This window comes from Cornus florida, unplaced genomic scaffold, assembly GCF_030987335.1.
Source record: "Cornus florida cultivar Cherokee Brave unplaced genomic scaffold, ASM3098733v1 CherokeeBrave_3.0.0_Hap2_Chr06, whole genome shotgun sequence".
Taxonomy (NCBI): domain Eukaryota; kingdom Viridiplantae; phylum Streptophyta; class Magnoliopsida; order Cornales; family Cornaceae; genus Cornus; species Cornus florida.
In genome coordinates this window covers 92,092,740-92,164,828 of record NW_026775576.1, presented here as the reverse complement: position 1 = coordinate 92,164,828, position 72,089 = coordinate 92,092,740, and the positions used below count along the sequence as shown (strand labels likewise).

The 72,089-nt window shown below is 35.2% G+C and overlaps 3 protein-coding genes, 2 non-coding genes and 1 pseudogene across 5 annotated transcripts in view; 4 read left to right on the top strand and 2 right to left on the bottom strand.

Annotated features, from left to right (window-relative positions):
- Positions 1-30,792: 30,792 nt before the first annotated feature.
- On the top strand, positions 30,793-32,457 carry LOC132314595 (cytochrome P450 89A2-like; annotated as a pseudogene).
- Positions 32,458-35,072: 2,615 nt separating this feature from the next.
- Positions 35,073-35,163, bottom strand: LOC132315486 (small nucleolar RNA U54). Its single transcript, XR_009483673.1, has one exon. It is a non-coding gene; the product is annotated as a small nucleolar RNA U54 (small nucleolar RNA).
- Positions 35,164-35,533: 370 nt separating this feature from the next.
- Positions 35,534-35,613, bottom strand: LOC132315484 (small nucleolar RNA Z199). Its single transcript, XR_009483671.1, has one exon. It is a non-coding gene; the product is annotated as a small nucleolar RNA Z199 (small nucleolar RNA).
- Positions 35,614-37,733: 2,120 nt separating this feature from the next.
- LOC132312899 (cytochrome P450 89A2-like) lies at positions 37,734-39,725 on the top strand. The gene has a single exon (XM_059811463.1). It carries the CDS (start codon positions 37,875-37,877, stop codon positions 39,510-39,512), a length of 1,638 nt encoding a protein of 545 aa, XP_059667446.1. The 5' UTR covers positions 37,734-37,874; the 3' UTR covers positions 39,513-39,725.
- Positions 39,726-66,987: 27,262 nt separating this feature from the next.
- LOC132312898 (cytochrome P450 89A2-like) lies at positions 66,988-68,784 on the top strand. Its single transcript, XM_059811462.1, has one exon. The coding sequence runs from the start codon at positions 67,076-67,078 to the stop codon at positions 68,708-68,710; it is 1,635 nt and encodes a 544-aa protein (XP_059667445.1). The 5' UTR covers positions 66,988-67,075; the 3' UTR covers positions 68,711-68,784.
- Positions 68,785-69,295: 511 nt separating this feature from the next.
- LOC132314593 (cytochrome P450 89A2-like) overlaps positions 69,296-72,089 on the top strand; it is a 10,293-nt gene continuing 7,499 nt past the window's right edge. Inside the window, exons 1-3 of the mRNA XM_059813437.1 lie at positions 69,296-69,840; positions 69,947-70,010; positions 70,744-70,873. Coding sequence (XP_059669420.1) covers positions 69,296-69,840; positions 69,947-70,010; positions 70,744-70,873 — 739 coding nt within the window. The remainder of the gene's footprint in view (positions 69,841-69,946; positions 70,011-70,743; positions 70,874-72,089) is intronic.

Genomic DNA, 72,089 nt, shown 5'->3' with positions numbered 1-72,089 from the left:
AAGGAAAATCTCGAATTGGATCTCAAATTGACGACTTAGTGTAAACTTATCCACGCGGTTTTTTCCAACACATATTTAGAAGGTGACTCGTCTTTTATACACCTTCCTTGAGAAGATGGCTTGGCTTAACTTGTAATTAATCCTACTACATCCGCTAGATTTCAAAATGAATTACCTATGTAACAAAGTATTGTTGTACATCAAATTTTTGAATAAAACATGGGTTTGAACCTGGATGTTGGGTCTACGGTTGTCACACAAAATTTTACTTAAATTCCCGACAAGATTTTGTAAAATGGCCCATAACACTCTCTCAAAAATAAATAAATAAATAAAAAGTGTTGGTCTTCTTCACCATTAAGAGTTTTATTAGATGAACTCTAGAATTTGGGTAACTCACTACCAGAAAAAGAATTTTTTACCATGATGGAAAACACTTTCTACCATGGTTTTGAACCGTGGTAGAAACAGCCGTGGTAGTAAGTCATGACTTTCTACCACGGTTCCTCTTTCTACCACGGTGCAAAACTGTGGTAGAAAGTCCTTTTTCAATCGTGAAGTCGTTCTTTCAACCACAGTTCTGCATCGTGGTAGAAGGAAGACTTTCTACCATGGTGCAAAACCATGGTAGAACGGTGCAAAACCATGGTTGAAAAAGGACTTTCTACCACAGTTCAGAACCGTGGTAGAAAGTGGTATATAATTTAAACAAAAAAAAAAAAAAAAAAAAATAGTGCAGCCCCCATGAGGGCTTTTTTTTTCCCTACTACTACTAGCCTTGCAAGGACTTTAGAAGCAAACACTAAATAAATAAAAAATAGCATCATAACCAAAATAACTTACAACTAACCAATATCATCATATATATATATATATATATATATATATATATATATAACAAATTCCAAATAATTGTTTTATACAAAAATTAACCATATACAAATTTCTTGCTTCTTTTACCACATACCAAAATAAAACAAAAATTCTTATATGTTCTTGCTCTGTTTTAGTCTCTTTCTTCCATTACATATGCAACTTCTTCATGAGCCATACAAAAAATATAACGGCAACAAAAAAAGTAACGGCAACCGCAATCCTAACTTTGACCTACAAAGATGTAATAGTTGAAGTCAGAGAATGTAAAACAAGTTGTAAAGTTGCCAAAATTAAACCAAGCAAAGCAAGCAATATAAGAGACTTTTCGTATTAACTCAATATCTTGGGTCATTGACATCCCGTCACCAAAAGAAATCATATGAGTAATAATGCATGACTAAAATAGTCCTCCTTCAAATCTTCAATGTAATATATATCATAATCAAATAGAGAGGAACTAAAGAAGCATTGAGACTAATTAGAATTCTAGTTACATCCACTTAGCTTCGTAGTTATATAGGCTAGCTGAAATATCATCAGCTGCTACTACATAAAAGTACTTCAAGTTTTCAAATAATATCCCACAATAACAAGATTTGTTATAATTCAAATTAATTTACCTTTACCCCCATTCCCCACCATACCCCACCCCCACCACACACACAAAAGAACATTCATGATAGATAGAGACAATAAAAATAACAACACAACAGAAACAAAAAGATAGAAATCATAGAAAAAAGTTATCATTTCCATGCATATATATATGTGTGTGTCTGTGTGTGTATAGTTGATAAAAAAAAGTCTCTAATTAAATACTAATAAATTTTAATCATAGGTACAATCAGGCCATTGTCAATAATTAAATATATGTTTCATGTCAGGAGAAGAAAATGTTTGATTATTTATAACTTCTTTTCATTATAGGGTTACTCTTCATCAAAATTAGAACACTTTAAATGGCCAACAAAGAATCATAATGATTGGTAGTGCGAATTGTAACGACCCACTCCAGCACATGGTATGATATTGTCCGCTTTGGGCCTGAGCCCGCACGGTTTTGCTCTTGGGCTTCACCCCAAAAGGCCTCAAAACAGAACTTAAAACCCAATTCTGCAATTACATTTATTCTCCCTGAAAAATACTGAGTGTAGAAGTAATAACTTCCCACCATTCAGTTATCTACACTATCTCACATCTGTGTTTACTATGTAAACGTAAACTATCGACATTCGTAGTCTATGTCATTCAATCAGTTTCTACAATAAATATTGTCTCACTGATTTAGCAAACAATACTGGCACCTACGCTCTTGCCTCCTCAAATACCTTCCAAATCGATGTCCTACCGTTTGTAGATAAGACTAAACGATTTAACTATAGGACGCACTAACGGACCAAATTTAGAATACAAAGAATCCTAAACTTAAGCTCTAAGTAAAAGAGTACACAACGCGGAAGTCACACAACGAAAGACACCCTAGGGACACTTGAACCTGGAATGCTCTGATACCAACTGTTATACCCCCTAATTTCGGAACACGGGTTGATCAAGTCCGCGCACAAAACCAGAGGATATCAAAACAATTTAAGTATTTAACAAGCATAGAATACAAAGATGAATAGTAAAGAATAAATAAACCGCTGAAGAAAACTAATAAATAAATATTACTTAATGATTCTCCAACAATTACAATTCGGAAATCCCATAACTCAAGGACCCCTTAAAACATTATCCAATAATCCAATACTATTTAAAAGTACACAAGATGAATAGACGAATGACAGTCTCCCAGCTGCGGATCCTCAACCTCGAGACTGGAACCTCTAATAACCTGAAAAATAAATCATGGGTTAAACCCTACGAGCAAGTTCACTCTACCAGGCCTCTGAAAACCAATAAGCAGATCATCTCTGATCAAAACCAAACCTAATAAAGTTTTAACTTTAATAAAGCACGATATACATGTCTATATATAATTATATATACTATACTAATCACATCCATTAATAGGTTTATTAAATTTCCATACCTATTAAATAATTATTAAAATAATATTCATACCTAGACCAATCTACCATTTCATTTTATAAAAACTCCTTTGACCTTAATCCCATCCTAGTCAGTTGTTTAATCATTTAAACAACAAATTATAATAAAAGAAATACTCTATTTAATCCCAACCCGATAATGATTTTAATTGTTTAAATCACATATCCAAAACCCAAGTTTTGACAAATCATCCACGTCTTCCCCAATATTATTTTACTAATGTAAAATAATACACTAACCAGTAAGTACTAAACTATTCTCATTTAAGAATATCTAACCCTAATCCAATCCATACATACAACAACCATAGATGATATTTTAATCATCTAACACATAACAACGTAATTATGCTTTGGCAAATCAACCATGCCATTGTAAATATTTTTATTTATATATTGGCAATTCAACCATGCCTCCATAAGTATATTTATTTATACATTGGCAATTCAACCATGCCTCCGTGTATGTATATTTATACATTGGCAATTCAACCATGCTTCCACAGGTATATTTATTCATACATTTAATTAGCAATTCATCCATGCTTTCCATATATGTATTCTATTCATACAAATATTTAGGTAATATATTTAATCATTTGACAATTCATCCATGCCCACACTTTAACCATGAATTAACTTTAAAATTAACAATACGCTAAATCATACATAGCCATCACATGCATATTATACGCATATCATTAATTTAACAACCAGCCTATTAAGATATGCCAAATAAGAATGATAATATTAATCATCTTAAATGATTTATATATATATATACCTACACATATGTTATTTAATGTATATATGTGTTTAACACCTTCTTTAATAATCCTTGATTATTTAAAATCAATATACATACATACATACATACATATATATATTCATCCTTCCATACAACTCATAGACAAATTATATATACCCATATATAAATAATTATATATATATATATATATATATATATATATATATACACTTCCTTCCATAACAAATTATTAATTTATTATATTTACACAAATTAGTACAACTAAATATGTCAGAAATAGTTTCCTTTAAATACTCCATACCGGTTTAAATAGTTTTCCGACACCGTCTCACTAAAACGTAAATATCTCTTATTAGGATAAGAATCTGATAATGAAATTGGTACCATTAGAAAGAGGACGAAAAATCCTTGAATTTGAGCTCAAGAATGACCCAGTTTCGATTTAAAATGACTAAGTTATGACCGTTTTAATTTTATGTCACAAACAGGCAAAATAATTGGCTGAGCTCAAACACTACTGTGAGCGCGCCCACACTTAATTAGCTCACTTGAGCTCACACAAACGCACCCACACCAGATTAGCTCACTTGAGCTCACATGTATGCACCCACACCAGATCAATCTTCTGTTGACCAAACTTAATCCATGGTCCAGATTCACATGTGCACTCTTTTGTGTACACCGCAATGCACCGAATCATTCCACTTATATCTAAACTATTCCAATGGCCCAGATTAGTGGTGTAACCTCTTACCATGCACCGTCCTACACCAGATTACTACCCTATTGTTGCGCCCACCTTACAAACGCCGCCTCCAGTGTTGTATATATATATATATATATATATATATATTATAAATTATCTATATAATTTTGCCAAATTAAGATAGAAAATAATTCTTGAATAATTCCAAAAAATATAAAACACATTCTAAAATTAATCTAAAAATTCCAGAAAATTCTCATAAATGCTAGAAACACTAATTAACCCTCTTGGGTCTAGATCCAGCCTATCGATTGATGTAAACAAAATATACAAAACATATATAAAACAATAAAAATCTAAAATTCCAAAAATAAAATATAATAATTCATATTTTTAAGATTCCGTTCTAACCATCATTTAATCAATAAATTTAATCTTAAATTTTGATACTCAAGGTGAAATCCTTATGAGTTCTAAGAGGAAAGTTAGAGAAGAACTCGCCTGAAGGTTTCGAAACGAAACCGACGCTTTAAGCTTTAATTATCTCTTCCAATTCCGACGTCCTCCTTTTCAGACCCGACCTCCTCCTTGTCAGCCCTTCTTCTTCCTCTCTCTCTGTCTATTTTATTTTTCTAACGTGTAAAACCTTTAACCCTAAAGCTTTATGTGTATTTTTATACACCTTAAATTCCAAATCCTATTCCAACTAATATTATGAATTAAAATAATAACCTTTAAATAATTTATATCTATAAACATATATTATATATAAATATATATTCCTTCCATAATTAACTCATTAGTTAATTAAATCATATATACTTATAAATATCAATAAATATATATCTATATATATATCTTTCCATAACAATTATTAATTAATTAATTTTATATATATATATATATATATATATATATAATTGATACAAAAGTGATCATTTAAATAATTAAATAACCACGGACCTTCATTAATTATCCTAATAAGGTTTCATACAAGCCCAAGACCACGTCTTTTGGTCCAACTTTCCTTAAACCCAATCCAATTAATTTAAATAAATAAGATAATTAATTAAATACTGAAATTAAAATAACTAATTACATGAAGTACATAAACAACAAGAATTTACAACTAAGTCACACAATACCAATAAAATCAACACACTAATAATTCAATCAATAATCAACCACACAAACAATCAATCATCATACATAATCACGAAATATAACTTAATTAAAATAAGATAATTAATCTAGCACTCAATAAAATAAAATAAATCATTGAAGAATAAAATAAAGTAATTAGTCCTAATTAATTAATCCTTTAAAAATATCGGGGTATTACACGAATAGATGCTTTATTTTTCAAAGTGGTAGTTTCACACCCCACTAGAATTGCTTAAAGGGAAACAAAGTTCCCCTACTAGAATTGCTTAAAGGGAAACAAAGTTCCCTAACTAGCATATATCCTATGTACCATCAGTTATTTCTTTTAAGTCCAAATGCACATAAAATGAGCACTTTTTTTTTCTAAAAGTATAGAATAACAGTTGATGTTTCACCTTAATTTAACCAAATAAAGTTTAGAAAAATGAAAGGGATTCACCAGCATTAGCCAATCATAAAAGTGTTGTCGGCTAGAATAACTGAGAAAATTTTCCTTAAAACTCTATTCCAAGGAAAAATATTTCACTGCTCTTGAACTATATATGAATGGAATTGTAGCCTATGTAGTTTGGAAGCTGCCTTATATATATTCACAGGCAATACCTCATCAACGCCTTCTTCGGACTAACAGAAGATGATTAAAACCAGATGAAGCAGCAGCAGCAACCTTCCATACCCACTTCTTCAACAGCTCCAACCATAGCACCTCAGAAGAAAAGGACAAATCTTAGATAGGTTTAATAATTTGAAGTACCAATACATTCGTAGATTGTGGTTAGTGTTTGCGCAACTTAAGGTCTGAGCTTGAGAATTTTAAGTCTTGGAAATTACTCTTCAAAGTCAGTTAAGTTGAACATTCTTCCGAAAATTTAGATAGGTCTAGTAAAAAGTCTTATTTCAGTGAAAAATAGAACTAAAATAAGAAGTATGCTCATACTAAATAATTTTTTCCCCCTATAATACAATCTTGAAACTATCTAGGCACATCGTTTGCATTAAAAATGGCATCCTGATTTTGTTTATACAATTTCGAGCATGTATTATTGCGAAGATATGATAGTTGACAATAAATGGGCATCCTAGTTAGTAAAGTTATGGAAAAAGCAGCTATATTATTTTTGCATGATTAGTTGCCAATTCCATGGAGTTTACCTGGTTATGTTTCTGTCATCATCCTTTAAAGTGCACAAATTAGGTACTTCAGGATTGAATTTTTATATTTATGAGTTTTATCTATTTTTGTTGGCACTTTTATCTATTTTTATATTTAAATAGCTTCAATTGTTGATCTTTGTGGCATAAGTCCAAATTGATTGTTGACACTATAATTTCACACCTTAATTTTTTCGGTTGCCAAAAGAAGGGGTGAATGTTAGGTGTTGCTAGGTCATACAAGCATTGAAAATTTAGGGGCAAACCCGTCTCTACTTTCAGATGCAACTAATTGGTTATATCAAACCTGTCTTTTTTTTTTCTTTTCTTTTTTCTTTTTCCCCCTTGGATGCAACTGTATGTTATGGAGAGAGAGAGAGCTAAAACGAGAGATGAAGTGGTGATTCTGAGGAAGGGGATTGCATAGTATTTATAGGAGAGAATTAAGAGTAGCCAGTTTTCAGATTGGTTTCCATAATACCAAAACAGTTGACAATACTTGGACATATCACAAAGAGGTAGGGACATGAGAGACACCCTCCATACTAGTATTACTACAAACTTCTCAACTCTTCTGTAATCCCAGGTTGTCCTTTATCTCTTTTTATATATATGTGTGTGTAAATGTGTATTATATATACACAAATATTATAAAATAGTGGAATATCAAGTCTGACTTTTTGTAAACACCTCATTCTAAACTGATCTCTTTCCAATCTTTTGTCATCATAATTTGTGTTATAAGTTGAATACAGTAATTCTTTTTATATATTTATTTTTAATTAATTTTCGGCTAATACATTGCATTTAATCATCTTAAAAGTACAAGATTATCTACTTATCACACTATTTCGACTTGTTTCTCCTACATAACAGATCCAGATGCGAAGGTAATTATACTATCTCCCAAGACCCTAATGGCAACAAACAAGTTCATTTGTGAGGTATGCAACAAAGGGTTCCAAAGGAAGCAAAACCTCCAGCTCCACAGAAGAGGACACAACCTACCTTGGAAGCTAAAGCAGAAAATTACAAAAGAAGTGAAGATGAAGGTGTATTTGTGAGAAGTGGACACAATCAAGAAGCACTGCTCAAGAAAGCATGGTGAGAAGAAGTATAAGTGTGAGAAGTGATCAAAGAGATATGCGGTTCAATCTAACTGGAAAGCCATTCTAAAACATGTGGTACTAGAGAATACAGATGTGACTATAGCACTCTTTTTTCGAGGTAATTAATCCACCCCATTTTTTCGTACACCAATCATATGCATATAATATGAATAACAACTAATACATAAAAAATAAAAAATAAAATAAAAAAAATTTAAGTTGCCAACTTGCATTAACTTCTTAAACAACATATCAACAACTTCTCCTCCACAACAATCAATCAAAACCTCCACATATGATGATACCATACTCCCATGTTTTCAACATTTTAAAACAAGAAATAAAAATGGCCTCCACACGGGCCGATGTACCAATAAGATAATAAAGTTTAAGATACACTGAAAAATTAGTCACTTAAAGGCATGTAACCCCCCTGAGTATGAGTATGAAAAGCATTAAAAATGTGCAATCATAAAAGAATTGTGATGAGCGCTGAAAAGTGCGCATTTAAACCCCTTAAGCATAGGTATTTTAGGACCTTTATCTATCTTACTTTTTCTTTTTAGACTAATTTCGTGTTATTGCCCTTTTTTGGTGCTTATCCCCAAAATAAGCTAATTCAGCCAAATAAGAACTTAAAAGAAGCTAACTCAAGCTGGATGGAAGAAAAGAGCAAAGTGAAAGCAGAATGAAGTAAAAAGTGTGGAAATTAGCATGTTCGATCGATCTCAAGAATACTTCGATCGATCGAAAGTTCATCGATCTAGACTTTCCAAGATGGATCCAAGCCCTGTTGTTCTTATCCAAAGATCCCATAAAGTTCGATTGATCCAACAATTCTCAGATCGATCGAAAAGATTCAATGTTATCCGGTTGTACCACCCTACCTACCATTTTTGTCTCTTTCCTTAAAATATCTCAAATCTGTCCTTATCCAAAAAGGCGCCGCCATGGGAGGATCGATCCAGCCAAAGTTTGATAGATCTCAACCATGTTCAATCGATCTCAACACAGTTCAATCGATCGAACTTCCTTAAGTCCGAAAAAAATATATTTCCAACTCATTAAAAGTTGTCTCATTGTGCAATCATTGGAGGAGCCCTTGTGTAAAAGCCTAGACCATTGGGTGTGACATTTGAGCTACCTATATAAGGATTATGAGCCACTTTTACATATAGTCGTTGATATATTTTTTAGAGTGGAGAGATATAATTCTTAGAGAGGAAAAAAAGAGAAGAGGAGGTTAGAGACACATTCTTGAGAGGTTTTCCATCTTCCTCAAGAAGGAGAGCACTTCTACCATAGAGATAGCCCTTGAAGGTTGGAAGACACCATTCATGAGTGGCTAGACATCCTCTTGAGGCTAGAGTTAGCCCTAAGCATGCTTTTTTTTACCTTGATTTATGTATTTTTGAGGGGATTTATGTTGTAATACATGTTTTGACATATTTATTTACATAGATCTTGTTTCTTCAATGATTTGAGTGGTTTAATTCTTCTAATTGATCATTTCATTCTATCCATATGTCTATGTATGCTAGAATAGATGTTCATGTGTTTATCTCTATCTTTTGTGTTGTTGATGCATGTCTATGTGTGTTGATGGTATAGATCTAAAGTTTGTCAAGATATAGTGCTTAATAGAATGCTCTTGTGGTTTATTTGATGGTTCATATTTATTTCTTGGTGGATTGTGCCTCTCCCTTAGTTTAATTTCCATGTCATTAGCTTAGATGTAGTGTAGTCACCTTAGTTGTTAAATGGGAAAACAATCCATGCTTGTTGTTTGATGTTCCATACTTATGAATGCAAGTAGTATATTTCTCTAATTATGCGATGTGTTTGGATTGTGAGCTTAAAGAATGATTAATGACTTAGTTTGATGTATTGTGCTATTCATTGTGTTGTTTAGACAATATATACTTAATTGGTCATCCATGCTTGTTAAAACAACCACACACACTCCCTATTATTGCAACATATATTTTCCCTCTCATTAATTGTGAATTGAGTGTATAGAAAAGTGATGCTTAGTGGTGATCTTTAAGTCCCAAGACATCTCTCTCTCTTGTTTTCTCTATCATTTAATTACTTGTTTTATATTGAACTTGCTTAATCTTAATTGTAGTTTAATCAACCGAACAACCTACCTTTGATCACTCGACCTACTAACCCTAAGCATTGTTTCCATTACTAGTAACCCTCCAATCCCTTGGGACGATCCCAACTCACCCTTGCAACGTTAGTAGTAGTGGTTTTTATAAATTTAAACTTGACCTAAAAGGCTTTTCTTGAACCTACATTCACTACATTAGTTTGGCGTATAGGAACGGCCGAGACACCCTCAAATTTTATCGAACATAAAGACCATATAACTTACAAATTTTGATATACTTGATAGGCCATGCAATTGACGCTTCCGTCATTGTCTTTTCCCAGCCCCTTTGGAAAACTACATTTCAAGTACATACAAATCAATTAAAGAAAATATAACACCAAAATACACCCTAAGTAGAGATAGTTAAATGAAAAAACTCAAAAATAAGGGACATTATAAACAAATACACACAAAATCAAAATCATAAAACATCATTAAAACATCTTTGCATGATCATGTGAGAAGTACACAGAGAATCCATGGAATGAGAAGCCCTTTCAACACCACTGGTTTGGATTGAATTGTAATTGTGAAAGCTTTGAGCTGAAAGGGTTTTAACACCACTGGGGTGGATCATATTTTAATGAATAATTATGCTTTGTGGCTTAATGTTTTACACTTTTTAGTTTATATTACTAATCATCTAATTTTTGTTTTTATATCCGTGAAATAAGGGAAAGGGGTGGGCCTTCATCAGGAAAGAGATATATATATTTGTTTATAAATATATGAACAGACCAATATATGAGCAAACCATTTTTTTTTAATTGATTGGACTATTTGGAGCACCAAAAATCATAAGGAAGCCCAAAAATCTGTTTGAAATAGTTTTTCGCAGAAAAACGTACTTCCCTTTGATAATTCATAAAAAAATAAATTCTCAAACAATTTGCATGAAACCAAAGTCCATTGGAAGCTTAATGATAAGTACACAAAATCTATTATTTTAAACACCAAAATAAGCTTTTAATTAGATTTTTATATTATTTAAACATTCTTATATGCTCATTTTGTGTTTTATAGGTGTTAATGTGTGAAAAAGAAGAAAAGAAAGTAAAAATCAGCATGCCACATCATCATCTGCAATATATATATATATATATATATATATATATATATATATATATATTATATTTTGAAAAGAGAAAGAAGAAAAGAAAAAAAGAAAACAAAACAAAATGAAGAAAGTGTGTGCACGTGAAGAAGAGAAAGGAGGAGAGAGAAAGAAGAAAAGAAAATAAAAGAGAGAAAGAAGGAAGAAGTCAGCAAGGGTAGGTAGGAAGCAAATGAAATGGTCAGTGCAGTAAATAGCAGCTAGATGGCGTGAAGGAAATGAAGAAGCAGTTTGGGCCATCATCACATCCTACAAGTGGGTGTCTTCCTTTGGCTATAAAAGACACACTTCGGAGGCAAATGAGAAAGAGAGTTAGAGATAGAATTTCTTTATGTAATTTTCTTTAAAGTTTGTTTAATTTAATGCAAGTTATGTCACAAGTTTTATTCTCATTTAATTTCCAATTTGAGTGTTTAATGTTTTATAGTTGTAATTTTATTTCCATAGTTCGTGACCAATCTCAAAATCAATATTTCTAAATCTCTTGTTCGGAAATAGAAACTCACATTGAATGCGTGGTTCGACCCTACTTGCCATTAGACATTTTTAGTTAAATGGTTGTAGGTATTTTATATGTTGATGTGGAGTGTATTGGACAACGACAAATCTATAAATACACGCCTATCACTTAAAGACTATATTTTTCTTCTATCAATTTAAATCAATTCTTACCGATTAAATCAGGTTTGAAGGAAAATATGGGAAAATTTCTGCTCATAAAACAGTTTTGACAGCATGTTAACATCAACTTCGAAAATCCGTAGTAATTTCAAAATTCAGTCAATTTGAGCAAAAAAAAGAGAGCATGTAAACTCATTAATAATTGTACTATCATATCCAAAATTTAATTTAAAAGATAACAGTTTTAAGTATAGATATTTCAGTTCTAAAATCAGTATGTTTGGTTCCATTTTCCAACACAACTCTTCATTTAAATTCTAACAATTCATCAACTAATTGAATTAAGAGAATGTAAAGCAAGTTGTAAAGTTGCCAAAATTAAACCAAGCAAAGCAAGCATTATAATAAAGGTACGTTGAAAAATAAATCCAAAAATAGAAGTGGTTGTGGATTAAATATTTTACCTTCAGAGTGTCATGGTGTTGTTCTGCTCCTAAGTTTCTAACAAACTGTTGGTAATGGATCCTGTCAGAAAAATATTTCAAAATGTAATGCCAACAAATATAAAATACTCACATTGTATGTTAATAATGACTGTTTTCCCAAAAAAAAGAGAGAGAAAAAAAAAAAAAAAAAAAAAAAAAAAAAAAGGTAGCGAATGACCAAGGCTTAGCATAATAGCCAATGAAAATTCTCCATTAATAAGATTGAACCAACTCTGTAGCAAGTACCAAAACTAAACTTAATTCCTTAAATAAATCTCATTCTTAGGTTGTGCATCCAACAAAATATAGTATAGAAACGTTTATATATGCATTTAAGCACCTGAACTGATGCACCTTTGAAATTTTTCACGAGACTCCTAATATCCTCCAAGACTACTGCTCTAGCACCAACCCAACACTCCCATCATTGATTGCTCTTATAATAGCTTTTGTGAATTTTACTGGAGTTAAAATGATTTATCATGTGGAGTAAAGATCAATAGTTGTATAAGTGACAAAAAGTAACCTAATTTTCAATGTAATGTTAGCAAAATCAGAAGACAAAAAGTAAAATGGGTTAACTGTTAAAAATACTTCTGCTATGATAGTTGCTCTAAACATATGTGTCAAATCAATCATAGGCACCTCCTTTTGTAGTCGCGCGCGCGCACGTGTGTGTGTATCGTGTAAATTCAACTCCTGCACTAGTTGTGAAAAGAAACGGGATCCACCATTCTTTTGGCCCATTTATAAATATTATCAAGTTCACTATATTTAATTTATGCATGCAGCTTATTCAAGTAGCTTTCTTTCCAAATGTCCCTTTAATGTTTCAAGAATATGACATTTAGAATGCCGGCTCACTATGACAAACTACAAATATAAAAAATAAAAAAAATAAAAAAAATTCCAAATGACTTCTCTAAAGATTCAACAACCAAGAGATCCTTTAAAAAATCGTATATGAAATGTAACTCCCAAAACTTAGGTCAATAGCTTCATACAAATTCAGATGAAAAATGTGCTCCATGACAAGAATTATAAAATAAATAAATAAATAATAAAACTAAACAAATATATAACTTTTGGTAAACCATCTATGCAGTGAATATCTAGATGTGTTTCGACACACAGATTTTTAGTCATATCAATAAAGATCATGTTTCCCTTAAGTAGAAGAGGAAAAAAAAATTGAACTCATGAATTTTATGATAATGAAGATAGTAAAATAATCTTATAACAGGTAAGAAAGTGCAAATGCAAAATTTGAAACACATTCTTACTTTAAACAACTATTATTAGGGTAGTAAGAGAACATTTTTCTTTTTTCTTTTTTTTTTTTTTTAAGGTAAAATCAATTTTGTAAGATAACAAGATATGCAATACAAGTTAGCCTAGGCTAACCAAATACAAGAACAGCCCATAAGACAGCCCAAAGCACAAGAGCAAAACAAACCCAGCAAGAGTTACATTTGACATAACACAAAGCAATGTGTTTGTAGTAAGAGAACATTTATAAAAAAGAACAAGCATAGTTTTTTACCTTTTGGGTATATCACATAGTTTGAAGAAATGAAGCCAATTGATGAAATGCACCTGACAAGAAAAAATACTTATCTCTAATGATAGAAGAAGAAGAAAAAATTAAAACAAATATATTTTTTGGTTATTCAATTAATCTTAAATACCCACTTCTACTACACAATTAAGACTATAAACTTTTTCTCATATTACATACTAGAATCCTTCAGTCACATGAAATCATTTAAACATTGGATCATATATGCCTCTGATTCTAATCATATATGCTCTAAAAATTTTGCTTGTTAATTTTGTTAAAAGACAAAGTAGTGTTGCAATAGTAATCTTGAGAATACATAATAAAGAATTCTTTAAAATAGTCATCAAACTATTAGTATGCAAGGTTCCCTGAAGCCAACAAGCTGACTATATTGGTCACTCATAATTTCTAATATTAGGCATTCAATTGCATTTGAAGTTTGAACCTTTCATCAAGTTTTAAAATGCTAACATGTGATAAGTCAAAACTCTTCAAATTATTCAAATTTGTATGCTCCCTTACTAAGACTTTGACCATCGTTTTATTATTTGCTTACAAAGATGCCAATTTGGAAGCAAAATAATTGATATTTTTCATTATAGTTCACAAAACAAATCTTTTATGTCTCACCTTATATATACCAAATCTGGTTCTAAAATTTCTCCTGCACCAAATCTACCTCAATCATAAACAAATCAAGCCTAATATTCCTCTTTGGAGAACAAATTTCCATTTCAAAAACCTATTGAAAACTCAACAAAATACACAAATTTTCATCTAAACAATTTCTCAAACACTATGCATGCACATAGACACTCACGTAAAGGATTGCAAGTAGTAGTAACCATCAATCCAACTTTACAGACCTAATTAAAACTACACAGGCACACACAATGTCAATATATTTTCAGAATACTATTCAAATCATTTTGCAAAACAAGAACTATAGAACTTGATTAATTGATTTAGAAAGAAAAATAAATAAAATAAAACCCATACTTACAAGTTAGCAATTCCAGAGAGAGAGGGCTTGAGAGTTGAGAGACAGCGGGTCGGAGGCTGAAGCTTGCGAACGGTGAACCCGAACGATGGCAAATTCCCCATCCCCGCCCCGCCCCGTTTATGGCAGGGATGGGGACCCTTTAATGTAAACGAGGATGGGGATGGGGGTAAGTTTTGAAATCCCGCCGGGGCCGGGGATGATGAGCACTGAAAAGTGCGCATTTAAACCCGTTAAGCTTAAGCATTCTAGTACCTTTATCTATCTTACTTTACCGTTTTAGACTTATTATGTGTTATTTATATTTTCAGGCACTAATCCCAAAATTGAGCTAATTCAGCCAAATAAGAGCTTAATTGAAGCAATCATGAGATAAACCAAAGGAGGGAGCAAAGTGGAGAAAGAAAGGAGCAAAAAGGAATCAAAGTTGTGCAGCTGAAAAGTTCGATCGATCCAACTTAGAGTTCGATCGATCGAACATCTATGATCGATCACAGTATTTCTCGATAGATCCAACCTTGGCCCTTGCTGAAATTCCAAGTTTGATCGATCCAACATCACCTTCGATCTATCGAACCCTATTTTGTCCTATTCAAATGATTAATCTTATCCACAGCTGTACGCCTACCAACTACTTTTGTCCTTTTTCCCATAAATATCTTCGAAATATCTCAGCCTTGTCCTTATCCGGAGGAGTCAGACCACTTCGATCGATCCAAGATGCAGTTCGATCGATCGAACCCATCTTCAATCGATCCAAGTTAAGGTTCGATCGATCAAACTTCCTCCAGCGAGAAAAAGTTAAAGTCCAGATCATTTATTCCGTCCTTCACCCAATCATTGGAGAATATGCCTTGCACGACCACAGCTCATCATATGGTGTATTTGACCTACCTATATAAGGAATATGATACACTTTTTGGTGAGGAGCCTAGAGTCTCTTGTCACACATTGAAAATCATCTTGGAGGCTCTCCTTGGAGAGGAAGAAGGAGGGAAGCTAGAGCACCATTGGAGGAGATCTTCACCAACAAGGAGCAGCCATGGAGTTAGCCCTTAAGGGTTGGATCATCACTACCATGAGTGTCTAGACATCCTCTTGGGGCTAGAGTTAGCCCCAAGCATGCTTTCTATACTCTAATCTTGTGTATTATTGAGGGATTAGTGTTGTATGATACATCTTGATATTCATATATATATAAATCTTGATTGTTTCATGGTTTGTATGGTTTAATGTTTCCAATTGACTATTCTATTATACCCATATGTCTATGTATGCTAGAGTAGGATATTCATGTGCTTATCTTTAGATTTAGTGTTTTTGATGCATGTCTATGTGTATTGATGCTATAGATCTAGAGATTATCAAGATGATATGCTTAATGAATGCTATTTCGGTTCATTTGATGGTTTATGCCTATTCTTGATGGCTTGTGCCTTTCCCCTAGTCTAGATAGCTTTATTTTCATGCTAGTAGTGTAGATTTAGTGTAGTAATAGTATAATGTTAGATGGGAGGACAATCTACTCTTGATGTTTGATGTTCCATGCTTGTGAGTCCAAATGGCATATTCCTTTAATATTGTGTTGTATGTGGATTGTGAGCTTAATGAAGGATTAATGACTAGTTATGATATGTTGTATCTTTCACATGTGTTTAGACAATTTATTCCTCTCCCAATAGATAAATTGTGGCCTCTCACATGATGTTTAGATAATGCATGTTAAACTAAGTCATCCTTATGGATTGGTTGGACTATGAGCTTAATGAAAGGTTCAATGACTTGATTTGATATTTTGTTCTCTTCACATGATGTCTAGACAATATATTCCTCTACCAATAGATGTATTGTGGCCTCACACATGTTGATTGAGACAATTTGCACTTGTTGAGTCACCCTTACCAATTGAATGTCTTTTACACACACAACATTGTTGCAACACATTCATTTCCCTCATTAGTCACTTGATTATGGTTTGGAATAGTATTGTTTTGGTGGTGATCTCTACACCCCAAGACCTTTCCTTCTTACTTACTCTTTATCTTAATGCATTTTAATTAATTCTTTTCTAGAAGTAATCAACCAACCCAATTCTCTTTTGCAATCATTTGATACGCTAGAGTCAAAGTTGAAATTCCAACACGTATAATCCCTTGGGACGATCCCTACTCACTCTTGCTACGTTAGTAGTAGTGTTGGTAGTGGTTTTTATAAATTTAAATTTGACATAAAAGGCTCTTCTTGAACCACACATTCACTACATTCAGTTTGGCGTATTGGAACGGCCGTCGTCAGATTTTAGTGCCGTTGCCGGGGATTAACGGTTTTGTTGGAATTAAACTAGACAATAGTGTTCATTAGATTGCTTCTATTTTTATTTTATTTTCCATTGTATATTATTTTCTCTTGATTCTCATTATTATTTGTTCAATTAAGTACTTGACTACAAGGAAGGCGAACTTTGGAACTTAAAGCAATCATCGGAGCTTAAAAGCTAAATTTGGAGTTGAAGTGCTAAAGGACCATTGTGAGCAATTCTTGGCACTCTTGTATTTTAATTGTTTCACTTCTTTGTATGCTTGTGATAGCCCTTATTGAGACTCATTTTATTGCTAAATTTTTGTCCAAGCATAGGCCCTTGTTGAGGCCAATTTTTTCTTACATTTGGGTTTTAATTGTGAATGGAGGAATTGTTTGATCCAAGTTTGGGGGGGAATTACATCCCTTCACCTTATGCTCCTCCATCACATTTTAATCCTTATGAGATTGAGTCCAATTCATTTCATGCATCATTTTATTATGGACTTGATCACTCATTTAATCCTTCTTATGACTATTGCCCTCCCCCACCATTTTATGATGAATCAATTCCACCACCTTCTAAGTACTTACCCGGATTTGAAGAAAAAGTGTTAGCTTTACTTGATGTGCATATTTTACACACTTCACTTATTAATTCTCATTCTCAAGCTTTATCCAACTTAGAAGCTCAAGTTGAGCAAATTGCAAGTACTCTTTCTCATCAAGAGGAGGAGGAAGAGGCAAATGAAAAAATGGCAAGAACTTCAATGTATGTAGATGAGGATGATGAGAGTGAAGAGAATGAAACAAGTGAGCTAATGCCTAGCACTCTATCTTGTATAGAGGAGGAAGTGGCAAGTGAGTTAGTGGCTAATCCAATAGAACATAACATGATTAATGAGGACTTTCCTTGTTTTGATTATGATTTTATCTCGGACATGGCTATTCTAGAGAGTGAAGAAATGTTGACCACACTTGAGGTAGGAGAGAAGGAGGAGGAACTTGTTGAAGAGGGCCTTCCTTCTATTATCTCTAATGACCCTCTTGAGGAGTGTCTTTTGGAAATGTATAAAAATTGTGGTTTTGACTTTAAAAGCTCTAAAAATGAAATAAACTCTCTAATGGACTCCTTAGCTTACTTAGATGGTGAAGAGATGGTGATTTATGAGGAGGAGAAGAGGGATGAAGAGAGGGTGTTTCTTATTAATCCAAATGAGTCTTTGAAAGACAATGCCTCACCAATTATCAATATGGATGATCATTTGAATGTGTTTCAAGAACACAACAAAGAGGCAAGCCTCCATGATTGATTTTGTTTTCAAGACCGTGGATGAAAGGAACAATATCATCTCTTTTATTTCTTTTCAGGTCATTCTTTTGGAGGATGATTTCATTGTCATAAGTGGGACATTAAATGAGAAAAGTGAAACGAGGGTCAATAAGGATGTTTCATATCCAGTTTTTGATTCATTTGATTAGTGAGTTGACCTAACGTCTTACTAGAGACGTTAAACAGTAGTATTCGTAGAGTTTCACAACTCTATTCCTCCCTCATTTTTTTTTATTTTTCATTCTTGTGTACATTCTTCCATCTATTTTTCAAATTTTCATTCTTGTTACCATCATTAGGGCTTAGCATAGGATTTTCTGCACTTTCAGTTCAAAATTAGGCATTTGGTGCCAGTTCGATCGATCACAAGAGCACCTTTGATCGATCGAATTGTTCTTCGATCGATCCAACTATGGATTCGATCAATCGAACTCCACATGAGTCCCAACACTTAGAAAAATTTTGGACCTGCATCCAAATTCCAAAATGTATGCTCTCGGGATCTCCAAAATTTCAAAAGTTCGATCGATCGTAAACCATTTCGATCGATCGAACTACCTTTCGATCGATCCAACATGTGGTTCGATCGATCATAAGTCCCAACACTTAGAAAAATTTTGGACCTGCATCCAAATTCCAAAATGCTTGCTCTCGGGATCTCCAAAATTTTACATGTTCGATCGATCAAATTTCATCTCGGATCGATCACAGCTATGTTCGATCGATTGAACTTCATCTTCGATCGATCACAACTTTGCCCCTTTGACTCTTTCACTTTTTGACTTTTTCCTATTTCTATTTTTATTTTATTTTATTTTTTTATTATTTTATTTTATTTCATTTAGTTACCTCTCTCTCTTGACTAGAAAAAAATAAAAAAATAAAAAAAGTTTTGGAAATTTGTTAAAAACACAAAAATATTTTTGTTTATTTTATTTTATTTTCAAAAATTTCAAAAAGATTTTTATTTTTACTTTTATTTCCAAGCTTTATTTTTATTTTTATTTCAAATATTTAAAATTAAAAAAAAAAAAAATCAAATCCCAAAAACATTTTTCTTTTATTTTATTTTATTTCCTTTTATCTTATTTCCAAAAATCCAAAAATATTTTGTTTAACTTTAATTTTTAATTTCGAAAAAAAAATAAAAAATAAAAAAAATCTTTGCATTCCTTATTTTCTTACATTTTTATTTACTTACCTTTTTATTTTTATTTGTTTACATATTTGTTTTGTCTAAAAAAATAATAATAATAAAAAAAAAGACGGTTTTTCAAAGAAGCATTCCGTCTTGTTAGAGACGTTAAACTTAGCACCCATTTTGCATATTTCTTACATTTTTCATTTTTCTTTGCATGTTTTCACATATATATTAAAAAAAAAAAAAAATGAAAAACAAAAAGTAAGAAAATTTTGTATATACTTGCATTGTACATATTCTTTCCATTTTTTTTTTTTTTTTGCATTGTACATGTTCCTTTTCATTTCTTGCATTGCACATATTGTTTTTCATTTCTTACATTGAACATATTCTTTCATTACATTTTGCCTTATTTAATTTTCTTTTTATATTTTGTTCATACATTTTATTCTTTGTTTTTCTTGCATTTTGTATATACTTGCTTTCATTAAATGAAAAATATAAAAAGATTCATCATTGTGCCCTTATGTGTAGTCATGCATACTTTATGCTTTAGTTAGGGCTTGATCTTATATCTCTCTTGCATCATGTGTTACATTGCCTTAGAATGCTTGATTTGATTATTCTTATCCCATTTGATATTTGATGTGAGTTTGCTAGCGTGGTTATTCAAGTAGGTTGTTGATTCCAAGTTTGGGGGAGACGTCTTTCGAATTGGATCATGACCGGGCTTCATGTCTACACCACCACGGTATACTCTTTCCACTTTTTTTCCATTGTTCTCATTGCACATTGAGGACAATGTGCGGTTTAAGTTTGGGGGTAAGGTGTCTTGTTGCATTCTACTTAAGATTTGAGTTTTAAATGCATGATTGAGATTTGAGATTGATGTTAGCTATGATTTTGATCTTTTGATGACTATATTGCTTAAAATTTAAAAATTGCTTGACTTGAGAGTCCAATACTCCTTGTATGCCTTGAGGATGCCATTTAGGAGTAAATTTTTCAAAAGATTGATATCTTGCTTGCACTTGTGGTCCACATAATCCTGATTTTGTAATTGTTTTGAGATTCATTCTAGGATTCTACACTAGCACCGGCGCACGCTAGCATTCAATTGTGGGGTACATGCTTTGTTGATTATTGAATTGGTTATATCCCAATTGGGCTAGTAGTGCATTGAAAGCTTTCATTCTTGGTAAAGGTGGATAACAACCCCTTTTCATTGAGTAGCCGGGATTCTTACCTCATTAAGCAGTGAACTTCTCGCGCCGAAAGGTGGAGGGCCCAAACTCTAGGTTAATAATTGATTAAAAAAAAAAAAAAAAGAGAAAGAAAGTTGCAAAAAGCAATAAAAGTGAGGACTTCTCCCAAAAGGTGAGAAGTAGGAAATAATTAGATGGTTGTTGTCTTGATTTGTAGCCTAGTTGATTTGAGTTTGTAAGTCCGTAGGGGTGTCTTAACACCTAATGCCCTAAAGCCATCTGGTTTGGGAGTCATTGACCTAAAGCTCGCTACATGAATCTTCTAGAAAGCTTAAGAGATCAACACATTGCACAATATTTCCATCTTTGATCCTCAATAAAATAAAATAAAAAGAAGAAGAAAAAAAAAAATAGAGTGAAAAGAATAAGCGCACCTAGAACAATAAAGCTTTAATAAAAGGTCCACTCTCTTATCTTGATGATCGGTACTAGATTTGTATGCTAGTTTGAGGGTAAGGATGTGATTACTTCTCTAGTTGGCTAAGATAGCAACACACTTGATGCCGGACCTCTCACATGGATTCTAGACTTGTTTTGATTTTCATGATCATTTTCTTGATGTGTGGAGGACCATGCTTGCTTGCTTGATATTGAAATTTTGGGAGATTGCTTAGAAATGGTTGAAAATTTGCATACTTGAGGTAGTTTTCTCCCAATGCTTGTTCGCAATATTGGTGCCTCTTTTGAAAGAATGAGCTTAATGTTTGTGGGTACCATTTCTGGAAACCCTCACGAGACTTCACTCGTCCACTAGGGGTAACCTAGGGGTTTAAAAGGCTTGTTGCATATGCTAAATGCAATCGTGTTCCCTACGAAAGTGGCGCTATCATTTTACTTGCTTTCCAGTTATACTTGTTTAGTTGTTCATTTCATTCTTTTACTTCTTAGTTCATTGCTAGGGACTAGCAATATTTAAGTTTGGGGGTGTGATGAGCACTGAAAAGTGCGCATTTAAACCCGTTAAGCTTAAGCATTCTAGTACCTTTATCTATCTTACTTTGCCATTTTAGACTTATTACGTGTTATTTATATTTTCAGGCACTAATCCCAAAATTGAGCTAACTCAGCCAAATAAGAGCTTAATTGAAGCAATCCTGAGATAAACCAAAGGAGGGAGCAAAGTGGAGAAAGAAAGGAGCAAAAAGGAATCAAAGTTGTGCAGCTGAAAAGTTCGATCGATCCAACTTAGAGTTCGATCGATCGAACATCTATGATCGATCATAGTACTTCTCGATAGATCCAACCTTGCCCCTTGCTGAAATTCCAAGTTCGATCGATCCAACATCACCTTCGATCGATCGAACCCTATTTTGTCCTATTCAAATGATTAATCTTATCCACAGCTGTACGCCTACCAACCACTTTTGTCCTTTTCCCCATAAATATCTTCGAAATATCTCAGCCTTGTCCTTATCCGGAGGAGTCAGACCACTTCGATCGATCCAAGATGCAGTTCGATCGATCGAACCCATCTTCGATCGATCCAAGTTAAGGTTCGATCGATAGAACTTCCTCCAGCGAGAAAAAGTTAAAGTTCAGCTCATTTATTCCGTCCTTCACCCAATCATTGGAGAATATGCCTTGCACGACCACAGCTCATCATAGGGTGTATTTGACCTACCTATATAAGGAATATGATACACTTTTTAGTGAGGAGCCTAGAGTCTCTTGTCACACATTGAAAATCATCTTGGAGGCTCTCCTTGGAGAGGAGGAAGGAGGGAAGCTAGAGCACCATTGGAGGAGATCTTCACCAACAAGGAGCAGCCATGGAGTTAGCCCTTGAGGGTTGGATCATCACTACCATGAGTGTCTAGACATCCTCTTGGGGCTAGAGTTAGCCCCAAGCATGCTTTCTATACTCTAATCTTGTGTATTATTGAGGGATTAGTGTTGTATGATACATCTTGATATTCATGTATATATAAATCTTGATTGTTTCATGGTTTGTATGGTTTAATGCTTCCAATTGACTATTCTATTATACCCATATGTCTATGTATGCTAAAGTAAGATATTCATGTGCTCATCTCTAGATTTAGTGTTTTTAATGCATGTCTATGTGTATTGATGCTATAGATCTAGAGATTATCAAGATGATATGCTCAATGAATGCTATTTTGGTTCATTTGATGGTTTATGCCTATTCTTGATGGCTTGTGCGTCTCCCCTAGTCTAGATAGCTTTATTTTCATGCTAGTAGTGTAGATTTAGTGTAGTAATAGTATAATGTTAGATGGGAGGACAATCTACTCTTGATGTTTGATGTTCCATGCTTGTGAGTCCAAATGGCATATTCCTCTAATATTGTGTTGTATGTGGATTGTGAGCTTAATGAAGGATTAATGACTAGTTATGATATGTTGTATCTTTCACATGTGTTTAGACAATTTATTCCTCTCCTAATAGATAAATTGTGGCCTCTCACATGATGTTTAGATAATGCATGTTAAACTAAGTCATCCTTATGGATTAGTTGGACTATGAGCTTAATGAAAGGTTCAATGACTTGATTTGATATTTTGTTCTCTTCACATGATGTCTAGACAATATATTCCTCTACCAATAGATGTATTGTGGCCTCACACATGTTGATTGAGACAATTTGCACTTGTTGAGTCACCCTTACCAATTGAATGTCTTTTACACACACAACATTGTTGCAACACATTCATTTCCCTCATTAGTCACTTGATTATGGTTTGGAATAGTATTGTTTGGTGGTGATCTCTACACCCCAAGACCTTTCCTTCTTACTTACTCTTTATCTTAATGCATTTTAATTAATTCTTTTCTAGGAGTAATCAACCAACCCAATTCTCTTTTGCAATCATTTGATACGCTAGAGTCAAAGTTGAAATTCCAACACGTATAATCCCTTGGGACGATCCCTACTCACTCTTGCTACGTTAGTAGTAGTGTTGGTAGTGGTTTTTATAAATTTAAATTTGACATAAAAGGCTCTTCTTGAACCACACATTCACTACATTCAGTTTGGCGTATTGGAACGGCCGTCGTCAGGGGACGGGGGTGGGGATGGGGTAAACCCGCCCCACCCAGCCCCGATTAAAGGTTAAATTACTAATATACCCTTATATTTAATAATTTATTACTAAATTAGATTTAGTATATATATGAAAATAAGAAACAATATGTTTTTTTTAAAAAATAATATATGTTAATCGGGGCAGGGGCTGGGGATGGGGCGGGGACGAGGATAAGGGGTCGGGGCTGGATATGGGGGTGGTGGTGAAATTTTAAGCGGGGATGGGGGCGGGGATAGGGATTGAAAAATTGATGGGGATGAGGAATGAGATCCCCGCCCCGCCCCGCCATCCCTAAACTGAAGGATATGGGTTTTGATTTTTTGAACAATCTAAAATGATATACCGATATGGGTTCTGATTCTTGTAGATTTTGTAGTTTGCAATTGTAGAGACAGAGAGAGGGTAAGTTCAGAGTTGAGAACGGGAATAGAGATGGAGGCAATTTGGGAGGCTGATATGATTCTTGTAGATTTTCTAGTTTGCATTTACAGAGACAGAGAGAGGGCAAGTTCAGAGTCGAGAATGAGAACAGATATGAAGGCGATTTGGGAGGCTGAAATGATTTGCCCTAAAATTGTATGTGTGTGGTCTGTACGTGTGTGTGTATATTGCGTACAGCCGTGAAAGTAAATTTCCTTTTTACCACGATGCCTGCATTTTTCATTTACCGTGATAGAGAGAGCGGTAAAAAATAAATTCACTTTTTTCTACAGTTCCATTATATTACCACAGGTTTCTATTAACCGTAATAAAAAGAATCTTCTGTCACAATTTTTTAAAAAATTATAGTAAAACTGTAGTAAAAAGGATCTTTTATTATGATTATTTTAAAATCGTGATAAAAAATACAGGATAAAAAACTGTTTTTCTCACTTCCAAGATACTCCACCCTGTAAACTCTAATTAAATTTGTGTTAGACTTTAATCACAAATTATCATAAAACCCGAGATCTTAGAACTTCAATTAATTTCACATCCTTATAACACATAAATAAATATAGTTAGATATACATACCTCTATTCATGATATCAAACCTTGTTGAGATTAAATCCAATGTCCAGATCCTTTAACCACGAACCAATCTGCAACTCTAATCAACAGCAAAGGCGGAAACTGGTTTCTCTCTCTTGGCCTTTTGCACACAATAACTTTTTACGTGTTGTTTCAATAATCGTACATAATTGATGGGGTATATGCACTTTTATAAAGGTAGAGAGATGACCAGTTTTCCTTTTAGTAACATAATTTAACTTTCCATTAAAGTAAGAAATTAGAAGGAAAACACTTCTTCAATAAGTAATTACCAAAAAGGTAATTATAAGTTGACCAAGAATAATTAATTGATATCTATTTACTTAGCCAGCAAGTAATATGTCACATATCCAAATCATATGGGCCACAATTAAATAAATAATCTTACATTCTCCCACTTGGCACATATGATAACTTCTGTAGTGGTTTAGTAAAATAGTCATTAGTGTGCAACATAAATCAAATTAAGATACTAATATGGTCATCATAAATACCATGGTAAACAGACTACCAATGTGAGTCATGGCGGTTGTACGTCACTAAACGACACAGTCCCTTCCATATACCACAACACTAGCAACCCATTTAACATAGTCTATAAGTGAGAAGCATTATTAAAGGTCTAGCAATAATGTCTTTTCTAAGACTATTCTTGTTTTCATCATTTAAAGTAATACATGCATGTACATACATAAATTAACAGGAAATATCATAAACACATTTTAATGAGCTCAAAATGTCAAATATATATAAGCATTGTTAAGCAATCCACAACAAAAATAATAATTAACTTTGATTACATTCAAGACCCATTCTTTCAACATGCCCTATGAATGCCTTGGGTGGTAATCCTTTTGTCAATGGATCTGCAACCATAAGCTGTGTGCTTATATTTTTAAAAGACACTTGTTGTTTCTGAATTTCTTCTTTAACGGTAAGATATTTCAGCTCCATATGCTTAACGTTATTGGAATACTTATAGTTTTTAGTAAAGAAAACAGCTGCGGTGTTATCACAATAAATTTTCAGCGGTCTGGAAATTGAATCCATAACACCAAATCCCGAAATAAAGTTCTGCAACCACAAACTATGATTTGTAGCCTCAAAACATGCTACAAATTCAGCCTCCATAGTTGATGAAGCAATAATAGACTGTTTTGTGCTTTTCCATGATATTACCCCTCCAGCTAAAAGGAACAAATAACCAAAAGTGGATCTTCTACTATTCACACATCCAGCAAAATCTGAGTCTGAATAACCAATAACCTCTAACTCACCAATCTTTCTAAATGTGAGCATATAATTCTTTATTCCTTGTAAGTATCTCGTAACTTTCTTTACAGCTTTCCAGTGATGCATTCCTGGATTGCTTTGGTATCTGCCTAGCATTCCAACTGCAAAACCAATATCTGGACGAGTGCAAACCTGTGCATATATCAAACTTCCCACAATGGATGCATAAGGAATATTTTGCATTTCTTTTCGTTCTAATTCATTCTTTGGGCATTACATCAAACTAAATTTATCCCCTTTCTGTATTGGAACAATACTAGCTGAACAATGTTCCATACCAAATCTCTCTAGAATTCTCTCAATATATGTTTTCTGAGACAATCCTAACAATCCACGTGACCTATCACGGAATATTTCTATTCCTATCACGTAGGATGCCTCACCCATATCTTTTATCTCAAAATTCTTAGAGAGATAATTTTTAGTTTCATACAATAAACCAAGATCACTACTAGCAAGCAAAATATCATCAACATATAGAATCAGAAAATATAAACTTACTCCCACTAACCTTTTGGTATATATACCGATCAACAGTATTTTCATTAAAACCAAAAGAAGTAATAGTATCATTAAACTTAATATACCATTGTCGGGAAGCTTGTTTAAGTCCATATATTGACTTCTTAAGTTTACAGACCATGTGTTCTTTACCCTCTAATTTGAAGCCTTCAGGTTGATCCATATAGACTTCTTCCTCTAAATTCCCATTTAGAAAATCTATTTTCACATCCATTTGATGTAACTCTAAATCATAATGAGTTACAAGCGTCATGATAATTCTAAAGGAATCCTTTTTAGATACAGGAGAGAAGGTTTCTTTATAATCAATGCCTCCTATCTGAGTGAAGCCCTTGGCTACAAGTCTGCCTTTATATCGTTCAATATTGCCATTAGAGTCGCGTTTGGTCTTAAAGACCCATTTACACCTGACTTGTTTAAATCTTTCAGGCAATTCAACGAGTTCCCAAACTTTATTTTGTTCCATTAACTTCAACTCCTCGTTCATAGCATTAATCCAATTAGTAGAATTATTACTATTAATGGCTTGTGAATATGTAACCGGATCCTTACATATCCCTATATCAAAATCAGATTCATGTAGATATACCACATAATCATCCGAAATAGCAGGTCTCGTTTCTCTTTGAGACCGTCTTAACGTTATTCCTTGTGGTTCTTCTATAACTTCATTGGTGATAGTTTCATTATGGAGTTGTTGATCATTTAATTGTTCTTCGTTGTTATGCAGTTCAACAATTGGAGAAACAATTATTTCTTTAGAAGTTGTGGGTAAAGGGATTTGTACCCTAACTTCTTGAATGATCACATTCTCATTTTTATCACTCCCATTGATTTCACCATCCTCAATGAATCTGGCATTACCGGTTTCAACAATTTTTGTACTATGTGTAGGACAGTAAAACCTATACCCTTTGGATTTTTCTGGGTAACCAATAAAGTACCCACTAACTGTTCTAAAATCCAATTTCTTTTCATGTGGATTATAAATCCTAGCTTCCGCTGGGCAACCCCAAACATGCAGGTACCTTAAACTAGGTTTCCTTCCTGTCCACAGTTCAAATGGAGTTTTTGAAACTGCCTTACTAGGAACCCTGTTTAATATATACATAGTAGTTCTAAGAGTATACATCCACAATGATATGGGTAATGAGGAATTACTTAACATACTCCTAACCATTTCCATAAGAGTACGATTACGCCTTTCAGCTACACCATTCTGCTGTGGCGTACCTGGCATAGTGTATTGAGCACAAATGCCACGCTTTTCAAGGAATTTAGCAAACGGTCCAGGGCATTGACCCATTTCATCATACTTTCCATAATATTCACCACCTCTATCTGATCTTACTATTTTCACTCTTTTATCTAGTTGTCTTTCAACCTCATTTATGTATACTTCAAGAGTATTCACTGCTTGAGATTTTTCATGCAACAAATAGATATATCCATAACGTGAAAAATCATCTATAAAGGTGATAAAATATTTTTCTCCACCAAAAGATGGAACATCAAAAGGTCCACAAATGTCTGTATGAATAATTTCAAGAAGCTCTATACTTCTTGTGGCTCCCTTCTTTGTGTGTTTGGTTTGTTTACCTTTAATACAATCTACACACATAATAAAATCAGTAAAATCTAGATTCTAAAGAATTCCATCTTTTACTAATCTTTTTAACCTTTCACTGGATAATCTTTTATGCCACAAGAAATATGAATTTTCATTAATTGAGCTATGTTTGGTTCCAACATTATGATGCAAGGTCAAAAGTGTTTCAAAAAATAAATCATCAAGCTTTATCTTGTATAAACCATCAACAAGAATACCAGAACCAACAAATTGGGATTTTTTGAACAAACTGAAACATCTATTACCAAATTTAAATGAAAAACCATCAACATCAAGTTTGGACAAAGAAATCAAATTACGGGAAATTGAAGGAACATAAAGAGTTTTAAATAAATCTAAATGAAATCCACTATCTAAAACTATACGAAATGTCCCAATGGCTTCAACTGGAATTTTCTCCTTTTTCCCTGTGAACAAGAAATCATCATTTGGATTTGTGATTTGGGTTGAAAGGAATCCCTGCATCGTATTGGAAATATGAACATTAGAGCCTAAATTAACCCACCAAGTATTAAAAGGAACTTCAATTAAGTTTGATTCAAAACATACAAAAGCCAAAGGCTTACCATTCTTTTCGAACCATTCTTTACGTTTCATGCAATCTTTCTGAAAGTGTCCAGATTTGTTACAAAAATGACACTTATCATTCTTGCGTCCTTCTTTTGAGTAACTTGATCAGAATCCTTTATTTGGGGTGTTGCTCGCTTAATGCCTTTTCCAAGCCTTTTCTCAAATTTCTTTCTAACTTCTTGAGTCATGAGATGAACATTATGATTATCTTGTTGCTTAAGCCTTCCTTACTCTTAAACTAACATACTGCCCAATTCATTCATATTCCACTTGTCCTTAATAGTGTTATAGTGAATTTGAAATGGCCCATACTGAGTAGGTAAGGAATTGAGAATAAATTGAACGAGAAAAGTCTCATCCACATTCATCCCTAAAGTTTTCAATTTCGCAACAAGATTGGTCATGTCAAGGACATGCTCATGCATACTACGAGTACCATCAAAACGCATAGTGGTGAGGTCAGCCATTAATTTCCCTGCAAGAGACTTATCTGCAGTACGGAAACGTTCTTCAATATTTTTCAAATATTCCTTAGCACTATCAATTTGGGGAAGAGTTGTTTTAATATTGTTTGCAATAGTCATTCGCATAAACATAATACTCAATCTGTTCGATTTCTCCCAAACTTTATGGAGAGACTTTTCTTCCTCACTACTTTCACCAGTAATAGCAGTAGGTTTCTCAATTTGAAATGCTAAATCAAGATCTAGCACACCTAAGTTGAACTAAACTTGCTCATACCATTCTAAGAAGTTAGTCCCATTGAGAATTGGAACAGATGAAGCATGCGAATTCACTGAAACAAGAAGAAATATTGCAATAAAATAATCATAATAAGGTAAATGCTCATAACATTAATACTTTGAAATAACAACACATATAAAAATAATAAATAAATACATTGTATAATGGTACCCCTTTGGGTAGTAACCACAAAATACTAAAAAATATGATGCTTAGATGTATTTATTTATATATAGCTTTATTGGTGATGCACTAATTAATTAAATAGACAAGTTACCTTTTGGATATCATATATCTACCCAATTAAAAATTACATACAACTCCTTAATGTTTATTTAATCACACGAAAATTAATTCCTTTTGAGGAATTATTTCTCATAATTGAATAAACCCAATATTCATGAATTTTACAAAAAATTATAAGCATCATTATTCATAAAATATTGCAGGCCACTTTGGTAGTTACCAACCTTTCTATAATATGAATATTTAATTATCTAGTAATAAATTCAAATTTAAATTACCCACCACATTATGTATATATAATTTACAAAATCAATTAATTAAATTATTAGTAGGTGTCCAAAAATTTTATAGATTTATACTGTAAAGTATATTAATAAACATATATTCAATTATGTACAAAACAAAACCAAAAAAAACAAAAAATTATTACTACCTAGCAACCTCGGTTTTCGCAACGGAATCTTCACTGATATATCATTCTCAATACGAATTATGTAGGAAATTGTAATCTGACTTTATTTGTCTCATTATATATATATATATATATAGTAACTATCAACCATTCATTAGGTTCGACAATCAAGGCAAACAAACAATGGCAACAAAAACTTATCAAACCAGATACAAACATTATTTATGAAAACAGATCAGTATATATATGCACGTGACTTTCATCTATTCATGTAAATACGGAATTCAAGGGACATAATTTAACATTAGACAACATAACTGATCAATGCAAACCCTCATAAGAAAAAACGCTACTGTACAGAATTAAAAATTTTGATCAGATCTGTTTATTAAAGAATGTCCGAATACAATAAATTAAAATTATTTAATTTTAATTTAAACTCTACACATATTATTTATGCAAGAATAATGAAAAATAATTAGTTTCAAAACTATGAGTTCTGATACTGCATGTAAACTCTAATTAAATTTGTGTTAGACTTTAATTACAAATTATCATAAAACTCTAGATATTAGAACTTCAATTAATTTCACATCCTTATAACGCATAAATAAATATAATTAGATATACATACCTCTATTCATGATATCAAACCTTATTGAAATTAAATTCAACGTCTAGATCCTTTAACCACGAACCAATCTGCAACTCTAATCAACAGCAAAGGCGGAAACTGGTTTCTCTCTCTTGACCTTTTGCACACAATAACTTTTTACGTGTTGTCTCAATAATCGTACATAATTGATGGAATATATGCACTTTTATAAAGGCAGAGAGAGGATTAGTTTTCCTTTTAGTAACATAATTATACTTTTCATCAAAGTAAGTAATTAGAAGGAAAACACTTCTTCAATAAGTAATTATTAAAAAGGTAATTATAAGTTGACCAAGAATAATTAATTGATATCTATTTACTTAACCACCAAATAATATATCACATGTCTAAATTACGTGGGCCACAATTAAATAGCGAAACTGTTTATAGTGGTGGATCATTTTCAGTACGCCATGTTCTGTCTTCTGGTGTTGATGTGCTTCGGCGACAAGCTTGACGAAAATCAAATTAAGGAAATTGAAAGAGTTCAGAGATCTGAGTTTTGTGCGATTTAACATACTCAATTTCTGGCCCACAATAGGGAAAATTGTGTTCCGGAATCTGTGGAAAGAACTGATACGGCTGCGACGAAATCAGGTTGCTGTATTGATCCCTCTTATCAGAGCCCGATCAGTAGAAGTTGCTCTCAAAAAACAACGGAGGAAAGAAGAGTACGGTGGTGGTGTGGTGGCGTACGTCGACACTTTGTTGGATCTGAAGTTGACGGAGGAGAAGATGAAGCTTAACGACGATGAGATGGTGAGTCTGTGCGGGGAATTTCTCAACGCGGGCACTGACACGACGTCGACGGCGTTGCAGTGGATCATGGCTAGCTTGGTGAAGTACCCAGATGTTCAGGCAAAGCTTTATGAAAGGTCACCGGAGTTGTGGGACCGCCGCCATCATCGGATGAGGAGTTGGGGTTGACAGTGATAATGGACGATGATTTGCAGAGGATGCCATACTTGAAAGCGGTGGTGTTGGAAGGGCTGAGGCGTCACCCGCCGGGGCACTTCGTGTTGCCTCACTCGGCGACGGAGGAGGCTGAGTTAGAAGGGTTCGTGGTGCCCAAGAATGCCACCATCAATTTCATGGTGGCCGAAATGGGTTGGGACTCTAAAGTATGGGATGATCCCATGGAGTTCAAGCCAGAGAGATTCTTGAGTTCTACTACAGTCAATGGGAATGGTGGTGATAAAGAAGCGGTAGTCGGCGGAGGAGGAGGGGCAGCTGGTGGTTTTGACATAACCGGGAGCAGAGAAATCAAGATGATGCCATTTGGAGCAGGAAGGAGGATTTGTCCCGGGTCGGGTTTGGCTTTGCTTCACTTGGAGTATTTTGTAGCTAATTTGATTTGGTATTTCAAATGGACGGCTGGTGATGATGGTGATGTTGATCTATCAGAGAAGCAAGAGTTCACTATTGTGATGAAGAATCCGTTGCGGGTCCATCTCTCTCAAAGGACAAAACAACATTAATAATGGAATATTTATTATTATAGATTAAAAATTTGGTCTATTGATCGAACTTGCCTTGTTTCTTCTGGTGTGGTATTATGCATAGGGGAAGTCTATCAATGCTGCTTATTAGTATGTCATATATATTATATACAAATTATGTGTCAGTGTAACTATGGTTTACCCAACAAACAAAAACAAAAGATGGAAATTATAAGTCAATGTAAGCATGAATACGACCTTGCTTTAATTGAAATTGTCTTTCAATCTCATGTTTTTTTCTGTATAATTTTGCATAAATATATGATCCATATCAAGTTGTTGACTCACTTATCTAGACCATAGCATAGACTTTTGAATCATAATTTAAATATGAATAACAAAAAATTTGGTTTTGGAGATCAATGGTAAACCCCACCCTATGTGTATTGATCTCAACCTTATTATGTAATAAACTCCACTTCATGTGAATTGATCTCAACCTTTGTTTATGTTTCGTTAATAAAAAATAAAAAATAAAAAATAAAAATAAAAAATAAAAGAAAAAGAAGAAGAAGAAGAAGAAGAAGATTGTTTTAATCTAATTTAAGATTTATTCTTTGATCTATCAATCACATCCATACAACTCTCTTCCAAGTAATGGATTATCTTCCATACGATATAATTCCAATCAATCACATGGAGTCATAAAAACCAAAAGTTGACACAATTGCATGTGATTTGCTCCCGACCCATGTAAAAATTTCTCCAATAAACTTGGCAAATGAAATAGGTGGGATTGAGTGGGTAGAGAATGATATAGGTTGGTTCTCATCTTAAAATGATAAGTATTCAAGTCCCAAATATTTATTTACAAGAAAGCAAATGCAAAAAAAATGAAATTTCCAAAAGAAGGAAACAATTTTTCGGATTTGCCTCATGGTTTCATTATACAGGCAGCATGCGCACTTCTACCGCTCTATTGGTCCTCATGTATCCATGATGATGTGAAACCAAAAACCAAAAGGAAGGAAAACTGAGAGCACTAGTTATGCTGGCAGTAGCAGCTCCACTTTGAAGGAAGTGAATTTGTTACTCAAATTTTTTTTTTTTTTTTTTTTTAATTGTTATATTTTATATCATTAGATAAGCATTTCCATAGTGTGTTGTGTTCTCCAGAGTCTTCGTATAATATTACTTCTATGTTACGGTGCAACTCACTGTTCTTATTCATCATAACCTTGTGGTACAGAGAGGCATTGGATTGGACATATCAAAGCAAGTTCAAATTGACGAGTTAATGTAAATTTATCCATGCAGTTTTCCAACACATATTTAGAAGTGACTCGTCTTTTATACACCCTCTTCGAGAAGATGGCTTGGCTTTACTCGTAATTAAACCTACTGCATCGCTAGATTTCAAAATGAATTACCTATGTAACAAAGCATTGTTGTAGGACAAATTTTTGAATAAGACATGGGTTTGAACCTGTTTGTTGGGTCTACGGTGCTCACACAAAATTTTACTTTAATTCCCGACAAGACTTTGTAAAATGACCCAAAACACCCTCTCAAAATAAATAAATAAATAAAAAGTGTTAGTCTTCTTCACCATTAAGAGTTTTATTAGATGAACTCTAGAACTTGGGTTACTAATTACCGTCTAAGGCTTAGTTTGGTTTGAAGCACAAAAATTTTAATTTCTTGAGAAAAATATATCAAATTCCAATTGTACCCCTCTTTTATGGTAAGTTTCACACTATACAAAACCACAAAATAATAATTTTTCATATTTTCTCCAAAATAAAAATAAAAATAAAAATAAAAATAAAAAATAAAAAATAAAAAAAATCATGCTAATCAAAGACATGGAAAACTAATTTTCATTTATTTCACTCACTTTCCTTTGTCAATTTCTATCTAACCAAATACACTCTAAAGCACTTAAAAATAATGCAACAGAAAACAAGTAGTAATATAAAGCTTATATACCCCAGTACTGGTATATGGATTCTGTACTGTACCAGTGTATATCTAACAACATGAAAACCAAATTTTCAAAAAAAGAAAAAACATGAAAACCACAAACATTTACAAGTTCATATAAGAATCAGTTGTAACTTATAAAACTTGAGTATGAGATCGTAATTGAAATGATATAATATATATTTTTATAATTTATAAGTTATCTACTAAAAAGGTCATGTACACACGAAGGAGTCAGTTGAATTACGAACACTTATACCGATAAATATTTGGGTTAATTTCAGTTACACTATCTGGATTTCGTCCAATCTTCAAGGAGATCCTTCACATTTGCAAAAATTCAGTCAGACCTCTCCTATCAGACATTATCAGCGGACAAAAACAAATAAATAAATGTAATAACTAATTTACCCTTCGTTGTTTTAGAAAATAACAATAACAAAACCGGCTCACTTTTAACTGATTTGCTCTTTTTTCGGCCACAAAAACAAATAAATAAATGTAATAACTAATTTACCCTTCGTTGTTTTAGAAAATAACAATAACAAAACCGGCTCACTTTTAACTGATTTGCTCTTTTTTCGGCGAACAAGAGCGGGAGAGAGAGAACTAAACGGCATCAATGGTGTTTGTGTTGGAGTCGCGTTGGAGGGAGAAGACAATATCCAAACAGAAAATTAAACAAATTAAAAAATTGCTCTCATGATATTTCGATAAAATGTTTGCTCATGTTCTCAGTCAGAATAGCGTATACTGCCAATAAAGTAGGCATGTAATCATTGAGCCACTTCTTTTGCCATAAATAAAAATAAACCCAAATTTTGCAATACAAGCATTTAACCACAATAATAATAGTATCAGAGAAATAAACCCTAATTTTCCGAATCACCGTATAAAATAAAAAATAATCAAATCAGGAAAAATAAACAAATGGAGATCACAGTTTGGTTTAGATTTGTCGGTCACGGTTAATTCGGAAACACGGACCAATTGATTGCTCATCACATCTCCTGTAATTTCTATTGTGATTCATGGATTCAGATTTTGTAAATCCATTGATTGGAAAAAATAATTTAATATATAGAAGGAAATTAAAGAAAAACAAATAACCTACCAAAGAAAGCAAACATGAGTAATTAAAAAAAAATTAAAAAGAAATCATCAGAGACTTAAATACTACGAATCATGGAACTAGCCAATCCTATTGTTGCAGTTTTTTTTCTCATCAATTGATTTCCTTCCATTAAGTAAAACCACATACAAATTGAAACAACGAAAACATATTCTTCGTGTTTGTGTGCGTTTGATTCTGAGAGAGTGAGTGTGTGCGTCGGCATCGGTGGTGTTTGTGTTGGACTATATATAGTGTATATACAGTTGTCATTTTGCAGTATGTCAATTCAATTTTGTTGATGAAAGGTAGTTTTTTTTTTTTTTTTTTTTTTTTTTTTTTTAACAATTTGGGTTGTTTTCCAAGTATTTGAAGATGTGAAATTAGATGGGTAATATCGGAAGTAGCGACGGAAACGGCCGCCGGAGACAAGGGAGCAGGCGCAGCCACCCTCCGCCACAGCAGCAGCCTCAGACTGAAATCACGGCGAACCAATATGTTTTCGCTGCTGCAACCCCTTCTCTGTCCCAATTTCCAAACATGACTGTTGAGGGGGATTTGATATGGTCTGTAGGCAAACAAAACCGTTGAGGGGTAATTTGGGTATTAAAATTTAATTTTTTTGCAACAAAAAGTGTTTTTGACCAATTTTGACCGAAAAAAAGGAGACTGATGTCAGCCAGTAAAAGTAAGAATCTGACTGAATTTTTAGCAAATGCGAGAAATCTCCTTCAAGATTGGACAAAGTATAAATAGTGTAATTGAAGTTAATTCTAAATATTTAGAAATTCATATAAGATTTGATTAAAACTTTAAATTTGAGTATGGGATGGATATTTAAAAGAAAATTAATATACATATTAATAATTTACAAATTCTTCTACCGAGAAGGACATGCTTTTTGTTGGATTACGGACACTTATTTCACAAACAATTTCGCAAAATGTAATAATAAGTCAAGGTTGACGTGGCTCATTTCATTTATTTAACAAACTTTAAAATATTATTGTGGCATAAAACCTCTTGTTACTTTCTCTTGTTGCAAATTAATCAAATCTGATGATAGTAGGATGATGTTTGGAAAAAACATCAAGCAGTAGAAAGAGACAGCAATGATACCTCATTTTACGCTTTTGACACAAATTTGTTAGGATGACCCACCTAGATGAGTTAAATCTTAATAATATTTACCCGTATAATTTTTATAAAAAAAAATAATAATAATAAAATCCTAATTCTTGATTATATTTATTGATTACCAAGAAAAGTCTTTGATAAACACTAGTCACCGAAAAAATGGAGTACTTATTGGTATGGTGGTGAAGAAAAAATGTTCTTCGTCTTAGCTGGAGTAAGGGTGAAAATGGAATTTTTTATTATTAATGAAATAAGGAAAAAGAGCATGTTTAAGGTGCCAATACAAGAATGTTAATCCAAAGCAGCAGGCATTTAGTTTGATTGTATAATCTCTCTCTATTCTTAAAGATAATGAGAGAAGTTCGAAATCGAGTTTGAGAACAAAAATTATGTGGGAATATTATTTACATAACTATAGTCTTTTAACTCTCATATTTCTGTCAAAATTGCGTGTGTATGGTATTTACAAAACTTGTGTTATTCCCATAAATTATATGCAATATATTTATACAAATTGGAAGTTTGGAACTAGGGACATAGGATGGTGTGATTACTTGTGCCAATTTTAATATAAACTACTAATTAAGATAACAAATGAATTGAATTGTTCTTCACCAGTGGTTAGGTTAAGTTGAATAAGATAATTTGATTTCTCTATTAAATAAATGGAATCGAATATTAAATTCATTAAATTATGTAATCCATTCCAAGCAACCACAGACTCAAATCACATGTTTTACTAGTTCCCCTCCAAACTCGAGTTTGAGTTCGAGCTAGAGAATGAGTCAAAGTGAAATGCAGCCAATGCTGGATTTTTTTTTTTTTTTTTCCCCAAGTCCATGCTGGATTGAGCCCCCCCTAATACCAAGATAAAATGTACTCACTCTTTCTCTACCACAATTACGTTACTAGTCATCCTCCCCCTCTTTGAATAATTGTTGCAAAATGTGGTGTTAATCGGTGGACTCCAACATGTGACCGATTATCTAAAAACAACATTCTATGCAAATCTACAAAAAGACACCAGATGATGGCGTTCATTGAATTTTGGTTAAACATCGGAAAGGAAGAGGAACAGGAAAAATATATATTATATCCACCAGCTTGTGGGACCCATTAGTTGTGCATCAGTGTGGGCCTCTCGGCCCTTTCCTCCTGTAGTATTTGAATTTTGGATTTCAAAAGTCTCAGATTTCCTCTATTTATCCAGTCATTAAACACCACACACACAGTTGAAAATAATACAATCATGGAGACCTGGTTCATAATCCTCGTCTCGCTATGCATCTCAGCACTGATCAAATTTTTCTTCAACCTCCTCTTCTCTTCTTCTTCCCACAACAAAAAGAAGCTTCCGCCGGGACCCTCTACTTTTCCGATCATCGGAAACTTTCTATTGCTACGGAAGTCGTTTTCGGAGATCGAACTCGTCCTCAAAGATCTCCGGCAAAAGTACGGTCCCATCATCACTCTGCATATAGGGTCTCGGCCGGCCATCTTCATCGGCAACCACTCGCTCGCCCACAAAGTCCTTGTCCAGAATGGCGCCGTCTTCTCCGACCGCCCCAAGGCGCTGGCCGCCGGCAAGATCATCAACAGCAACCAACACAGCGTCAGCTCCGCCGCCTACGGCCCCACTTGGCGCACCCTCCGCCGCAACCTCACTTCCGAGATACTCCACCCTTCCCGCGTCAAGAATTACTCGGCGGCGCGAAACTGGGTTCTCGCCATCCTTATTAACCGCCTAAACAAATCGCAGTCGGAATCGAAATCCGTGATAGTGGTGGATCATTTTCAGTACGCCATGTTCTGTCTTCTGGTCTTGATGTGCTTCGGCGACAAGCTTGAGGAAAAGCAAATCAAAGAAATTGAAAGAGTTCAGCGAGAGCTGTTACTGAGTTTTGACCGATTTAACATACTCAATTTCTGGCCGACCATCGGAAAAATTTTGTTCCGGAATCGGTGGAAAGAACTGATACGGCTGCGACAGAATGAGGATGCTGTATTGATCCCTCTGATCAGAGCCCGGTCAGTAGAAGTTGCTCTCAAGAAGCAACGGAAAGAAGAGTACGGTGATGGTGATGGTGTGGTGGCGTACGTCGACACTTTGATGGATCTGGAGTTGCCGGAGGAGAAGAGGAAGCTTAACGACGACGAGATGGTGAGTCTGTGCGAGGAATTTCTCAACGCGGGCACTGACACGACGTCGACGGCGTTGCAGTGGATCATGGCTAGCTTGGTGAAGTACCCGGATGTTCAGGCCAAGCTTTATGAAGAGGTTACCGGAGTCGTGGGACCACCGCCACCGCTGCCACCATCGGACGAGGAGGCGGGGTTGATAGTGATAAAGGAGGAGGATTTGCCGAGGATGCCATACTTGAAAGCTGTGGTGTTGGAAGGCCTGAGGCGTCACCCGCCGGGGCACTTCGTATTGCCTCACTCGGTGACGGAGGAGACTGAGTTAGAAGGGTTCGTGGTGCCGAAGAATGCCACCATCAATTTCATGGTGGCCGAGATGGGTTGGGACTCTAAAGTATGGGATGACCCAATGGATTTCAAACCAGATAGATTCTTGACTTCTACTACTGTTAATGGGATTGGCGGTGGTGCTGATAAAGAGGCGGTGATCGGAGGAGAAGCTGGTGGTTTTGACATAACTGGGAGCAGAGAAATCAAGATGATGCCATTTGGAGCGGGAAGGAGGATTTGCCCCGCGTCGAGTTTGGCTTTGCTTCATTTGGAGTATTTTGTTGCTAATTTGATTTGGTATTTCAAATGGACGGCTGGTGATGATGGCGATGTTGATCTATCAGAGAAGCAAGAGTTCACTGTTGTGATGAAGAATCCGTTACGTGTACATCTCTCCCCAAGGACGCAACAATTTTAGCAGGGTAAGCAAATAATTCGTCAGTTCAAATCGATTCGGTTTTTAGATGTCATAGTTGGGTGATCAGTTTGTAGATCTCATTATGTTTAAAAAAATAACAATTCGCGATTTGATTGGATTGGGTGTGCTGTAATATTATTAAAAAAATATTGTAATGTTATTAGAAAAATATTGTAATATTATTAAAAAATATTTATATTTGATATTGTAATATTTTTTTTGGGTGTACTGTAATATTATTAAAAAAATATTGTAATGTTATTAGAAAAATATTGTAATATTATTAAAAAATATTTATATTTGATATTGTAATATTATTAAAAAAATATTAATAATTTATATTTGGATAATAGTAGTTATTATTATAAATTAAAAAAAATATTGATTGTCTCTTAATTTAATTTTATGTGATATGTCGTATCCAACTTGTCTTCTTTCTTCTTCTGATGTAGTTCTATGCATAAGGGAAGTAGTCTACAAATGCTGCTTACCCGTAAATAATATATACAAATCATGTGTCAGTGTAAAACTATGGTTTACCCAACAAACAAAAACAAAAAATGGAAATTTGTAAGTCACTGTAACCATGAATATGACTTCTTGCTTTAATTGAAATTTGTCTTTCAATAGTATGTTTTCACTGTATAATTTTGCGTAAATATATGTATATGATCCATATCAAGTAGTTGACTCACTTATCTGGACCATAGGATATACTTTTGAATCATAATAATTTAATTATTGATAACAAAGAATTTTAGTTTAGAGATCCACCCAAGTCAGGCTCTGAGATTGAAAATATTTTGAAAGACCCTAGGCGAATTTTAAATGTGAGGAAAGCAATGCAATGCAATGAATTAATCCAGGTTGCTGAAATAAAATATTGATATTACCTCAATGCAATGATTTGTTTTTCTAATTAATTTGTCCTTAAGACGTCCAAGTGAAAGATTGCTGGATTGGAACATACAATAATTCTATAAGAACTTCCAACTTTATATGCATACTAATCTATGAAATAATAATTTTATAAAAAAAAATTGTTAATCTGTGAGAGAATTACTTCACTCCCTAAAAGAGTTTGGAGGAAATAATTAAAGAATTACAAATGTGTCTTAGCACAACGATTTCCCTTAGAGGAAAACGTTTTTTTTGGCCCAATCAAAGTGAAATCTCTTGAACCAATTTTTTATGCCCAATCAAAATGAATATCTTGAAATCTAAATAACAGAAACACAATCAACATAAAACTAAACTTAAAAAGAAAAAAAATGTTTTGCTAAAAGAAAATATAGATTACCTCAATGGCTCAATATGCAATAATTAAAAAAAAAAAAAAAAAAAAAAAAAAAAAGCCTTTGTAAAAATTGGAGATATAAAAATTGGAGAAGTAGTTACAGTCTACCGAGACCGGAGACTAAGAGTTCAGCTATGGAATTGGAGATATAAAAATTGGAGAAGTAGTTACAGTCTACCGAGACCAGAGACTAAGAGTTCAGCTATGGAAAAATGAAAATTTGAGACAAGATATTGAGGGGCCAACAACAAAGAGTGTTCTATAATTTTTTTTCGGAAAGTAAGAATGTTATATGTTTAGTTTGCATTTAACTGCAAGCTTGTAACTAGTGTGATGATCATACATATAAAATATATATAAAGTATAAGAGAGATTTAACTACTCAAAGGGTAGAAAACATATATATAAATTTTTTTATTATCCAACAGGGAACAAATATATGAGGTTGTGTGCTTACTTTAAAGAAAATGGCATAAAGAGAAAAGAAAAGGCAAGAGGCATAAGATGATCATATGATTCGTATTAAATTTTGCCAATGAGATATTAAGATAGGCTAATATTTGAGGCATTTTCAAATTGTAAGTCAATTGTCTTATTTATTATTATTTTTTTAAGCCCATCGTCAATAGGCCTGCAAAATTTGAGGCCTTATAAATCTTGAGTCCCTAGACAACCGCCTTGGTCGCCTTGAGTTAAGGCCGGCCCAGGATCCACGCGTGAAATTGTTAACCTCACCCTATGTGAATTTGATCACAACCTCTCTCTTCACTCACTTACCTTTTCCATCCCTTCCTTAAAACGTATCCATAGCGTGTAAGATTGTTTTTATCCATTTTAAGATATATTCTTTGATTTAGCAATCACATCCATACAGACTGTTGGAGCTTATCTCATCCATGTATGGTTATCTATTTGGACTACTAAATAATTCAATATTACATAATTCCATCCAATCATATGAGGCTACATAAACGGAAAGCTGACATAATTACATGTCGTTGGTGTCCTGGACCATGTAAAAAGTTCTACAATATCATCTCGTGAGTTTGAGCAGGTGGAGAATAGATATAGGTTCCAATACTAGACTTGGCAAATGGAATGGGTGGGTTTGAGCAGGTGGAGAACGTCTTCAAGCCCCAAAATATTTAGTTACAAAGAAAGCAAGTGCAAAAAAAATGAAATTTTTGAAAAAAAAAAAAAACCCAAGTGCACTGAACATTAAAAAATAGGAACTTGAACCTTCAAATTTTCATGTGGGATGAGTAAGCACCAGACAATCAGTCCATTTATTCTTATGTTATACGATTACAAGTACTAATTTAATCGTCGAAGGGTCCTTAGCCGGTGCCATTTAAGGTGACGTGTGCTACCCCTTGATTCTAGAGTCACGGATAATCAAGTCCAAACATAAATTCAAGGGATACCAAACAATTATGTATACAAATAAGCATTTGATTTCAAATGAAATAACTATGAATAAATAAAATAGCAAAAAAGAAAACTAAATAATAAATCCTACAAATGAAATATCTAAAAACCTTTAATATCATTACAATTCGGGAATCCATCTAGTGGACCCCTAATGATAATCCCAACTGAAACAACTGAAAAAAAATATAATCCCAACACTAAAACATAAAGAGAATCCTACGTAGAATCGGAAGAGTGATATGGACTGTCTTTGGTTAGTACGAACAAGCTTTATGTCTGAAACTGATGAGCACCTGAAAAATAATAGTGGGTCAAGCCCACGAACAAATTCTTTTTATGACAACCCAAACAGAGACCGTAGAAACTATATATCTATAACTAACCCATGCAATAACTATATAATCCATACTATATATACACATTAAAGAAACCTCACTAGACTATAGGGTTGCCTCTACTTGAATAGTAAGTAACATGCAAGACGCACATACAGTGGGCATAAGTACCTAGACCTACCAGGGCACACAATCACACTATATCTAGCTACACATCCCTAGCAATATACTCACCCTATCCACTGATCCTAAGACTCAAGCTCATATCATGACATATGTCAATATATATATATATATATATATATATAATATTCTATCCAATCTAAAGTAATCCACTATGTATCCTCCAACTTATTCAGTTAACCTGACACAAATATAAGTAGGATTTAACATTTTAGTTAATCCGCTCCCTTATAAAATAGGTAAGACTTAACTGATAAGTTAATCCATCCCTAGAGTGCCACCATTCTATACTGGTGCACTACATCCACACAATCTGACAGTTGATGTAACAATTAAAGAAATACATCAAATAATACATAATTAAACATAATAACATAACATCATGTTATCACAAAATATGAATGACTTATAAATTTATTTAAGCGTCTTACATCACATATCCTACACAAACTAAATCTTAAACATGCTGATATTTTACTATACAGTCAAGTAAGCATTCTCCAAATACAATTCATGTTACACATTTAATCTTAATTTTTAGAATAAAATAAAGATTAAATCAATTCATTCCTCAAAGAATCAAATAGCATGCATTGTTATATTTAAGTTTGTTTAGAATTTACTTAAACTCATATCTAGTCTTTATTTGATGTTTAGGACCCCTCACATTCAATTAAAATTAATTCAACGTTGTTTACGAAACTTCCCCAAGTAAGGCTCGAGCTTTTATCCTAATTGCTCGAGCTCTCTGTTTCAAGCTCGAGCTTCCTACTTCAAGCTCGAGCTTTACACCTAATTGCTCGAAAAAAAAATTTCAGGCTCGAGCTTTTCATCTAATTGCTCTAGCTTTTCTTTTCAGGCTCGAGCTTTTCATCCAAGGCTCGAGCTATGCCTCTAAGGCCCGAGCACTGTAACAGCAGACCAAGCACTGTTACGCGAATAAACCTAGAATTCTACTACGAACTTATTCTTTATTGTTTAAGGACTCTAAGGCATGTTTCTAAGTTCCATCAATACTCAGATATGAAAACACATCATTTAAAACATGTATAAACTCATAAAGAAATCAAATCAAATTCATGAATTTATCAATTCATACAACAAGAACAACCATGAAAAATATAATTTACAAAACCTATTTTCTAGATCAATTAAATTATAAATTCTAGTTGTAATTATTTTTTAAATAATCCTAAGATTATACTAGAGATATAAATTTCATAGATCAAAGGAGAAGTGTAAAACAAGAACTTTCCTTTAGGAATTTGATAAAAATCCTAACTTCCTTCTTCCTTCTTCCTTCTTTCTCTCTCTCTTTAAAATATATTACGCAATATATTTATAATCCTCTTTTCAACCATATAGTTATATATTTATAGGCTAAATAATAACCCTACTCCTTTTCTCAATCCAAATCAAATTAATAAAGAAAAATCATAAAATTAAAATACTAAAAAGGTAACTAAAATATATGTTACGTATAATCTATGTATGTCATTTTATATAAATAAATAAATACATCATATTATCACTAAAGGACTTTCCTTATATATATATGTATATTTATATACCCTATCTATAGGTAATTATCCGTACCCATTAAACCCTTTATCCAAGTAATCCATGGAACCCAATTGGTTGACCCATGACTACTATCCATAACCATTAGAATAAAATAAAATAAAATAATCATTTAAAACATTTAATTCCTAAACATTAATTACAAGAAAACACCTAACATTTAAGTAAACAAATATACATCATCTAAAACATAATTCAACTAAACAGGTATTTCAAATAAACACAAAATCAATTAATTCATATAAACAATTAACAAATAGCCAAGAAATCAATTAAAGAATTAAAAACACAATTAAAACAATTAATAAAATACCGAAACTATCCGGTATTACATTCTTCCCTCCTAACAAAAGGAATTCCGTTCTCGAAATTTGCCTTTACCTTCATCCATTATGTCTGGAAAGGTTGATCAAATGATGTCATCCCATTCCCAAGTAGATTCAGCCTCATTGTGATGACTCCACTAGACATGTACCAAAAGGATAACCTTATTACGAAGGATCTGATCCTTACAGTCAACAATACGATACGGTAGTCCCACATAGGTTGTATCCGACTACAACTCAATCTCACCAATATCAATATGTTGATAACGATCTTCATCGCGAATAAATTTTCTCAACATGGAAACATGGAACACATTGTGGACACGATCTAAATTGTCCGGAAGTGCAAAGCGATAAGCTACCGCTCCAATTCGATCCGTAATCATAAAAGGACCGGCAAAATGTGGTGGCAACTTCCCTTTTTTTCCAAAGCGCATTACTCCTTTCATAGGAGATACTTTGAGTAAAACCTGATCTCCCACCTAAAATTGCAAAACACGAGTACGACGATCTGCACAACTGTTCTTCCTACTCTGGGCAATGCGCATACAATCCTTAATAAGAGCAATCTTTTCAGAGATATCCTTAATGAACTCAAGACCCAAAAATCTGCTCTCACCAACCTCCATCTAACAAACAGGAGATCTACAAGGTCGACCATATAATGCCTCAAACGGTGACATACCAATAGTCTTCTGAAAGCTATTATTCTATGCAAACTCCACAAGTGGCAAATAGTCATCCCAATGACCCTTAAAGTCAATGACACAAGAACGAAGCATATTCTCCATGATCTGATTAACCCTCTCGGTCTGTCCATCAGTCTGAGGATGGTAAGCAGTGCTAAGATGCAATTCAGTACCCAAAGCCTGCTAAAAATTCTTCCAGAATCCCAATACAAAGCTCGAATCCCTGTCCGATATAATAGATAACGGTATGCCATGTAACTTCACAATCTCTGTTATGTAAAGTCTCAATAACTGTTCTGAAGTGTAATCATTGTGATTAGGCAAGAAATGAGCTGATTTGGTCAACCCATTAACGATGACCCAAATGGAATTATGATCCTTAAATGAATTAAGTAATCCCTCAACAAAATCCATAGAAATGCTTTCCCATTTCCACTCTAGTATAGGTAGTGGCTGTAGAGAACCTGGCGGTCTCTGATGATCAATCTTGACCATCTAATAAGTACTACACTTAGAGACAAAGATAGAAATGTCCTTTTTTATACCTGACCACCAAAACTGTCGCTTCATAGCTTGATACATTTTGTCTCATCCTGGATGAACAGAAAACTCAGAACGGTGAGTCTCAGTCATCACATCCTTCCTCAACTTATTAGCATAAAGTACTACCAACCACCTCTTGTACTTCAAGCCTCCATTAGTTCCAACGTGATACAATGAAACATTCCCAGAAGCTATCTCTGTAACCTTTTCAATACACTGCAGATCTGTGAGTTGTGCCTTCAATACCTTATGAATGATCGAAGGTGTAACTACCATGCACGCCATAAAAGTATCGGATAACTCATCAACGGTCTTCAAAGCATTCCATTCAGTAGCGAATAATGCTGAAAGACTCGCAAAAGGTCGACGACTAAGTGCATCTGCCACCACATTCGTTTTCCCTGGATGGTATTGTATAGAGAAATGATAGTCTTTCACAAATTCTAACCATCGACGCTGTCTCATATTCAGCTCCCGCTGAGTGAACAAATAATGCAGACTCTTGTGATCACTAAATAATCTAAAGGACTCTCCCAACAGATAATGCCTCCAAATACATAAGGCAAAGACCACAACTGCCAACTCCAAATCATGTGTTGGATAATTAAGCTCATGAGGCTTAAGCTTACGAGAACCATACAAAATTGGTCGCTCCTCCTGCATCAAAGCACACCCAAGACCTTGCAAAGAAGTATCTGTATAGACAAGATACTCTATCCTGCTCTGTGGTACAGACATAACCGGTGCAGAAATCAACTTGCTCTTTAGTTCATCAAATATTTTCTGACAGTAAGCACTTACAGATCATCAAAAAGCATGAAATAAACTTGTAAAGTTCAGTTAATAATCAGTTTAACCCTAGAGACTATCTAGGTGCACTGAACACAGGCCAAAGGAAAAGATAAAGGAAAGAACTTGCCTTTGCAGTTTGGGATTCAAAAACTCTATTGCCGTCTTTCTAGGTTTTTCCGACGACCATGACCATCGTCTAAAACTCCTTTGCTCTGGTTCTAATCTAAAAACAACTCTCTACCCTCCTCCTTGGTCCAGTTCACTCCGTTGGCCAAAACCTTAATAGGAACCCCTCTGTTTCTTCCTCACAATATCTCTCTGTAACTCTCTGTTTTCTCTATATTACTATACACGAGTAAGGTTCTAAAACCACCCCCTGAAAACTTATAATTATATATTTATAGACACATATAAACCCTAAGTCTACATGTAATTAGAGCTGAAAATCCAACTAAAACCCTAGTCGGCCAAATACGTGATCCATAAAAACTAAAAACCCTAATTTAAATATTACAATTAGAAATACTAATATAATCCAATTTAGTCCATGTCTTCCATTTAAAATAACTAATGCGAATAAAAAAATCAAAACAAATAACTCCAATAAAGAAGAATAAAAATACAATAATGAAAATAAATAAGAAAATCAACTAATTAAAACAAATAATCTAATTTAAACAAAACAATTAACACACATTTAATTCTGTTGCCCAAGTTTAGACTCTAGAGGGGGGGTGAATAGAGTCTATGCAAACTATGGTCAATTTTCGATCTTAAAATATTAATTAAAGACAAACTCAATTTCTTTGAGAGATAATGAATGATGAATTTTAAGCTTCAATGGTCAGCATTAATGAAGAGACATATTAAGATATACATAAAACAATAAGTATAGAGATAGAGATAGAAGTTGCAAACATGTACTCAGTGATTTTTAGCGAGGTTCGGAAACTCCTACTCTTCGGCTCAAGACCCCTCTTGAGACTTCCCAATTCACTATGGCTTCTCCTTGCGGGTGGAGAGCAAACCTCTTACAAGAAGCTCTTCCTAGCTTCTAAGTGCTAAGAGAAACACCTTCTCTTAGTCTTCCTTGGGCCACACCAGCCCTTACAAGTTTTGAAGTATATTGATGGAATACAAGATGATCTCTCTCTCAAATCTGAAGTACAAGATTTAGCTCACTCTAGAGTATGTATGAATAACTTGAAGCTCAATACTCTTTGATGAAATGAAGTGTGTGTATGATAAAAGCTTTATGATTGCAAGACTTTCTTTCTCAATGTATGCAACTCTTTTAAATGAAGTTCTGAAGTGTTTTTATAGACTTTCAGACATGTCTGATAATATTATAGCTGTTGGACACGCATCCCAAGAATAAAATGCCCATTTGAATTTTGAAACATGCAGTTTTGGTCGACCGAAATGAAACACCCTTGTGTTTTGGTCGATCGAAATGGTTTAAGGTTGGACACATACTCTCAGTACTCTTGTTTCGGTAGACTGAAGTAAAGCCTCATTTTGTTTCGGTCGACCGAAATGATTCAAACTTGAATATCATACTCTCAGTACTCTAGGTTCGGTAGACCGAAGTGATCTCTCAATTATTTCGGTCGACCGAAATAACTATTAGTTGGATCTGTATATTCATTTCGGTAGACCGAAATGAAACAATGATTTATTTTGGTAGACCGAAATAACTTGAAGCTTTGATCATAACTCTTGGTTCATTTTCAGATAAGGATATGCTTAAGTCCTTTATTCCTTAGTAATGGTGAATGAGATGATATGCATAATGTTGGAGAGTTTGAGCTTCAAGATGTTCATATACACTTTAACAAAGCTTCCTAAGAAACTCACCAACCTAGCTAACCCCATTTTGATGTCTTGTGATGACTTGACTTTGACTTTTGATTGCTTAGCCCTTTGCTCATTCCTTGGTGTTACTTCTTCAGTTTTGTTCTTGTATTGTAGTGCTTGTTTTGATGAATGCTTTGCTCTGTAATTTCACTCAAGAAGATAATAGTAATCATAGAACATCATTAATGAATTATGATCATCAAAAACCTTTGATTCAAGGTCAACAAATTCAATTCAACACAAATCATGAAATCATCCAATCACATAGTCACGTAAACACCTAAAAACAATACAATAAATAATAAAATTCCAATTTTGTCCTTTTTAAATTTAGGGGTATTACAAATATTTCAACGATTTTTTTGTCGGAAGGCAGAATTAGGAATCGAAGTTTAATTCCGGATGGCATTACTTTCAAGTATAGGCCAAGGAAGGATTTAGGAGTATGTGACAGGTCACCGCATATCGGGGACAACACTACTACAATCTTTCTCAAGAAAAAGGAAAGCGAAGAGGATGAGCCCGAAGAGGATCCTAATGAAGGAGATTTTAGAGTATCCAAGAAGGAGGAGGGTAATAAATCTTGAAGATGAATGATCGTACAATGGTGATCTTATTTGCTGGTAGGATAGCGAATGAAATTAGTAGAATTGGTGTTGATCAATCTACATATAGTTAAACTTTTTTACCATCTCTAAAAAAGATATATAAGATGTACTCTTCAGGAGTTTACGGATCGGATGAGGTTCTTATCAGAACAAATCAATGATTGTTATATCACATTGAGCATTGGTATTATATTGTGACATTCTAATTTGCTTTATAAAGCCAAGTTAGACAATTTACATTTCGCGTATAAGGAGGATAAGGGTTAAACCCTTGGTATTTGCTTAGGCAAACATATGTTGCTTTTAAACTATGCTTTAAATGATATGTTTCGGGGTTGGAGGATTACCTATGAAACTATAAAAGAAAGTTTTTGTAACACCCCCACATTTCCCACGCATAAGTTGATCAGGCTTATACACGAAAAACGAGGGATATCAAAAACAATTGGCAATATACAAGCATGGAATACAAAATGATGGAAATAAAAGAATTTAGACAGGAAAGAAACATTAAATAATACAACATCCATCCATCCTTTATTTAATACAGTACTTCGTTACAACTTGGAAATCCTACGTCAGGGATCCCTAAATATAACCCTGAGAGTTCAACGTCAAAAGTAAATAAAAACTGAAACTGAAATACTACATAAAACTTCTACCCTGCACTGGATCGTAAGAGTAGATGAGTTCGGATGATGGTCCCACACTGCTAACCTCAGCCTTGAAACAGATACTGACCGTATCCTGAAATAACAACAATGGTGGGTCAACCCCACGAGCAAGTCCTCTCTACTATGACCCAAATCAGAGAATCAAATAAATTAATCATTATGAATCGGATGAGTACTATATCTGTATACATCCTATGGGAACTATCCAATGTATAACATGACCTCAACCAGAATAGACGGTGATCACTTAGACTCACACTAGGTGGTCAAGTGTCGCCTTTCCCTACCCGGGAAATCAGCTATTATACATGGTGCACGGTACTGACAACACAGACTATAACGAACTACACAGTGATAACACCTCGCAAAGTACTGATGAATATACTGAGCATATCAATTAGGCAACACATGCCAACAATATTAATAAATATACCGAGTATGTCAATTTAGGCAACACATGCCAATAATATTAATAAATATACCGAGAATGTCAATTTAGGCAACACATGCCAATAATATTAATAAATATACCGAGAATGTCAATTTAGGCAACACATGCCAATAATATTAAACCACATACCCCGACAGCCACACATCTGTCTATCGCAACGAATGCATAAGGTATAAATGAGTCTAAACTTATTAGCCAGCTCATATGGTTCTATATGGCAACACATCCATATAATATAAATGCGACATAATTAAACAGTCCATTTATTTCCTGAAATGCACACAGCATAATAATCATGGTTTATATATCAATTAACAGTATAAACATCCTATAAGATATCATGGATAATTTATCTGACTAAAACCATGGCTTTATTTAATTTAACAATAATGTTTGATACCATTAAATACGATAATAACACTATTTATATTTAACAATGTCGTTAAATAAATCACATTAGTATCCGTACTGCGAACGAGCCAATAAATGCTTAGAAAAGATTAATCGGCCATAAGAATAAGTAACGGGTGTTAAAATAATAATTTCGTGGCCCGTTAAACCCGTAATTACCAACACAGTACCTAAAAATCCAAGTTTAAGGTTCTGGAATTTACAAAACAGGCCCTAGGGGTATTCTGGTAATTTCCAGCAGCTGTAGGGACCCCACACGCGCCCTCACGCGCCTCCCAGAGCCTCCCCACGCGCAGCCCAACCTTCCCCACTCTCCCACGCGCCTCCACGCGCGTCTGGCATCAGCCACGCGCTCCCACGCGCTGCCACGCGCTGCCACGGGCACACTAGGGGTGTCTTGCTGACGCGGCGTGTGCTGGTTGGTCGGTTGCATCAGATTTCCTACGTGCGCGCCACACCGGATCAATCCATCTACATCTCCTCCATCCAACGTCCACGGATCCGGGTGTACCGCGGTATCATGGACCGCGATGCACCGGATCAATCAGACTCCACTAATGGCCAGGATGCGCGCGTACACCCTCCTATGGTGCGCCGCGTCGCACCGGATCACTCCGGTCGTCTCCCCCACTGCCGGCGACCGGAAAACTCGCCGGAAGGTCGCCGGAAATTGCAGAAAATGCCCGGAAAAATCTAGAAAATTCTAGAAAAATCCCTAAAGTCTTATTTAATTATTTTTAGCCATTATAAATTTCATAGGACATTAAATAAATATATACCATCCTATATAATTAAAATTCCATTAATTGAATAAAATAAAATTAATAATTTATTAACCTCTAAACCTTGGCTCTATGCATAAAACTAAATTAAACAATTAATTTATTAATTCAAAGGGGAAAAGTAGATAATAACTTGCCTTTTTGGATTTACAAATAAATCCGCCGGTCTGCGCGTAGTCGGGTAAAATTGCCTACACCGGTCCAAGCTTCTTTCTCTTTCTCTTTTCCTTTCACTCTTATAAAATAGCTCTCAAGAATTTATACTTTGCTTCTAACTCCCTTTATTTTCTTCTAAGGCAAGCTAGTTAATTTATATACAAAATATATAATATAAATATTACAAATATCTTATTTTTTCATCAACTAACCATCCTCCCAACCATATGGCTTCAATTCCAACCATAACCATTGATGCAATCCTATCCTAATCTCTAATTTCATCATGACTTTGGTTTAATACTATTATTATTATTATAACTATTATTATTATTATTACTAATATTATTATTAATAAACTTTTATTATTATTATTATTATATTTTTATTATTATTATTATTAAACTAATATAATTATTATTATTGTTATTACAAAATAATATATTATATCATCATAATACTTTATAACACAAATATAATACTCTAATTAACTAATATTGCTTAATTAAACATAATCAACAAATAAAAGTAATTAAAATAATACATGCACAATTAAATGAATAAATTTACTATTTTAACATACACAATTAATTTACATGCACAATTAAATGAATTTAATAAAATAATGTAGTATGCACAAATAAATAAAATTAATTAACCTAACACAAAATTAATTTAAATACATTCTTTAAAATTACGGGGTATTACATTCTCCCCCCCTAATAAAGGAATTTCGTCCCCGAAATTCACTACATACCTGTCTTAAAAAAGTTCTGGATACTTGGCACGGATAATATCTTCCCGTTCCCAAGTAGACTCTGTAGCACTATGATGACTCCACTGTACACGTACTAATGGAATAGTCTTCGTGCGCAGTATCTGATTCCTACGATCGAGAATACAGTAAGGTTGTTCCAAATAGGTTGCATCGGGTTGCAACTCAATCTCACCCACATCAATGTGTTGGTATCGATCTTCATCCCGTAGAAATTTTCGCAGCATAGATACATGAAAAACATTATGTACCCTATGAAGATTATCTGGTAGAGCCAGACGATAAGCTACTGCCCCAATCCGATCTGTAATCATAAAAGGACCCACAAAACGAGGCGATAACTTACCCTTTGACCCAAACCGCATTACTCCCTTCATGGGAGAAACCTTAAGCAAAACCTGATCACCAACCTTAAACTCCAAAGCACGAGTTCGACGGTCAGCATAACTTTTCTGTCTGCTTTGAGCTGTACGCATCCGATCCCTAATGATAGCGATCTTTTCTGACGTGTCCTTAATAAATTCAGGACCCAGAAAGCTGTTCTCACCAACTCCAAGCCAACAGACAGGAGACCTACACGGTCTGCCGTACAAAGCCTCAAATGGTGCCATACCAATAGTTTTCTGATAACTATTGTTATAAGCAAACTCTGAAAGCGGCAAATATTCCTCCCAATTGCCCTTAAAATCAAGAACACATGCCCGCAACATGTCTTCTAAAATCTGATTAACTCGCTCAGTCTGTCCATCTGTTTGAGGATGATAAGCAGTGCTAAGATATAGTTCTGTACCCAAAGCCTGCTGAAAGCTCCTCCAAAATCCTGATACAAACTTCGGATCTCTATCTGATACGATGGACAATGGTACACCATGAAGTTTCACCATTTCTGCAATATACAGCTTAGCATACTGTTCTGACGTAAAGTTTGACCGAACAGGCAGAAAGTGAGCGGACTTGGTCAATCTATCAACAATGACCCAAATAGAGTTGTGATTATGCTGTGAAGTAGGTAATCCCTCTATAAAGTCCATGGAAATACTCTCCCATTTCCACTCTGGTATGGGAAGTGGCTGTAACGATCCTGGCGGTCTCTGATGATCAATCTTAATCATCTGACAGGTGCTACATTTAGAGACAAAGATAGCTATATCTCTTTTCATGCCGGCCCACCAAAACTGGCGTTTCATGTCCTGATACATCTTGTCTCCCCCTGGATGTACAGAGAACTGAGAAGTGTGTGTCTCTCTCATCACAACATTTCTCAAATTATCAGCTGAAGGCACAATTAAACGTCCCTTGTACCTCAATCCTCCATCAGTCCCTATAGAATAAAAAGGAACATCTCCGGAGGCTAACTCCGAAACCCGATTAATACACTGTTGATCTGAGAGTTGCGCTTGAATGACCTGATGAATGATAGAAGGAGTTACTACCACACATGCCATAAAAGCGTCTGCTAACTCATCAACAGTCTTCAAAGCATCCCACTCTGTTGTAAACAAAGCTGAAAGGCTGACATAGGGTCGGCGGCTGAGTGCGTCTGCTACAACATTCGCTTTCCCTGGATGATACTGAATAGAGAAGTGATAATCTTTCACGAATTCCAACCGTCTGCGCTGTCTCATATTCAGTTCCCTCTGTGTGAACAAATACTGTAGACTCTTATGATCGCTAAACAATCGAAAAGTCTCCCCCAAAAGATAATGTCTCCAAATACGCAAGGCAAAAACCACTGCGGCGAGCTCTAGATCGTGAGTCGGGTAATTAAGCTCATGAGGCTTAAGCTTCCTAGACCCATAAGAAACTGGTCGCTCTTCTTGCATCAACACACAACCCAAACCCTTCAGAGAAGCGTCGGTAAATACTAAATACTCGATTCCACTCTGAGGTGTGGCTAAGACAGGTGCAGAAGTTAACTTACTCTTCAATTCAGCAAAAGCAGTCTGACAAGAATCATCCCATACAAATGGTACATTCTTCTTAGTCAAATGAGTAAGTGGACCCGCAATTTTGGAAAATCCCTGGATGAACCGGCGATAATACCCTGCCAATCCCAGAAAACTGCGGATCTCTGTCGGTGAGGTAGGCTGTCCCCACTCCATAACGGCCGCAACCTTGGCTGGATCTACTGCTAACCCTTCTTCTGACACTACATGACCTAGAAATTTGACCTCTTTCTGCCAAAATTCACACTTCTCAAACTTCGCAAACAACTGATGTTCTCGAAGTGTCTGCAATACTGTGCGTAAATGTCTGGCATGGTCCTTCTCCGACTTAGAGTAAACCAGAATATCATCAATGAAAACAATGACAAACTGATCTAAGTATTCTCTGAATACTCTATTCATCAAGTCCATAAAGACAGCTGGAGCGTTCGTCAAACCGAAAGGCATAACACGAAACTCATAAGATCCGTACCTCGTGAGAAATGCTGTCTTTGGAACATCTTGTTCTCTGACTCGTAGCTGATGATAACCAGACCTCAAATCGATCTTTGAGAAGTAAGTAGCTCCCTTCAACTGATCAAACAGGTCATCAATTCTGGGCAACGGGTACTTGTTGCGAATAGTGACCTTGTTCAGTTCTCTGTAATTAATACAAAGACGAAGAGATCCATCCTTCTTCTTTATAAACAGTACTGGTGCTCCCCATGGTGAAGTACTTCTGCGAATAAATCCCTGGCTGAGCAACTGTTGAATTTGATCTTTCAACTCTCGCATCTCCACTGGTGCCATTCTGTACGGCGCCTTAGCAATAGGCGTAGTGCCTGGAGCTAAATCAATAACGAAGTCTATCTCTCGACTCGGTGGCAAGCCTGGAATTTCCTGGAATACATCCTGGAATTCCTGTACTACCGGGATGCTGTCAAGAGATACCGCAGTCGCTTCCTGTGAGTCCTCCTCAAGAACGAATAAATAAGTGCTAGGCCCTCTATCAGGTTGTGGTACAACAAGAAGATACATCTCCTGTCCTGGTATAGAAAATACAATAGACTTTTCGTAACAGTTAACCTGAGCATGGTACTGAGATAACCAGTCCATCCCAAGTATAACATCATACGAATGCATATCTAACACTAACAAATTTGCAAGAAATCGAAGTCGGCCCATATCTATAAGGATATCACCGCTATACTCTCGTAAAATTGCGCCAACTCCCAATGGTGTATAAATATTAAGAGGTTGGTCACATAACTGAGTCGTCATACCAGATAAGATAACAAAAGATCTAGACACAAAAGAATGTGATGCACCAGTGTCAAACAGTATACGAGCAGTTCGACCATGTATAGAAAACATACCCTCAATAGCCTGAGGAGCCTGCGCATTATGTGGCATGAAGTTATAAACTCTGCCATGATGCAACTGCTGTGGAGGTTGTCCCGGAGGAAATGGTGGTGCTGGAAGTGCCGGAAAATTCTGAACTTGCCCACGTGGCATCGGTGGGGCCGGTAGAGGTAACGGCTGATTAGGTCTCGGCTGCCCATACTGTCCCTGCTTAGCTTTGGGACACATCTTGGCCGGATACCCAATCTCTCTACAGTGATAACAACGTCCCGTAAAAGGACCTGCCTGCCTTCTCTGTTGATTTCCCGACCACTGTTCCTGTCCGGTCTGAGGTATCCCACCTTGTCTACCCTGATTAGGGACTCCATCCCTCTGCACATCTAGGTTTCCTTTGTTTTTCTTCCAAGGTTGATGTCCTTGAAATCTGCCCCGATCATTGGACTTGGCACCACTGCTGCTTCCTTTCTCCCCTGTCTGGTAGTCTCGGTTAGTCCGCTTATCTCCCTTGGACTTCCGGTAATCACTCCTCATCTGGCAGTGCTGTAAGGCGGCATTAACCACCTGGATATAAGTAGTATATGCAGGACTACCTATGATCACCACTTTAATCGGCCATATCAACCCCTTCACAAAGCGGTCTCGCTTCTTTTCTTCCGTATTGACCTCCTCTGGTGCGAATAATGACAAATTAATGAACTTCTGTTCATACTCAGCCACAGTCATATCTTCCTGTTGCAGATCCAGAAATTCAGTCTTCATCGCTGATCTTACTGACATAGGAAAATACTTGTCGTCAAAGCGAGTCTGAAATTCAGCATACGTCAATCTGGTCCTCTCATCGACAGTAGTAATAGACTCCCACCACTGCAATGCATTGCCTATCAGCATAAACGTAGCCAGCATCTGTTTCTGCACTTCGGTACAGATTACCATCCGAAGATGACGCTCGCTCTCCTGTTTCCACTGATATGCTAACAGGACATCTGTGGACCCTGCAAATGTCGGTGGATTTCCCCGGATGAACGAGTGACGAACTTTGTCCCATGACATTGGCTGTGCCACTGGTTCAGGAACAGGTACTATCGGAGGAGGTTGCTGGTTTCGTAGAGCAGATGCTACTCCTGCTGCCACAGCTCGTGCAATGATATCAGCAACTTGAGGAGAAAATTCCTGATTCTCATTTTGAGTTGGGGAAATACTGCGATGACGGTTCGCATTCCTTGTCCCACGCCGAGACATCCTTCTTTTAAATTCAGAAAAAATCTGACGTCAGTACATTATAATGGACCGACTAAAAGAATACAAAGAACCCTAATACTTAGGCTCTAATTATCAGAATACACAACGCGGAAGTATAGTAATCACAGATCCCTAAGACACTCGAACCTGGAATGCTCTGATACCAACTGTAACACCCCCACATTTCCCACGCATAAGTTGATCAGGCTTATACACGAAAAACGAGGGATATCAAAAACAATTGGCAATATACAAGCATGGAATACAAAATGATGGAAATAAAAGAATTTAGACAGGAAAGAAACATTAAATAATACAACATCCATCCATCCTTTATTTAATACAGTACTTCGTTACAACTTGGAAATCCTACGTCAGGGATCCCTAAATATAACCCTGAGAGTTCAACGTCAAAAGTAAATAAAAACTGAAACTGAAATACTACATAAAACTTCTACCCTGCACTGGATCGTAAGAGTAGATGAGTTCGGATGATGGTCCCACACTGCTAACCTCAGCCTTGAAACAGATACTGACCGTATCCTGAAATAACAACAATGGTGGGTCAACCCCACGAGCAAGTCCTCTCTACTATGACCCAAATCAGAGAATCAAATAAATTAATCATTATGAATCGGATGAGTACTATATCTGTATACATCCTATGGGAACTATCCAATGTATAACATGACCTCAACCAGAATAGACGGTGATCACTTAGACTCACACTAGGTGGTCAAGTGTCGCCTTTCCCTACCCGGGAAATCAGCTATTATACATGGTGCACGGTACTGACAACACAGACTATAACGAACTACACAGTGATAACACCTCGCAAAGTACTGATGAATATACTGAGCATATCAATTAGGCAACACATGCCAACAATATTAATAAATATACCGAGTATGTCAATTTAGGCAACACATGCCAATAATATTAATAAATATACCGAGAATGTCAATTTAGGCAACACATGCCAATAATATTAATAAATATACCGAGAATGTCAATTTAGGCAACACATGCCAATAATATTAAACCACATACCCCGACAGCCACACATCTGTCTATCGCAACGAATGCATAAGGTATAAATGAGTCTAAACTTATTAGCCAGCTCATATGGTTCTATATGGCAACACATCCATATAATATAAATGCGACATAATTAAACAGTCCATTTATTTCCTGAAATGCACACAGCATAATAATCATGGTTTATATATCAATTAACAGTATAAACATCCTATAAGATATCATGGATAATTTATCTGACTAAAACCATGGCCTTATTTAATTTAACAATAATGTTTGATACCATTAAATACGATAATAACACTATTTATATTTAACAATGTCGTTAAATAAATCACATTAGTATCCGTACTGCGAACGAGCCAATAAATGCTTAGAAAAGATTAATCGGCCATAAGAATAAGTAACGGGTGTTAAAATAATAATTTCGTGGCCCGTTAAACCCGTAATTACCAACACAGTACCTAAAAATCCAAGTTTAAGGTTCTGGAATTTACAAAACAGGCCCTAGGGGTATTCTGGTAATTTCCAGCAGCTGTAGGGACCCCACACGCGCCCTCACGCGCCTCCCAGAGCCTCCCCACGCGCAGCCCAACCTTCCCCACTCTCCCACGCGCCTCCACGCGCGTCTGGCATCAGCCACGCGCTCCCACGCGCGTCTGGAGAGTCCCACGCGCTGCCACGCGCTGCCACGCGCGCACTAGGGGTGTCTTGCTGACGCGGCGTGTGCTGGTTGGTCGGTTGCATCAGATTTCCTACGTGCGCGCCACACCGGATCAATCCATCTACATCTCCTCCATCCAACGTCCACGGATCTGGGTGTACCGCGGTATCATGGACCGCGATGCACCGGATCAATCAGACTCCACTAATGGCCAGGATGCGCGCGTACACCCTCCTATGGTGCGCCGCGTCGCACCGGATCACTCCGGTCGTCTCCCCCACTGCCGGCGACCGGAAAACTCGCCGGAAGGTCGCCGGAAATTGCAAAAAATGCCCGGAAAAATCTAGAAAATTCTAGAAAAATCCCTAAAGTCTTATTTAATTATTTTTAGCCATTATAAATTTCATAGGACATTAAATAAATATATACCATCCTATATAATTAAAATTCCATTAATTGAATAAAATAAAATTAATAATTTATTAACCTCTAAACCTTGGCTCTATGCATAAAACTAAATTAAACAATTAATTTATTAATTCAAAGGGGAAAAGTAGATAATAACTTGCCTTTTTGGATTTACAAATAAATCCGCCGGTCTGCGCGTAGTCGGGTAAAATTGCCTACACCGGTCCAAGCTTCTTTCTCTTTCTCTTTTCCTTTCACTCTTATAAAATAGCTCTCAAGAATTTATACTTTGCTTCTAACTCCCTTTATTTTCTTCTAAGGCAAGCTAGTTAATTTATATACAAAATATATAATATAAATATTACAAATATCTTATTTTTTCATCAACTAACCATCCTCCCAACCATATGGCTTCAATTCCAACCATAACCATTGATGCAATCCTATCCTAATCTCTAATTTCATCATGACTTTGGTTTAATACTATTATTATTATTATAACTATTATTATTATTATTACTAATATTATTATTAATAAACTTTTTTTATTATTATTATTATATTTTTATTATTATTATTATTAAACTAATATAATTATTATTATTGTTATTACAAAATAATATATTATATCATCATAATACTTTATAACACAAATATAATACTCTAATTAACTAATATTGCTTAATTAAACATAATCAACAAATAAAAGTAATTAAAATAATACATGCACAATTAAATGAATAAATTTACTATTTTAACATACACAATTAATTTACATGCACAATTAAATGAATTTAATAAAATAATGTAGTATGCACAAATAAATAAAATTAATTAACCTAACACAAAATTAATTTAAATACATTCTTTAAAATTACGGGGTATTACAGTTTTGTAAAACAATTTGCAAATGGATTTCAAAGGAGATTGTCCCTAGAAAGAACGATGTGTTAAGTAGGAGTAATTTTTTTTTTTTTTTGGTGCTATTGTGTTTGTTATACGTGTTTTTTTTTCATTAACTCTTCGAGATTATGGTATGTGGTTTAGTTTGTGACACAAGTTATGTGATCAGCCAACTATTGTTTCTACATCATAGGTAATAACACTATTTTTACGCTAGGATGTGAGCATGTGGTCATAGGATTTGGTAGACATACATAATTCTAGCCAATCTATTGGACCTCGACATGAGTCATTATGGTATGTTATTGGAAATGGGAAAGTTAAACCATAATTACGAGTCAAATAATCTAGTACGATTAGTTTGACATACTTTACGCTAGGTATGGATTCATATCATATTATAACGCCATGATAAGATGGTTGCTAATGTTTTGTTATTCGTGAGGTTGTGGTAAATAAAGATCACTGTAATGCCACGATGATTTATTAAAGGTGCCGGATTTGCTAAACATCTTCTTCGGAATTCCAGAAGTTGTCACCAAGATAAATGAGGATTTTGTGCTGGTTTAGGTACCTATTAGAATGACACAAGTGAAGACAATAGATTAAATGAATCTTCATCAGTCTATTCTTAAACATGAATTTATTCACGATGGTGTATCATTTTGAGGAGTTGTCTGTGTTGCACATGAAGGAGGAAACAAAGTCTCTTCATTTGCATAAATAATATGGATTTTTTTTTTTTTTAAGGTCACAATTCGCACCAATTAGTTGTTGCTAGGAATTAATGAATTGGTTGATGGATGGAAATGTTCCATATTCTTTTCAAGTTAGACAAGAAGTCAGATTGACACTTACTTGTATTAAAGTATGTGTATGGAAAGGTCGTAACTAGTTGACTTTTGTAAAGTTATAATACTAGTTGATTTTCCTTATCGATAAGTTTATCACAAAGCAGTGGTGCAAGAATTCAGTTGTAGAGTTATCTTTTGAAGATGCTCCAATTTAAACAAATGGGCGCAGACGAAGGCTGGTAGTACCAAACTAATGGTACTTTCTACAGAAGAAATGGAGGGAGGATGTAAGGACTGAGATTCATAATTCTTAGTTCTCTATTTTCATCCAGGTAGAGATATGATGCATCATGATATGAAGAAGATGTTTGGAGGACAGGCAAAAGGTGGGATATAGATATAGTCTCCAAGTTTAATATTTATTAGATAGTCGAGATTGACCATTAGAGATCACTGGGTCCTTTGCAGCCATTCCCGATACCGAAATGGAAATGAGAGAGCATTTTTCACGGATTTAATTGAGGGATTGCTAATTTTACACAAAGGTCGGATTCTGGTTGAGATAGTGGTTGACTAATAAATTCGGTTAGCTTAATTCTAGTCTATTTCGAACTGATATGAAATCAATTCATACAAATAAGACGAATCATGAAACGGCTTAGATGGATAGAAGTGGTGATTCACACTTTGGATCAATTTTTGTCTGGTGGAAGCAAATATGGAAGTGGATGCTCTCAACAATCGATGGGATATTTAAAATCTTTCGGTTTGTTGTTGAGTTATCGATTGAATTTATATAGCATGTGTAATAATGACACTTGTTATTGCCAAGGTAATTAAGGAGGTCAATTTACAATATCGGAGTTGACCCTAGAAGTGGTATTACCTTACTCAGATAGAGCTTAAAATTCTGGGGGAGGATTACTAGGTTCTGTATATTATGTTGGAGTGACTGAGATGTAAAATTTGTACATTTTTTCTCGATGTACTCAGATGGTTATATGGTATATCAAGACATCTAACGTCAATTTTTGATGAAGAGGTACGGATAGAGACGTGTACATAACTGGCTCTAAGTGGAACACCTGTTAGAAAGGTGGAAAGTGGATAATCGGATATCATCAGGGATTTTTGCCACTTCCTATATAACATGGGAGTAGGACTAATCAGGAGTGGATGGTACGTAGGAATTCTCGACATGGAATTGGAATTTTAATTCCATATGGATTAGGAAAGTTCACTTGTGAACATTAATTAAAGTTATGTTCAGTTATAATTTCATACCAGTTCTATGTTGCACTGATAGTGGGGTTATAGCATATAGATATCCATTATTGTGGATGAAAAGTGCTATTTTGAAGGAACTCTTTGAAGATTTTGGAACAATAACTTTGCTTCATATCTCTAGATGGAGGAATTGATCGAGAAATTAAATTAAATCGTGGACGATATGCTTGAGGCATATATCCTAGGTTTTTCATAGACAATTGGAAGTAATCACTTCGCTTACCAGAAGTTGGTCTATGATAATGTTGGCACAAAGAGTAGTACCATGTTCACCTTGGGAATAGTAACCCGGGGTGAAAAAAAAATTCCCACCTCAAGAACAATACCAGGAGGTACTATTCACCTCGGGAATAATAATGGGGGGTGAAAAAATTCACACATCAGGAACAGTACCAGGAGGCACTAATAGTAACCCGAGGTGAAAAAAAAATTCCCACCTCGAGAACAATACTCGAATATACTGCTCACCTAGGGAATAGTGACCCGGGGTGGAAAAAAAATTATATTTCCTAATCTGTTTCGAACCAGGAAATAGGGGGCAACGGATAGGGAAAAAAATCAACCCTAGGTTGACCCACCGCCATTCTTCTCCAACTTGAGGATATAGAGATATCGTCATTCAACTAACTAAAGGGATAAGGTAAACCCCGAAATCGCAACCAACTTCATTACCTCAACAAATCCCATTACTATGGATAAGGGATATCTCAACCATCAACATCGGCTGAACCAATTTGATTCTAATCGACAGTCATAAGAAAGTATGAGAAAAAACCCTCAAACATTCAATACAGATTTAATTCTTATGCCATACGATTACAAGTACTAACTTGATCGTCTGAGGGTCCTCAATCGGCACCTCACCGGTGTAGGGATGGCAATGGGGCGAGTTGGGGCCTGTTTCTCATTCCCCACCCCATCCTTGTTTAAATTTGACACCCAAAACCGCCCCATAACCAATTATTTTTTTAACCCTAATCCTCGTAACCGCCCCCGCCCCATCCACGCTTCCAGATTAAATTTGAGGATTTTTTCGAATTCTTATTGCTACAAAATCAAACTGTGAAAGAGAATCAAAATAAAAACTAGATGATCAAATCAAACTGTAAAAACAAAACCTAACTGTGAAAAGGTAGAACTTGTTACTTCAATATATATATATATATATATGACTAGGGTCTTAACATTGATCGGAGATCTGTAGCCGGAAAAAAAGAGAGAGAATACGGTAAAGGACTGAAAGAGGTCGCATGATGGTGTTGATTCACTTCATCGCTCGGCTAAGGCTGTAGAGATCTGTGGCCGGAGAAGAAGAGAGAGAAGATCTGAAGCCATAGGACGTTCACTTCGTCACGTCACTCACAACTTCATTCTCAGGCTCTCATCTTTCGGCTGCCGCTTTAGAAGATAGGAATGCTTAAGGTTTATGGTGCCAATTCAAGGAGAAGCTGGTGGTTTTGAAGATAGGAATGAGTAAGGTTTATGGTGCCGCTTTACCAGTACCATGGTCTAATTCTTGATTATATTTATTGATTACTATGCAAAAGTCTTTGGTAAACACTAGTCACCAAAAAAAATGGAGTACTGATTGGTATAGTGGTGAAGAAAAAATGTTCTTCTTCGAGCTGGAGTAAGGGTGAAAATAGAATTTTATATTATTAATGAAATAAGGAAAAAGAGCGTGCTTAAGGTGCCAATTCAAGGATGTTGGCAAGCGGGTAAGTGGGTTGTTTAAGCTACCTGTAGTTGGGCATCTAGCCCGATTGTATAACATCTCTCCATTCTTAAAGATAATGAGAGATGTTCGAAATTGAGTGTGTGAATAAAAAATGCTGTGTAAATATTATTTTCATAACTCTAATCTTTAACTCCCATATCTCTGTCAAAATTGGGTGTGAATGGTATTTACATAACTCTAGTCTTAACTCTCATATATCTGCCAAAATTGGGTGTCAATGGTATTTACATAATTTTAGTCTTAACTCCCATATCTCTTCCTCTTTCAATTTCAGTTAACATGTGTTATTCACATAACTCATATGCAATATATTTATACAAATTGGAACTAGGGAAATAGGAAGGTGTGATTACTTGTATCAATTTTAATACAAACTACTAATTAGGATAATAAATGAATTGAATTGTTTCTAAATACTATTAAATAAATGGAATCGAATATTAAATTCATTAAATTAAGTAATCCAATCCGAGCGACTCAAATCACATGTTTCACTAGTTCCACTCCAAACTCGAGTTCAAGTTCAAACTGGAGAATGAGTCAAAGTGGAATGCAGTCAATGCTGGATTGAGCCCCTGATACCCAGATAAAATGTACTACCTGGTACTCACTCTTTCTCTACCACAATTACGTTACTATTCATCCTCCCCACTTTAAATAATTGTTGCAAATTGTGGTGTGAATCCAACGTGAGCCACGTGTGAACATTGATCTTTTGTAGTAGTAAATACAAATATTGTGAATGAATTTCATAACTCGTGAGCGATAACATCTTGTCACGCTTCAAAAATTCTAACAAAAGAATTAATGTCTTATATTAAAATTTGATATGTGACTCACATCATATATTCACCAAAAATCATGATTAAATTAGTAAAAATATATGTTATTTAAAAAATTCATCAATCCAAAAGAAATTTATTACATCCCCAACTAATTAAAATTCCACCAACTAAATGAAACTAATTAAAATTCCACCAACTAAATGAATCTTATTACAAAGTGTTTGTTAAGAAACAATAATAAAATCAATATGTGAAAATCCAAAAAATCTCAATTTCCCATTGAATCCATGTGCACCTGAATTTCCCATTGAATCCATGTGCACCTGAAAGAAATAAAGGGGTGAGCTCATAAGCTCAGCAAGAAATTGCTAAACACTATCATCGTTCAACAAGTTAACTCATACCTTGTATTCCCATACTTCAATGCAACCCATAAAAGAAACATTAATCACCTTCATCAAATCACCTACTAAGTATTAATATTGCCGAAGTAAATAAATATTAATACCTAATAGTCACTATAGCTACTATCACACTTGGTACAACTATATTACTATAATCTCATTCCCATCCAATAATTATTTCCTCAAAAATATTATATCTCAATACCATTATGTCACAAGATTATCAGAATCTCGAATTTACACTATAAATCTATTAATCATCTCAATAATTAATTACTAAATTTCACTTACCTCACATAAGCCCCGGGCTCCCCTCAACCAAAAATGGTGTGAATCGTATAGTCCCTGACTATCAAAAATATACGTGTGGCTGTATTGTACGTCTACTCCCCATATGACCCTTGATCACGTCCACAACATTTAATAGTATTAATCAAGACCATTCATCCTTATCAACCAGAGTACGGTAATATGTAGCTTCTTTTTACTCTCTAAGTCCACAACTAGTCCATGAAAAAATCTAAATTAAGATTTCTATATCATAACACATAATAGTAAAATATATACCTAAAAGGATTAATCAAATAGGATTAATTCCTGGCTCAAATACTACAGTACACGTACACATTCGAGTAAGTAACACAGATCTCTTTGATCTAAGAATTAAAATTCATCCAAACTACAACTCCTTAGCCTTAACCTTGGTCCCCCATTTAATCATGAGAAATGACAACAATCAACCATGGAAATCCAAAATTATACTAAACACCTAACTATCTATCTCAATTGATCCAAAGCCAAAGACCATCAATCTCACGTCACAACTCTAGACTAAAAACAAATATCTAACTACATATACTTAAAAGTTACTATGAACATTCCCTTGACAGCAAAAAGATATACACATAATATCTGCCGCATAACATGTATATGCACTTCTTATTCTCCTTAGCCTTAACCTTGGTCCCACACTTAATCATGAAAAATGACAACAATCAACCATACTAAACACCTAACTATCTATCTCAATTGATCCAAAGCCAAAGACCAACAATCTCACGTCACAACTCTAGACTAATAACAAATATCTAACTACATATACTTAAAAGTTACTATGAACATTCCCGTGGCGGCAAAAAGATATACACATAATATCTGCCGCATAACATGTAATTGCACTTCTTATTCGGTCGTCATATATATATATATATATACACACATATTATAATTCACATATTCCAGTTTCAAAGAATAAATAAATAAATACTTTATAATTCTCATAATCCAGTTTCAAGAATGAATGAATAAATAAATAATATATATAAATAAATACACATACATGAATTAAATCTAAAGTTCAGATAATTGACTGAATTCCGAAATATAAAAATATATCAAGTTCTATAATTATACCACCATTATTAGACATTTCATTAAAATACTCATCAAATTATTATAATATTGTTAAGAAACAAATCAAGTTACAGATAATATATGAATATAGAAAGCAAGGTTAACTTGCCTAGTTTGCTTAAATTTTGATACAACTCAACCACAACTTTCAATTTCCTCTCTAATTTTGTATGTACAAATCAACAACACACAGTTAACAAAATGCTATATAAATAAAATTATATAATCGTACAAGGAAAATTCTTAACCCGTGTACTTCCTTCGTATCCAACTTATCTAACAAACCACGTAATCATATACTCTATTCAAAATTCTAATCCTTATCCACATATTCCTTCCTTATCGTCAAATCAATAACAAGCTTTTACCATCATCAAAATTTAAAGTTAAAGTAACTATATATATTATACAAGTCTTAAAAAAAATCACGAATGATGGAATGTGTCGGAGGATTCCGAATCTACAAATAGACACCAGTAGTCACAGATGATGATGTTCATTGAATTTTGGTTAAAACTTATACATCAAAAAGTGAAGAGGAAGAGGAAGAGATACTTATATTATATTCAGGGACCCATTAGTTTTGCAACATTGTGGGCCTCACGGACCTTTATTTTCGGATTGAGGAATGATTTCAAAGAGAATGTCAGATCTCCTCTATTTATACACACATAATCATTAAACACCACACACACGGTTGAAGATAATAATCATGGAGACCTGGTTCATCGTCGTCGTCTCGCTATGCATCTCAGCACTGATCAAATCTTTCTTCAACCTCCTCTTCTCTTCTTCTTCTTCTTCCAACAACAAGAAGAAGCTTCCGCCGGGACCCTCTACCTTTCCGATCATCGGAAACTTTCTATGGCTACGGATGTCGTTTTCAGAGATCGAACACGTCCTCAAAGATCTCCGGCGAAAGTACGGTCCCATCATCACTCTGCATATAGGGTTTCGGCCGGCCATCTTCGTCGGCAACCACTCGCTCGCCCACAAAGTCCTCGTCCAGAACGGCGCCGTCTTCTCCGACCGCCCCAAGGCGCTGGCCACCGGCAAGATCATCAACAGCAACCAACACAACGTCAGCTCCGCCGCCTACGGCCCCACTTGGCGCACCCTCCGCCGTAACCTCACTTCCGAGATACTCCACCCTTCCCGCGTCAAGAATTACTCGGCGGCGCGAAACTGGGTTCTCGCCATCCTTATTAACCGCCTCAACAAATCGCAATGGGAATCGAAATCCGTGATAGTGGTAGATCATTTTCAGTACGCCATGTTCTGTCTTCTGGTCTTGATGTGCTTCGGCGACAAGCTTGAGGAAAAGCAAATCAAAGAAGTTGAAAGAGTTCAGCGAGAGCTGTTACTGAGTTTTGGCCGATTTAACATACTCAATTTCTGGCCGACCATCGGAAAAATTTTGTTCCGGAATCGGTGGAAAGAACTGATACGGCTGCGACAGAATCAGGATGCTGTATTGATCCCTCTGATCAGAGCCCGGTCAGTAGAAGTTGCTCTCAAGAAACAACAACGGAAAGAAGAGTACGGTGGTGGTGTGGTGGCGTACGTCGACACTTTGATGGATCTGGAGTTGCCGGAGGAGAAGAGGAAGCTTAACGACGACGAGATGGTGAGTCTGTGCGGGGAATTTCTCAACGCAGGCACTGACACGACGTCGACGGCGTTGCAGTGGATCATGGCTAGCTTGGTGAAGTATCCGGATGTTCAGGCCAAGCTTTATGAAGAGGTCACCGGAGTCGTGGGACCGCCTCCGCCGCCACCATCGGATGAGGAGGTGGGGTTGACAGTGATAAAGGAGGAGGATTTGCAGAGGATGCCATACTTGAAAGCGGTGGTGTTGGAAGGACTGAGGCGTCACCCGCCGGGGCACTTCGTATTGCCTCACTCGGTGACGGAGGAGACTGAGTTAGAAGGGTTCGTGGTGCCGAAGAATGCCACCATCAATTTCATGGTGGCCGAGATGGGGTGGGACTCTAAAGTATGGGATGACCCCATGGAGTTCAAACCAGAGAGATTCTTGACTTCTACTACTGTGAATGGGGATGGCGGTGGTGCTGATAAAGAGGCGGTGGTCGGAGGAGAAGCTGGTGGTTTTGACATAACTGGGAGCAGAGAAATCAAGATGATGCCATTTGGAGCGGGGAGGAGGATTTGCCCCGCGTCCGGTTTGGCTTTGCTTCATTTGGAGTATTTTGTTGCTAATTTGATTTGGTATTTCAAATGGACGGCTGGTGATAATGGTGATGTTGATCTATCAGAGAAGCAACAGTTCACTATTGTGATGAAGAATCCGTTACGGGCGCATCTGTCTCCAAGGACGGAACATTAATAGTAGTTATTATTATAAATTAAAAATATATTGATTGTCTCTTAATTTAATTTTATGTGATATGTCGTATCCAACTTGTATGGTGTAGTAGTTATATGCGCAAGGGACGTAGTCTACCAATGCCGCTTATTTGTATGCCATATATAATAGTAGGTTTAAATGCATAAACTCCCTCTAAACTATTGGCGCACTACAAAAAAAATCCCCCAAACTATGAAATTTAATTTTATGTGATATGTAGTATCCAACTTGTCTTCTTTCTTCTTCTGGTGTAGTTCTACGCATAAGGGAAGTCTACCAATGCTGCTTATTAGTATGCCATACATAAATATGTACAAATCATGTACCAGTGTAAAACTATGGTTTACCCAACAAACAAAAACAAAAAATGGAAACTTGTAAGTCAATTTAAGCATGGACGAGTCATTACGAGTACAAACTCCGGTGTTTTGTTGTGATTTCTCCTCCCGTAGGAGCCTCTCTGTTTTCATCAGGGTTTTTTTGTTTCGTTTTCTCGTTGTTGGATCTATTCCTGCTTAGTTGTTGGAGGTGTTATTTGTTTTGTTTCCGTGGTGTTTCTATGGGATGGGCTCTTTCCTCCGGTGGTCGGCTCCGACTGTCTGTAGTGTTCTCCGGGGTTCTCGTTTGGGTGTTTTGATTGCTGCCTGGGGTTTTGGCCGTTCTACCATGGCTTTCCCTTTTGATCCCGGTATTTGGTTGTTTTTTCTGGTGGGTATCTTTTTGCTTGTTTGCGTTGGGTTTTTGCTTGTTTTTTCTGTGATCGCTGTTGGGTCTTTTTTTGTTCGCTGTGGGGTTGTTTCGTCTGTGGACACGGGTTCTGGGGTCGGGGTGGCTCTTGATGCTACTTATCTGTTCGTGCTCTTTGGGACGCCTCTTTTCGGTTCTTTTTGTCCGTTCTTCTCTTGGTCCGGCGTGCCGGTGTTTCACTCAAGTTTCCGGGTTTTGCGCGTTGGCCGTGATTTTAAAGCAGCTTGGCTGCTCCTTTCTGTTGTTTTGCTCCGTGCTGCCTTTTTTCCGGACGCCATTGACTCTGGCTCATGGATCCTTGTCACCGGAATTTATTATGAGGCTGGGCATCCTTTGGAGCTTCGGTTTTATGGTGCTTTCCAGTATCTGTGGGGCTTTCCATTATCTGTTGTTGGGTCGCCGGCGGGTGTTTTACGTTGCTCAAGATTTCCCCCGTTTGTGTCCCTGGATTTGCTCGTCTTGCTGCAGTTTTGCTGCCCCTTTGGCTCCACTTCCTGCTTCTGATTCCGGCGAGGTCACCGGCCGGTGTTGGGTTTGCTGGTTGTAGCGCTGAATTCATGCCACGTCAATCCCAACCAGTTATGCTTGTGTGTGGCTGTTGCTGCAGCTTGCTTTTTTTGCTTCGCATGGGCCACGTTTGGTGTCAGTTGGTGGGGCATGTGTCGCTTCCTAGTGTGCTGCATGGTTTGTTTTAATCAATGATAAAAAATATAAATATAAATAAATAAATGTTAGCATGAATACGGCCCCATGCTGTAATTGAAATTTGTCTTCTTTGTTTTTTTTTACACTAGCAAGCATAAAAGATTAGAAAACAAAAGAAATCAAGGGAGGAGAGCATCTAACAACCACGTTGGTCAAATGCTCCCCTCGACGTCGTAATATTCGGTTACAACAGCCTTCTTGCTTAACAGATAAACTACATGATTGTCTTTCAAGTAGTTGACTCACTATCTACACCATTGGATAGACTCTTGAATCATTATTTAATTATGCATAACAAATAATTTGGATTTGGAGATCAACTCGGTAAACCCCATCCTATGTGTATTGATCTCAACCTTGTTGATGTAATAAACTTCACCACCATATGTGAATTGATCTCTACCTTTTCCTCAGCTTTATTCACTAGTTTTTCCATCCCTTCATTTGAAAAAAAAAAAAAATGGTGGATATCAATCACATCCATACAGCTCTCATTTATGTATGGGTTATTTGTTAGGACTTCTAAACAATTTAATACTGACATAATTCCAACCAATCAGATGAGATCACGTAAACAAAAAATTGACACAATTGCTTGTGATTGGCGCCGCGAATCATGTAAAAATTTCTCCAATAGACCTGCCAAATGGAATGGGTACGTTGAGCAAGTGGAGAACGTGTCTGATATAGGTTAAGTATTTAAGCCCCAAATATTTAATTACAGGAAAGCAAGTGGAAAAAAAAAATGAAATATTTGAAAGAAAAAAAAAACCGCAAGTACAATAAGCATTAAAAATAAAAAAGGAACTTCAACCCTCAATTTTTCATTTGGGATGACTAAGCAACAGACATTCGGACCATTTATTTTAACAATGACGCTACAGTTACCATTTAAAGTGAACACACAATAAAGATGCCTTTCAATGACCATTCAATGGTAGCAAGGATTAAGGAATATATAGTATGATCCATTTATGTTCATGATGCCTTTTGAACACATCGAATCTTAGTAGACAAATGTATGGTTCTTCAATACTTCACTCAATATGCATGCAATTGCATTTACAAAGAGAGTTAAAAGAATAATGAAACGAATTTGATTTAGAAAATGAGGTCAAGGATTCGAAGCAGCCCTGTAATCTGAAGCTCTGTAATTGCTCTGCAGAACAGTGCTCTGTGAAAATGAGGTCAAGGATTTTCATGAATCCATCAAAAAGCATGCACACAGGTCTGTAACATGGTGACTACCGTGCAGAGGAACACCGAACGATAGCTGACTCATTGGGCTCACTAATGAAGTTATTTTAGGGCGCAACGGTTGGGAAAGAGGGTTTTTGCAGTGCACATTTCGGAGGTCTAAATTTGGAAAAACACTACACATTATGGTAAATCAACAGAATATTCAAAGCCCACAAGTCCGTAAATGATAATACTGCTCCACAGCAAATACAATCAAAGATTTAAAAAAAAAAAAAAACATTACTATTGCCCTTGAAGCATTTGTTATATGGTTACACCACTATAAAAGATATTGAAACACTGCTCATCATAATTATTTGAATACATACTTTATTATAACTGAGTTTTCAAAAAACCGAATTAAGAGAGTTTTTTGTACAGTTTTTTGTTTTCAATTTTTAGAGAACAAAAAACTGTTTCCATATTTACAAACCAAACAAGTCAAATTTTTTTGAAGATTTTAGTTATGTTTTCTTGAAATGCTAGTTATATTAAATGGAGGGCCCCGTTGACCCAATGATAAGGTTGTTTCACAGTTCAAAATAAGAAAACACCTCTCTGCATGCTAGAGGTAAGACTGTGTATATCTGACCCTCTCCAAACACCGCAATTGTCAGGAGCCTCGTGCACTGGGTTTGCCCTTTATTAACGTAACTGTAATGCATAA

Bases quoted from the DNA above. Each gene is read 5' to 3' on its own strand.
- LOC132312899 (XM_059811463.1), top strand. From the start codon at position 37,875: ATGGAGACCTGGTTCATAATCCTCGTCTCGCTATGCATCTCAGCACTG.
- LOC132312898 (XM_059811462.1), top strand. From the start codon at position 67,076: ATGGAGACCTGGTTCATCGTCGTCGTCTCGCTATGCATCTCAGCACTG.